Source organism: Thalassophryne amazonica, chromosome 16 (assembly GCF_902500255.1).
Source record: "Thalassophryne amazonica chromosome 16, fThaAma1.1, whole genome shotgun sequence".
Taxonomy (NCBI): domain Eukaryota; kingdom Metazoa; phylum Chordata; class Actinopteri; order Batrachoidiformes; family Batrachoididae; genus Thalassophryne; species Thalassophryne amazonica.
In genome coordinates this window covers 59,941,050-60,013,138 of record NC_047118.1, presented here as the reverse complement: position 1 = coordinate 60,013,138, position 72,089 = coordinate 59,941,050, and the positions used below count along the sequence as shown (strand labels likewise).

Genomic DNA, 72,089 nt, shown 5'->3' with positions numbered 1-72,089 from the left:
TTACCCTGTGCTCCTCCCTTTTCTTATTCACCACAGCATTTTACATCCTTTTTGCAAAATCAACTACCATCTGTCCTTCGCCATTCCTATCCTTGATACCATATCTACCCATTACTTCCTCATCACCTCTGTTCCCTTCACCAACATGTCCATTAAAGTCTGCTCCTATATCACCACTCTTTCATTGCTTGGGCACACTCTCCACCACCTCATCTAACTCACACCAGAAATCTTTCTCTTTCATCTCACAACCTACCTGTGGGGCATATGCACTGATGATATTCATCATCACCCCTTCAATTTCCAATTTCACACTCATCACCCTGTCAGACACTCGCTTAATCTCCAACACACTTTTAACATACTCTTCCTTTAAGATGACCTCAACACCATTTATCTTCTTATCCTCACCATGATACAACTTGAACCCACCGCCGATGCTCCTGTTCTTACTTCCCTTCCACTTGGTCTCTTGCACACATAATATGTCTACCTGTCTCCTCTCCATCATATCAGCTAGCTCTCTCCCTTTACCAGTCATACTACCAACATTCAAAGTCCCCACTCTCATTTCCACCCTTCTAGTTTTCCTCTTCTCCCACTGTTTGTGGAAACGTTTTCCTCCTCTTCTTCGTCTTCGCCCAGCAGTAGCCCAATTTCCACCGGCACCCTGCTGGGCAACAGCACCAGTGGCGGACATTGTTAACCCGGGCCTCGACTGATCCGGTATGGAAATTCGATTCTTACTCTGCATAGTTGGGTTGGCTTGTTTTACACCGGATGCCCTTCCTGATGCAACCCTTCTCATTTATCTGGGCTTGGGACCGGCACTCAGAAAGTACTGTCTGCACACCCCATGTGACTGAGTTATGTACACATTTTAATATATGATCATAAATAAATGCAAACAAAGCTTCTTCTTCTTCCCCTTTTGGCTGCTCCCATTAGGGGTCCCACAACAGAGCAATCATTTCCATCTCACCCTCTCCTCTGTAACTTCCTCCATCACACAAACCTCCCTCTTCTTTTCCTCCCTGGTGGCTCCATCCTCAGCATCCTCATCCCTATATACCCTATGCACATGTCCAAAGCATCTCTATCTCACCTCTCTGACTTTGTCTCCAAACCGTGCCACCTACGTTGTCCCTCTGATATGTTCATTCCTAATCCTGTCCATCCTCGTCACTCCCAAAGAGAATCACAACATCTTCACCTTTGCCTCCTATCTTTTTGTTAGTGCCACCATCTCTAAGTTGTACAACATAGCTGGTCTCACCACTGTCTTGTAAACTTTCCCCTTCACTCTTGCAGATGTTCTTTGGTCACAAATCACTCCTGCCACCTTTCTCCACCCACTCCACCCTACCTGCACTCTCTTCTTCACCTCTCTAGCACACTCTCCATTACTTTGGACAGTTGACCCCAAGTATTTAAACTCATCTACTTTCACCATTTCTACTCCTTGTAACAGTAATTTTGTTTAATCAAAGTATATATTTTTAAATATCCAAAGTTATTTGGCAACAAGAACAAAACAAAATGCTCTCATAAAGTGAAATAAGAAATCCTGACATACAGACTTGAACACAATTATTGGCACCTTTGACAAATTCACAGTAAATCATCACTTTTACAGCCAGTTTTCTTGAGACAAGTCAGGGGGTGGTACATGGACATTTCCAAGTCATTGAATATGTACTGGGCATAATTGACATCAACCTTTAAGAAATACAAACAGTACTGTATGGTAAATCTGTCTGGAGTGACTGTGTTTTTTGTTTTGTTTTGTTTTTTCTTGTTGCCAAATAACTTTGGACATTTAAAAAAAAAATTTGATTAAACCAAAATTGCTTTGTTTGCATTTATTTCTGTCCATATATTAAAATGTGTACATATACCAACAATTTTGTCCACGTGTTTACATCCTGCAAGAATCAACACTTCATTATGGTGGAGGGATCTTTGCAAAATATGTCGTCAGAAGTATCACCCTTTCAAGAGAGAGATGGAAAATACTGGCTTCACTGAGTAAATGCCCTACCATGTATTTGTTCCATCCAAATCTGCTGAATTGAATTGGTTCAACTCTTCAGACAAGATAACCTAAACAGTGGAATTGCACATGCACAGGTGGAAAAAATACATGTAACAACTTGCATCTTAATGTCTTAATTTATTTTGATGTATATTCTATTTGATTATTCTTTTAATTTCTGGGTTTTATTGTTTTGCTATTTTATTATTTTATTGCATTTGAGATTATGAAGTACTTCTTTTGTGGTGTCAAAATGGTATACAAATAAAAGTATTGTTATTATTATTGTTGTTGTTGTTTAAGCATATGGCAATGTCATAATTGTAGCATAGCACATGGAAGAATCTAAATTACTAAAAATATATTTGATAGTCAGGCAATACAAAATAATCTTCAGATATTTTGATAATCAGTCAGGCATATTTCAAGCAAAAAAGTCTAACTTTTTTTGACTACTTACAGCTTGTGTTTTACAGTAGCTGTACAGAGAATGTAGACAAACATTTTGACATGAATATAGTGTACAATGTATTACTTTGTTTCTTCTGTTTTATTTTCAATAGGGAAAAGTAGTTTGAATTGTCCAAATAGACCCATTACGCAAAAATCAAACGTGCGAGTTTTTTTAACCCATAGGCAAACTTTTATCAAACCGCATTTTTTAATTATATGAAATTACAAGGACAGTTGCTGATAATCATCCCATGAAATCGTAATATAACCCAGGTCATTTGTAATACACTGCAGTATTTTATTTTTTATGTTGTTTCTAAAGAGCGTGATATTATTTGTACACTTTCTTTTGTACATTATCGTATATTTTTGAATATTAATTTTTTTCTTTTCTTTGATGCCAGCTATGGTTGGCCAAAAACAATTTGGAGAACTCACTTTAGGTCTTGAAAAAGTAGTTTCAACTTTATTTTTTTTTTTATTAACAATTTTATGTTCTTTGTTTTTTAAATAATAGACAGGTTCGTACTTAGATATCGAATGCAATCAGTGGTACAATTTTATATTTCATAATTAGCTTTTTCTCTTCAGCATAATGACGTTTGGGCGCAAATTGGAACTCCTCCGTGCGCAATTTGGCACTCGCTACAGTCTATCACACGCTATTTTCCCCTACATTAATATTAAACTTACAATTTCACAGTCAGGCCTGTGCATATTCATACAGCCTATATTACAAAATGTGGGGTGAAGTCACCCAGCAGTTGGGGAGGATCGGGTTTCCACGCGTCTCGCTGTAGGGCGCAAACACGTGGTAACATCCTCATTTCTTCACGTAAAAATAGCTCCAGGCTACTAGACACATTTTTTTCGAAACCTACGCATCTTGGTACCTGATACTGAGACTCACAGCTCTGTAAATGGTGTTGCTCAAGCATATATAAGTGAGAGGGACAGACACTTCTGGGAACTCACCGCAGTCCGCCTTGGTTTTCACTCGCCTCAACGCAGCGCAAAGGTGAGTGGGGAAGTGCGCCCTGCACAGGCCACAGCGTGGCCGCCACGCACGTTTTTACGAGGAAAAACCATTCAGACAGCAGTTTCTCGTGGACTAACTAGCATCAGAATTAAACTCTTCCAGCATGCACCGTTTGCCATCAGAAAACTGACGCTTGTGGATCATAAGTTCGCGCAGTTTGACTGGATGAGAATCAAAACGAACACGCATCTAAGACTTTTGAGATCATCCATCTGCTCCTTTTAAAAATTAAAATCATCGAGAATTGAAGCTTAATTTGTTTAAAAGTGTGTGGACAGACAGGTCTTTGCTGAGATCTCACAGGGGCTGATGCTGAATGTTGGGGCTTTCCCCCCCCGAAACAAGTGTCCTTTAAATGTTGTATCTTTATCTTTCTAAAACAAGAATAGTGGCTTTAATGTTAAAGTTTTCTAATATTTGGCCAAATGATTTTACATAAAGTACACTGGCATCAGCATTAAACAGCTAAATCCCTTGATCCAGTGGAAACCTACAATAGAGTTTGCTGTAAATATATTGGATATCTGCTTTTCTAATCCTGAACTTCTTTTCTAATATTCTTCCCTCTCAAATAGAAAAAAAAATGGCCTTCGCTGGTGTCCTCAATGATGCTGAAGTAAAAGCAGCTCTGGATGGTTGCTCAGGTGAGATCATTTATCACAATTTACCAAACGTATATTAGCAGTGCTTGCATTATGTGCAAAAAAAAATGCAGAATGTAGCATTTAAATTGTTTTTCATTATGTCGATTTCTTAATATATGCTGAATAATTTCTTGTATAAAAATGCAGAAAACAACTCTTTAAAAAGCTATATAATTATACAAAGCTCAAACCAATGTGTGCAAATTACATTTTATCTAAACAGCATTTCAAAACTCAGACATATCCAACTTACAAATACATAAAAAAGAGTAAAGAAGCAATTTTTTTACATTTAAAAACTTGAAAGCAAAGTTTGCTTTATTGCCTTATTAGTGTATTCCAAAATAACTTGATTTTTTTCTTTTTTTCTCAGTCATGTATACATGTCATAGGCTGAGCTAGTTTCCATGGCAGTGCTAATGTTTTGAGTTCTGTGCTCATGGTGTCATGATGTTTGTTCCAGCTGCTGACTCCTTTGATCACACAAAGTTCTTCCAGACATGTGGGCTGGCCAAAAAGTCCGCAGATGATGTCAAGAAGGCTTTTCAAATCATTGACCAGGATGGCAGTGGCTTCATTGAGGAGGATGAGCTGAAGTAAGACATTTAAGAAAATCACGCTTTAAAGTGACGAATGCAGGCCCGTAGACAGACTTTTCAAAGACGGGGCGGGGGGTGTTGGGTGTTGGGTATCTCTTTTCACCACTTGCAACATTGCTCTGAATATATGATTTAACTGGTTGATAGTGTAACGTGGGATGAGATACAGTGACTGAGACCTTGCGAAAATGCTGGTTCTCAGTAATCATACTTCTGCAGAAAACTAGCCCTTACTAACTTTTCATCACTTTCACATCAACTTTTCCATTTTACTGATCTGATATTTAGACAATTTGATGCATTTTTGCACCATTTTGGACAAGATAAAGTTGCTTTAATAGATGAATTTAGTGCAGACTAATATTTAGTCCACCAATAAAACTATTTTATTATTGTGATTAAGAGTGCAATGATATTTAAGTTGTGTTTATGTATATTACCAATGTACTCAGATGCTGAATTCCCCTTATTAATCTCAGCAATAGAATGTTAAAGTTGTTGGTTTGAATTTAGAAAAGTGATGCTTTGCTCATGGTTAGTTTTATACTGGCTGCTCCGCAACATGTTTTCCAGAAACTCTCTTTATATATATGAAGGACGACAAGACCAGAAGTGTTGTTCATAAACAACCCTTAACACTGATACCGTAGCAGCTCATAAATACATTTCCATGAAATTTTGTTGACTAGTTCTTTTATAATATCACTTTATATTTTTCCATCCCTTGGGGATGGGTATCAATGTGTTAGTTTTAAATAGATGAAATTATGAAGGGTTTTGCTTCTTGTTGACAATTTAGGGATTGTTCATGTTTTATGTCAGTGGGTGGGTGAAAATATGGGGACAGGTAACTTTTACCTGACCCTGTGTGTGTGTGTTTGTCTATGTGTTGTGTGTGTGTGTGTGTGTGTGTGTGTGTGTGTGGGGTGGGGGGGGGGGTAAATTTTTGCGGTGGCAAGAGGGGTGCAAATAACTATCAAGAGGTAAAGAGTCTTTATTGTTGTATGCACAGTGAAAACCACATGATGAAATTCTTACAGTTAAATTTTGTCTCATGCGTAGGACAGCAAGTAACTATCTCTTGCATGACACAAATCCCCCCCCAACATGTTTTCATATGTCGGTTTGATATAGTGGCATAAGCTTCATCACATGTACAATTCATGACAAAATGTGTAACCAAATTTTCCATCTTGTTCAGTTTAACGGTTGTTTTATATAATAGTCTAAATATCATACGAGGGTAGGCTGAAAAGTTCTAAGGCTCCCCATGAAGGAGTAATGCATTAACTGCATTATAGTGAGCCTTAGAACTTTTCAGCCTACCTTGTACAGTAATGAGAATAGTTTATAATAAAGGATACTTACTGTGGGTGAAACAACAGCAGAACAAAAATCTAGATACTACCCCCCGCACACACACACCTCCGCCCCTGCCCCACAACCGTCTAGGGCTGGTAGGCATCTGTTGACCAAACCCTGCATCATCTCATGCTGCATTCACAGTTCAGCACAGTCTGAATACTTGCTTTTTGTATTCAATTCATACCACTAGAAAGTCTGAATGCTCTGTCAAAAGAACCCTGAAAGTGTTGTAAAAACAAGCACAAAGGCCATAACAAAAGCAGCCTGAAGGCTATTTTTTTAAAGGACTCTACAAACTGATGGTCAGAGTCACCAAGATAATTTTGTCTTAAAATTAAAGTATGAAAAGAATATTTAAGAGCTCATTTGATGTTTGTTTCATCAACCAATTAATGTTAAACACGTAATTTTAATGCCCTCTATTTTTTATTTATTTTTTTGTGCACATCAAGGCTGTTCCTGCAGAATTTCAGTTCTGGTGCCAGAGCACTCACTGACAAAGAGACCAAGGCTTTCCTCCAAGCTGGTGACACTGATGGTGACGGCAAGATTGGAGCTGATGGTAAGAGGTCTCGGTGGAGGGCACTCCACATTCCCTGTTACCTTTGGACCTGTATTATAGTGGCATCCCAAAAGAATACGTGCACAAACTCTCAGTCACAAAGCAGTTTTGATATGATTTAAGTCAACACATTTTGTTAAATACTAATGGGAGTTTTATCTACTTTTCACAGAGTTTGCTGCCATTGTAAAGGCATAAACTTCCATTGACCAAGATCCCCCTCCTTTCATGGAACTGCGAACTCTATGCAAGCTTCAGTAATCATCAGCTGAAAGAATATTTTTTATATCTTATTTATGAGTTGCCTGCGGACTTTTTCTCAACATGGAACACATGTTTTGCTGTAACTGTGTTATATGTTCTGAAAAACTATGATGTGCAAACTACAATACCATCTGCACCTTTTGAGGAAGAGTGATAAACCAGGAATAAATGCTCTTTTGGTGTAAAGTCATTTTTCTTCAGGTCTGTCCATTAATGTATTTCATAACTGCTGTTGTGCCACTAGAATGGGCCAGATGGGTCTCCACTACGTGCTAGCATTTCTGAATGCCTGCATATGGGCAGGGAGGTGATGAGGGAAATTTGCTGTGACTCGCACCACTTGTTATCATAATAGCGTAATTGGAAGGGATTTCTTGCTGGACTCATATCAGTGGCTGGCAAACAGTTTGGGGATGGCCCTGGGGCTTTGCACAATACTTCCAGGCAGGTTTGCGATGGATAGATGCCGTACTATAATTAGACCGTCTGCTCCAAGGGTTCTCTTGCCACAAACTGCTGTACAGTCAATAAGATGAAATGCTGTGGCAACAGTACAACTGTTAACAGCCGGTGTTGTATCAGCAGGACCTGTAGGTGGACACAAGTAATTTCATTTTGGAGGTGGGGTGTGTGTGTGTGTGTGTGTGTGTGTGTGTGTGTGTGTGTGTGTGTGTGTGTGTGTGTGTGTGTGTGTGTGTGTGTGTGTGTGTGTGTGTGTGTGTGTGTGTGTGTGTGCTATCTTACATCATATTAGGATCCTAGAGTATTTCCTTTGAAGATCTCTAAAAGAGATATTTATAAAGCAGATCATACACAAACTGTAATTGGTGGTGATTCAGTGGCATAACATGAAGAAACCATCTAAGAAGTGTTACCATGTTTTACACAACTTTATGGTCAATTAGATGTTGAAGGGTCAGAATTGGTTTTCTTGGCTGTACTGCCACCTACAGATCGGCTCTAATATTGAATTTAATACTGTTTTTACACTTAATGAAGATTCCAAAAACAGTACAATACAAAGATGATGCTATACCTACAATAAATAAATAAATAAATAACCACTTTTGATGTTTTTTCTTAAAGTTAAGATGTAAACAAATAAAACATATCAACCGTTTGGTGTTTGCGATAAGATTGGGTCAAAAAGCAGAATAAGCGCAAGTCAAATTTTTCTTTCCATTCTTGGTTTGAATTTATATGCATAGTAATTTATCAGTAAATATCAGGCAATACTGTGAAATATAATTAATACATTAAAGGCATCAGGCACCGCAGAAAAAAAATGTCTCTCAGAGACTGAACTCCACAATCATGTTTTGGCCATTTCACCAGACTGAAATGCATAGATTTGTATTTATTTAAACATTTTAAGATTAATTCAGAATTATAAAGCAACATTATGAATCATGCAACCAATGCTTTGGATTTTTAACAAGGATAAAGAGGAAGAATAACCACTTACAGCCTCTATGCATGCATGCACAGTATGAATATGGTTGTGCAGAAGCAGCAGCATTTCCAATTCGTCCTTCTCAGCAGCGCACGAGCCTATTCTTAGCACCGAGGGACATTAAAGACTTCTTCAAACGCACCTTTTAAGCGTCTTCGTTTGTGAAACTCAAAATAGACCATGTCTCTGGCTACAGCCCGAATTCTCAGCGGTGTCAGTTATCTTATGCCTCAGATTTCCACCAAGTGAAACTATAAAAAGGTCACCAGGAGCAGGGTAAAGATCACTGCAGTGCTCTCCAGTCTGTGTCATCTGTACCTGACAAAGCAAAGACAACAGAGGTGAGTCTGAACAGAAGAAGAGAAATCCACGGACTACATGCAAGCATCTCATGTAGTTCTTTTTAATGCATTTTATTAAGAACAAAGAGGACTTTTGCACTTTTTCTTTTTGCGTCAGCTATGGGAAGAAGGATTTTACTGCACCTCTCTGATGGGATTTGGAATTTCAACATCCACCAGAAAGATGGATTGGGATAATATGCATTTGGGCCCTTTGAAATTTGATGGAATCACTGAGAAAGTGTTCAAATAGAAATAGGCTTCTAGATAAGGCTTCCAACTGTTTGTACTTCCACTCATTTTTTTTTTAAATTTCTGTTTAACAATTTAAAAATTTTCCCCTTGTAGATCAAAATGTCTTTCAAGGATATGCTGACTGAAGCTAACATCGCTGCAGCCCTGGATGGGTGCAAAGGTGATCCTGCATCTCCACACCCTCAACACTTTTCACTTCAATAAGAAAGACATAAAAGTCACAACTTTGTTTTAGGTTTTCATTATTTTTTGTCCATTGAGATGTGTTTTGTAAGAATTTTCCTTAATTGCAGATGCTGACACATTTGACCACAAGAAGTTCTTCAACACATGTGGTCTGTCTGGCAAGTCTGACGCTGACCTGGGTGCAGCCTTCAACATCATTGATCAGGACCATAGTGGCTTCATTGAGGAGAATGAGCTGAAGTAAGAGCTATTAAATTATAATGCTGGGTATGTTTTCTTTGGAGAGTGGGATAGGAGAGAGGATAACATGTTTAGGACACTTTGGGGGCTACATTCACTACAATCATTGAGGTGTTGGGGTAAAATTTGATGAGGGCCATGCCATCATGCAGCAAAGAGCCTCCAGGTGTCAGTGTTGCCTAGATGCATGAAGACAACCATTCCCTTTTTTAAATCAAGCCCAGACCTGCTTACATGATTTTCCTGATTGAAAAAATATTACTAACTTGGATTTTGGCAAAAGAACACACACACACACACACACACACACACACACACACACACACACACACACACACACACACACACACACACACACACACACACACACACACACACACACACACACACACCATTGAGTTAATTCAATCAGTACGGACTTGTGCTTTGGTCTATAACAATGTTTGCATGCATATGTGTGTTTGCAACATATCTTGAGAACACCTAATCTGATTTTGATCAGACGTGGCAGATATGGTCCGGTCCAATTATTGGCTTGCTTTCAAAAAATGTTATTTTAAAGCAATGTTTATACATAAATGCAATACGTAAAAATGTTAACGTTAATCACTGCAAACAGGATTTCACAGTGTTTAATTTATAACCATTTTGAATAATTCATAACTGGACAAGATGTGATTTTCTTTTACAGATTAAAAACAAAACAAAACAAAACAAAAACCTAGCAATATTACCGATAAAGGTAAGGTGGCTATATGACTCCATATTGGATTCAGTTTCAAAAAGTATTTCCCATCCCTAACCTATGCACCTTTTTTAATATTCACCCTTACTTAACTGTGCAAACTGTAAATTCTAAATAAAAATCACAGGATTTGTCTCAAATGATAAAAGCATATGCAGATGATACCTTAATGAGTGTTGCAGTCAATCTATAATATACTACTGTAAATTGTTAAATTATGTCCTGGCACTTTATTCAACTCAGCCGTAGAACAGTCAATATAATTATATGTATTTTTTTTTTTTAATTGTCTATATTTTAACATTTGTGATATTTTTTCTTTGGGTTTTTAAATCTATTTTTACCTCTCATTGTTACTCTGATGTTAAGTATTTAATTGTATCTGTCTTGTACGTTGTATACGAGGGGTAACGTGTAATAAACTAAAGAATTAATCAGGCTTTTATTTGAGGTGGGCATTTATTATTTATTCATTTCTTTGTATGAGCCCTACCCACACTACTGTCATTTGAAAAGCTTTCAAATACCTCCTTTGTGAGGTGTTGAACTAACTAACCAAAACATTTGTCTTTTGCACAGGTTGTTCCTCCAGAATTTCAACCAAAATGCACGCGCGTTGACCGACAAGGAGACCAAGACTTTCCTCAAAGCTGCTGACACTGACGGTGATGGCAAGATTGGCTCTGCTGGTATGACTTTTGCTGAGTGCTGTTTCCATTCAGACCACTTACATGATGAATAAATGCTAACTCTTTGCACACTTTTGTTTTTCTTGCAGAGTTCACTGCCGTGGCTAAGAAATGAAATGCAACTGACCACCAACTACTCTGATGGAACAACAAGCCCACTTCGACCTCCCCCTTCAACTGAATATAAATAATTTTTATACATTTGCTTACAGGACATTTTCTCCTATGTAACACATTGTCCCAATTAATGATTGTGAGTGTCACTCAGTTGTCTTCATGTCTTAAATATACATTTTGCTAATTGTAAAATCTATGATGCACTTTCCAGGAACAAACGGTAAAAAAGAATAAATATTCTTTTGCTACGGACTTGTGCTTTGGTCTCTATATAACAATGTTTGCATGCATATGTGTGTTTGCAACATATCTTGAGAACACCTAATCTGATTTTGATCAGACGTGGCAGATATGGTCCGGTCCAATGTTATAGATTTTGCAATTTTGTATGTGTACACCACCACAATGCAGCCGAAAGGAAGCAATCAAGGTATTCTTGAAGACAACATTCAAATTTAATTCAAAGGGTTTAACAAAAATAGCACATTAACAATTTAGGAGTAACAGCCATTTTGTTAAAATATTATTTTCAGAGGCCACATGTAATTGTACAAACTAAACATGAGGATCATTGCTTTCTTTTGATAAGTCAGTAGATGGATATATGACCATTTCCAAGTCTCTGATTATGTCTTAGATGTCATTTCCATCAATCATCAAGACATTTAAATAGTATGATACTCCATGGTAAATCTATCTGGAGTCAGCAGTTGTTAAAAAGGGAGTGATCGTGCAAGAAGGAGATGAGTGGTCCAAGCCACCAACTACCCTCTGAAGGAGTTAGAAACTTCTGCGGCTGTGACTGAGAAACTGTGGATACAGTACAATGTTTGCATGTTGCATCACCATTTATGCAGCTTCATGGTGGAGCTGCATAGCGAAGCGTTATTGTCCATGACAACAGATCAAATCTAAGTTTGAATCTCCCATGTGTCATCTGGCAAACGTTAGCCTAAATTCCATGTCTTCTTTTGAAGAAAACCCTTCTCTCCACCATGAAGTTGTATAAGTGATGATGCAATGTACAAAAAATGGTTTAGGAGTTGAGCTTTGAAGACTCATAGAAGACAGGTGGAGAGGATGATTCCTCTCCCATGCTTTTTTCGTGCTCCCGTCAGTATGCGTAATAGGACTAGGTGTTAAATATCCCTTAATAATCATGGGGATTTCCTCTTAGGTAGGTTGGAGGTGTCCTCCTGGGTGGTAAGTGGTTTATCTCCAGTAAGACACATCATCAGTTATGCACCCTGGGCTCATTGGGCGTTTCGGCCATTATCACAATACAAACTTTCCCGAAGGCGGCCCACCACAGACTGATCAAACCTGGGTGTGTGTCATACTGGAGGCTCCATGCATGGCCCATAGTGTCTCCTTTCTCTTATGGCAATTGGCTAATTTTGGATTTTTACTGTTTGTGATTTTTCAAACTAATTCTTTGACTTACACTAATTCTGCTTTTAGCGAAGTAATCCTACAACCTAACGGAGGATTATCTAAAGCCAATATTTTAATTGAAGCAGTTCTACAACTGAATTAATTAATTCTTATTTAAACAGTTCTTTTTATCAAGGCCATAAAAAGGAAAAACTGGTCCAGCCCATGACGGGAAGGCCCATTCCAAGTATGGCTGACCACACCAACAGCCGTGAAGATCGCTGAAAGACCATCATGGATACATCTAAGTCACTGTAAGCTGCAGTGTGTGCCTGTTACCACAAACGAGTAAGGGGAAGTCTGACTACAAAGGGGATTCACCGTATAGTGGTGTCTCGTCTCAATGTCAGTGAAGGAGGGAGATCCTTACTCACTTAGAGTGGTCTATAGGTGATGCTGTGGCCTCGCACCAATGACTGATCCACAGAGTACACCCAACCCACGTGCCAAGCGCCATGGTTGTGGGCGAGTCTGGCAGACAGTCTGGTGTGTTGTGATCTTAGCATGTTTCTGTCTACAGGGACACCTCTTCTGGCAGATGTGGGAACGACCTCCTCCATCTGAAACCGCTCCTGATGAATCAGCTCCTGTTCAACCTCTCACCCGAAGAGAAATATGATACATCGACCACCCTGACGAACCACAACATCCTTACCACACCAACATGTGGTGGTGCTACGTGAATTACACTTCACATCTAGTGAACCGTACCAACTGTTATGTCTGTACACATATGCCTGTTTCCACCACACATAATGGACTACATGCTACTCCAACATCTCGAGTTAATACTGATTGTTTGATAGGCCTGTCAACCTACCCAGGAAATTATTCTGTACCTCTGAACAAAACCACTGCGTCTCCCTGGGAGGGAAAGAACTGTATCGGTTCCGGTTTACCTCCTATGTTATCATGGCCCCAGGTGCGGGACCCCCTACTGATAACTGATTTAATGCCTTATCATAGCTTTGATTATTGTGTAATTGGGAATGGCTCAAACCTACTTGGGTGGCTTCCACCTCACTCCTGCAATTTAACTTATACCTTCTGCGATTATGTAAATCGAACAGCAAAAAATGAATGCAACACAAATAAAACCTGTAAACAGGATAAGACCCAATGGAATAAGGCTTGCCTCCTCAGGGACACAGACCGTTCCTGGTGTAACACCACCCAGGCCGCTTACGCTAAGCGCTGTCACTGTGCAGCCATAGCGCCAACCCAGAAGGGCACTAGAGTCCTCACTGATTACTATTGGCTATGCGGGACCAACGTTTACATTCACCTTCCTCTCAATTGGGGTGGAAGATGTGGAATGATTAATTTACACGAACCCGTAGTACATATTCCTAAAGATCAATGGTCCAAGGCCACCGTCAGGTTCTGTGAACCACATAATGTTTGCATTAAACAAGAACTGTCTGATACCAGCCATATTCCTAGTGATAAAAGAATATTCAATCAGGGATGGAGGTCACTATTCAGCATGCTTCCACATGTTGGGGTCAACCTCGTAGCTCTAGAAGCTGAGTTCACCTGCTGGAAGTTTTTGCAATTCATGAACTCCACACTTGAGATGGCCAATGCAACCACCGAGGAAATTAGGGCCCTGCGACTGATGGTACTACAAAACCGTATGGTTCTTGATCAGGTGACCGCACCCTCCGGTGGAGTGTGTGCTTTGGTGGGCACAGCATGCTGCACCTTTATCCCGGACAACACAGCTGATGGAGGTGACATCACCCGAGCCCTACAAGAGATGACAGAGGTCCGTGACTCTGTCCAAGCAACAATGTCATCGCCTAGCTGGAGTTTCTGGTCATGGTTTACATCAGGAAGTTGGTGGCAACTTCTACTACGAGCTTTAACCCCTTTATTGATCATTGTTGCAGTTTTTGCACTCTTATTTTGCTGCGTAGTGCCATGCCTCCGTTCCATGATTGTAAAATTAGTCTCCAACGCCTTTGTCCAATGTAATGTCATACAGCGAGACCTCCATTGAGAAGCTACCCATTTCCAACCATTGCAGATCGATGATATTGAGCAGGAACCAGAATATGATGTCCACCAATCGCCATATGCCTACACCATATAATGATTTTAAATCTTTATCATTGGTTCACTGTCATTTTGTCTTCCTGTTTTTGGTTACTTTATTCATCTCCGCATTCGTCTATGAGGTTACAACTGGAAATGTTCGTAACAAGCGGTTGTGACTAATGTATTGGATGAGGCTGAGATGTAAAAACCATAAACAGGAGGGATATGTTAGATAAAATGTAATGTACAAACATGTTATTATTATTATTATTATTATTATTTATTACATCTGCTCTTTTATATTTTCCTTTTGACCATAATTCTCTCATTATCACAACCTGAGATGAACCCTGTAAGAATAGTTGCTTAAACATTCCAAGACCGTCAAGGTTGCAGACAGAGGCTTGATCAAGGACTGCATGTCCCTGTGCCAGCAGAAACTGATTAGTCAGAGGAGCAGAATGTTCCACAGCCTTGAAGTGTCTTGTGTCTGTCTGCTTGCAAAGTGCATCATACGATCACGTGTATGTAAATGAATGATTCACCCTGTTACCACCCATGTTTGTGTCTCAATAAAAGGCTGCAAAGTTGAGGACCTCTTGGGAATAAGCTGCACAGCAGGTTCTGTTGAGCTCTTCCCCTTTGCGCAAAGCCACAAAAAGAAAATTCTCTGTCTGTTTCCTTTGAGTCATTTTTTGTATGTGCACGTAAAAAAGGGGTTAAACCTGACAGCTTTGAAGACTCATAGAAGACAGATGGCCATAACCAATGGCTGCTTCTTACAGCAGCAGCTGAGAGCTCCTTGATGGTCTTCCGCTGAACCTGCCCTCTGACTCCAACCTCCTTCAGTAATCTTGTGGTGGAGCTAGTTACAAAGCTTCTGCAGCCCACCTCCACTAGGCGCAAGAATGCTTTCCAGCTCTGGTCCTTTTCCTTTCGAATGCCTCATCAGCAGCTTCCTCCCATGGGACTGTCAACTCCACGATTAGACCAAAGGACCAGGTCTGACCGCAGGGTGGTTGCTGCGATTTCTGGTGGGAAGGTAAGTTTCTGAGTCAGGTCCACCTGCCTTTCCCAGTCCCGGGCTGCATTCAGTGGGCATGAGTCTGGAGAAAAGAGAGGGCTCCATTGCCATACCGTCCTATGCTGCTGAAGCATCTGGGTAGCCCAAGCCACTTCCTCACCTGTGTATTTACCAACCTCTCCAGCCAGTTTGCATGGGATAGAGTGACCTCATAGATGGAAATTGGCCACATGAGGCATGGCAGCAGCCCAAACTGAAAACACCAGAGCTTCAGCTTCCCAGGGAGAGCAGTGCTGTTTATTTGCTTGAGGCCACTGATCGTATCTCGCCTGAGTTGTTCCACCTGGTCGGAGTCTTTGAGCTCTGCATTATACCAATGCCCAAGACTTTTGATGGGTTTCTCCAGGATCGTTAGTATTGGCTCATCATTGATATGGAACCTCTCATTGGTGAGCTGGCCTTTAATGATGGAGATACTGTGGGCTTTGTTTGGTTTAATCTCCATTCATGCCATCTGATGTTACCTGGAGTTTGTCCATCAGTTGCCTGGTGCATGCCTTTGTAGATGTTATGGTTGTCATGTTGTCCATAAACACCCTGATAGGACGAAGGCGTATCCCACTCTTCAGGTGTTCCCCTCCAACTACCTACCGAGACGCTCTAATAATTAACTCCATTGCCATGGTAAAGACCATTGGGGAGATGGTACAGCCTGCCATTATACCAGTCTCCAAGTGCTGCCAGGCAGTTGTACTATCCTGTATTGTAATGCAGAACTGGAGGTCCTGGAAGTAGGCTTTGACCAGCCTTGTGATGCCCTCTGAGATCTGGAAAAAGTTGAAGGCTGCCCACAACAGCTCATGAGGCACTGACCCGAAGGTATTGGCCAGGCCTAAGAAGACCACATGCAGATCTTTATTTTACTTCTTGGCCGTTTGTACCTGGTGCCAAATGATGTTTGCGTGCTCCAGACATCCTGAGAAACCCCATATCCCTGCGTTCTGCACTGAGGTGTCAACATAGTTGTTCTTCTGTAGGAACACTGAGAGCCTTTGGGCCACAACACTGAAGAAGATCTTTCCTTCCATGTTCAGTAAGCTAATCTGGTAGAATTGGTGGATGGTTACAGAATTCTTCTCTTTTTCACCATTCCTTCGGTATAATGCGTTTTTTCCCATGCCACTGAAGCTGATCTTGCCCGTTATACTGTGGTCTCAACTTCTCTCCATGTAGAGGGTCTGGTGTCCAGCTGGTGCTCAGGTGGTTGAATTGGTGGCATGTCAACTGGGATGGTGACTGGCACATGCCTCTGATTGTCAGAGTAGGCCTTTCTCAAGTGCTCCTCTATTTCCCTCACAGGTACTTTTAGAGTCCCGGTTTTCTCCTTGACAAAGAGTTCTTTTGTAAACTTGTAGGGATCTCTATAGAAAACAGCCCTTGTTTGCTCTTTCTTCTTGTGTTGCCTTCTCAAGCATTCTGCTCTTCGCAGCATTGTAAGACGCTGCTTGGTGATGTCACCCTGCAGTGCCTCTGTTCCTTTCTTCTCCTCTTTCGCTGCCTTCCTCCACTGTTTTCTCAGGCACCTTCTCTCTTTCACAAAACGCTCAATGTGTTAGTGTCTCCTAGACTTGAGATGGTTGGATGGTTTCTTCTGAGAAATGAGGTTCTTGCTTTTCACCCCAAATCTCTCAGCTCTGTAGCTGTAGATAATTCCTCCAATCTTCTCTAACTTCCTTTCGACACCTCCTTTCTTTCCACACCTCCCACTCTGTAGGAGATAGACAAGGTCTGTATTGATGGTTTCCCACTCTTTTTCTGGCAGGATGTGGGCCACAGAATTTGAGACTTTCATCCATCCATCTTGGTATCACTGGCTGACTGTGGCTGGACGGTGCCTGGGCTCATGTCCATTGGTGGAACTGTGCCTGGCTGAGCTTCGTCTGGGGTTCCGATACCCTGTGGACTGTGATGAGTTTCCTGCCACTGGGCGTCAATGGACTGATTTGCTCTACCTCTGAGGAAGTAGTGGTCAATGCGAGGTCCCATTGTAAGCTCTTTCAGACACTTTTTCCTGTCTTGATGGATCTTGAGACCCTTCTCCGATATTATCTTTTTCAAGCCACAGATACAGCTGTGCAGCTTATGTCCTCCATTGAAATCCGTGCTGATCATTGGTGTCATCGTCATTTCCGTTCCAAGGTCTATTACTGTGTGGTCTGTCATTGAGTCATCTTGTGCCCCCACTCTTGCAGACTTCAAGGGGTATTCTTCCTCTTAGAATTTCCATAGCAATAGTAAGTAACGGTTAGTCACAAAATGAGTCACATTTTCATGACACGTTTTCTTTTCTAATTTTGCTATTTTTAACCCTACCCCTTTCCCTAACCTTAACCATAACCCCCACAGACTCGCCCCCCGCATCACCCCGCGTTTTGTGACATCATCAAGAAATGAATGAAAAAATACATGAAAATGCTTTAAGTGACAGTATCAGGAACCATAGAATAATTTACTTTTCGTGATGCCTTTACGAAATGGTGTGAGATTGGGTCGGGGGGGTGAGATTGGGTTGGGGACTCGGCTCATATGCACTTCAGATTCCCTGAAAACATGCATGCATACAATGCACGCACCACACACATTTTTTTCAGGTACTGGATCCAGTCCAAGTCTGGAATTGTTCATTCATAAATTGCTTCAATAACGAAAGGCATCAGAGGGCTGATGCATACGAAGCTCTGCACTCTACACACCATGATATAACCACACAAGTAAACATATATGTCTGTAATGGTGTTTCTCAGTATTATGACATCATCATGAAGCCATTCATGCCATCGATCCATTTTCTATTCCCATTTACACCAATCAAGGGTCACAGCAGTCATAGGTCATGAGGCGGGGTACATCCAGAACAGGACGCCCGTCTGTCACCTGGAGGGAACCCATGTGAGCACGGGAAGAACATGCAAACTCCACACAGAAAGGCCCCAGGTGGGAAGTGATCGCACAACTTTCTTGCTGTGAGGCGACAGTGTTGTGCTGCTGTCATTCATACCACATATTTACTGTTGACAGCAACAATTTCTGAAATATACTTCGAGTGCTGTACTTCAAAAATCTCAATTTGATTTTCAGTTAAGTTTCATTCTTCAAAACAGTATCTGTATGCCCCCAACACACACACACACACGCACGCACGCACGCACGCACGCACGCACACACGCACGCATGCACGCACGCACGCACGCACGCACGCACGCACACACACACTCATTTTGGGAAACTATTAGACTACATGAACATGATACTACATTGCAAAATTACTTTTCCAATCTTAAAAAAATTGATTTTGTCTGTGCCCAATGCTCAAGAGACAATAATACAAATGCACTTCCATTGAAACCATTTTTGTTGTTGTTGTGGGACTCCTGAAGGCAGATTAGCAGATGTAAATGAATAAATAATCAGAAACAGTATCACATGTCGTGGTATCAACATGACATCATGGTCTGCGTAAAGGCTTACCGTCGGTCTTGATCCGGTGTCTTCAGACTCTTTTCACACACAGGCTGCAGCAGATGATTGAGTTTCTCAGGAAACTCACACTTGTTGAAGGGGACTTCATTAACAAGTCATTGTGGCTGACAGGAAGCAAGTACTGGATATGCAGGAAGGAAAAATGCAGAAGAAAGAGGAAAACCTGTGTGTGTGTGGGGGGGGGGGGGGGGGGGGGGGGTGTTTGTGGTGTGAATGCCAGGCACGATGTTTGGAGGAAACCCAGCACTTTCCCTACAGTGAAGCATGGTGGTGGCAGCATCATACTGTAGGGATGTTTTTCAGCAGCAGGAACTGGGAGACTAGTCAGGATTGAGGGAAAGATGAATGTAGCAATGTACAGAGACATCCTGGATGAAAACCTGCTACAGAGCGCTCTTGACCTCAGAATGGGGCGATGGTTCATCTTTCACTAGGACAATGACCCTAAGCACACAGCCAAGATATCAAAGGAGTGGCTTCAGGACAACTCTTGAGTGACTCAGCCAGAGCCCAGACCTGAATCCAACTGAACATTTTTGGAGAGATCTGAAAATGGCTGTGCAGCAATGCTCCCCATCCATCCTGATGTAGCTTGAGAGGTGCTGTAAAGAGGAATGGGCAAAACTGTCCAAAGATAGGTCCATCAAGCATGTGGCATCATATTCAAGAAGACTGGAGGCTGTAATTGCTGCCAAAGGCGCATCAACAAAGTATTTCGCAAAGGATCTGAATACTTATGTGCATGTGATTTCTTATTTATTTTTATTTTTAATAAATAAGCAGAAATTTCAAGAATTTTTTTCATGTTGTCATTATGGGGTGTCGCGAGTAGAATTTTGAGGGGGAAAAATGAAATTCATGCATTTTGGAATAAGGTTGTAACATAAGAAAATGTAGAAAAAGGTAAGTGTTGTGAATAGTGTCCAAATGCACGGCAAAAATGTTTCTGTAACCTTCCCCGGATTTGTGCGTCAGGGCAATCCTGTCTCTGAGGTCTACAATTCCTTTGACTTCATTCTTGGTTTGTGCTCTGACATACACTATTAACTGTGGGACCTTATATGTGGACAGGTGTGTGTCTTTCCATATCATGTACAATTAATTGAATTTACCACAGGTGGACTCCAATTAAGCTGTAGAAACAAACTTTCTACAGAACACTCAGCAAAACAACAACATGCTTAGGTTGAGGCTGTGGGTATTACCAGGCAGATTCAAATTTCCAGCTCTGTATATGTGTTGGCCATCTCTGTTTATTTAATCTCTTCCTTCAGCTACTTTATGTTCTCAGCTGTTAATCACCTGACTGTCCGGTACAACCCAGTTTGCCTTCCTGTCTGAATATGTTTGTATAATATATGTTTGTAAAATTGCAATGTAAAAACAGTGAAATACACCACTACCTCAATTTTGATTCATTGATATTTACATTTACTGTTACCTACTTTTTGGGTGTAATTTTGTTATAAATTTGGTTGTAAAACAAAGTCTGCATGAAGGACTTCAAACGTGTTTGTCTTTTAACCAAGTATTTCCACTTAGTTTGGGGAGTCCACCTCTTATAGTTCTGCTGGACAAACTTTAGCTCATTAACTATTATATTTATAAGACATCAACATTACAAAAACAAATGTTGGGCAATTGTTTTTATTAAAATGATTGGCATTTGGCTTATGTCTAAAACAGGTTAACCCGGGCAGCTCCAGGTACAGTATATACATATGTCACAGTCCAAACTGGCTGGCTCAGGCAGATTTTAAATCCACCTAGGTAAGATTAAAATTTTGATTTCACCTATACCACATTAAAATCCTTGTCTTCATGAATAATGATTTTAGTTTGGTCAAGACTGGTTTAAAATCAAAACTAAAACAAGCATGTGTACAAAGACTATGGGAGACACTGGTGGAGTAAAGATACACCGGGCAGATAGAACAAACACTTTTTAATGACTCATTAGCATAAACGAATCTGACAGCCTATATTATTTTGGCTGTATTTGATGCAAATGTGGAAGAAAATGTACTTCATACACAAGCTAATAGAATTATTTAATTCATTTTCATGTTTATTTTTCATGCAGTCGGTGTGATAGTCCAAATTAAAGTCACTATACATAAAGGCTTCAAAGATTTTAATTTGATTTTGGCAAAATCAAAATTTTAATCTCATTGAGGGTGGATTTACAATCTGCCTGGATTTCAGTTAGGACACACACAGTTTAATTGATTTAAAAAAATGCAATAAAAACTTCTCAAAATTCATTCACTCCTCATATACAGTGGGGTAAAAAGTATTTAGTCAGCCCCTGATTGTGCAAGTTTTCCTACTTAGATAGATGAGAGAGGTTTGTAATTTTTAACATAGGTACGCTTCAATTATGAGTGTACCTATGTCTTATATATATATATATATATATATATATATATATATATATATATATATATATATATATATATATATATATATACACAGTGATGGGCACAGATAACCAAAAAAAAAACAAAAAACTTTGATAACAGATAATCAGATAACTGGAAAGTTATCTTTGATAAAGATAAAACGATAAACCACCGAAAAATGTATCAGAAATTACACATAATCGATAAATTCCAATATTGTCTCTACATTTACAACTACTAATAAACTGAATTTAAGTTTTAATGCCACAATAGCTTCTAGTAATATTAAAAGTAACAACAGACCCAAACAATGAAACCACACTTTTCTCTTTGAACATCCTGCCCCTGCTGGAAGCTCATGTTTACTACACAGCTTCCAGCACAGACACACCTTGACAACAGCCATAAAGCCCAGCTCTCTGCCAAACACAATGCTCCAGTCAGGCGGAGGTCTTGGATTATAAAGTCATGCTAACTTATGTATTTGATTTATAAATAACATTAACACCAATAGAATAACTCCATTAATGTCAATTCTGTCATTTGTACAAAGTTAAAATATAACATATATCTTTTAATGTTGAATAATGCACTAATTCTGAGGTTTTGTAACAAACACAGGCAGATTGCAAAGGATTCCGGGTAAAAGTGCCTCTGCTAAACACTGTAAACCAACATGTTAATGTGACGTGTGTCGCGTGCTGGTGTTTACACATAAATGTGCTTTTGTAAAATATTCCATTTGTTATTTGTAAAAACAGCCATTTTTACGGAGCCCTGGAAGTGTCATTGCAAAATGTTTTGCATGTAGAGAGAATGTGCACACGTTTGATGATGTTGTAAAACCTGCTTTACACTGTGCAAGTTTTGGCCCTTTTTCAGATGATTTTTCATTCGTGCAGGAATTTTTTGGACCGAAAAGTTGATATAACTGGGGTCAAAATAAATAGAACACTGCCATCTACTGGTGCCCAGATGCTTAGTACTTAGGGTGAATACTGCCACGAACACTACTGGCCAGTTTATGTTAGTAGAGGCCTGTAAAACTTGCCAAAACAAAATCCCAGATAATCTGTGTCCGCTACATTTAAGATGCGTGGAATTTAACAAACGCAAATACAGCAACGTCTATAAACCCAGAGAATATATTCACAAGAGTTTTAGGCACTAGAGTTTAATGCTGTTGTCCGTGGAGCCTGAACAGAGTGTCTGAAATGAATTTGTCCTTATATGTCCCATAATGCACTGCTGGGCACAGCATGTGCTCACTAAAACCTTAAAATTAGCACATTACTTTAAAACTAAAACATATATCTGATATTTTCACTTTATAAGACGTCAGACATGACAGTAATTTTAAGTAGCTTGTCCAAAATTAGCTTGGCTAAAATTTGAACCATAAGTTAAAAATGTATGCCTCAAGTTCTTTTTTTTTTTGCCTGAAAAGGAGAGAGTGTTTTTTTTTTTTTGGAAACTGATCTTTTCTGTTTGTAGAGGGTAGAACTTTGCATCTGTTAGGAAACTTTCAACAGGTAGGTGCTCAACTGATTTTAAATTTTAAAATTGTTTGTCACTGTTCATCTTTGTTTACTATGTTATCTATAGGACAAAAATGTATCGGAAGATAATTAGTCCGATAATGGTTTTTAAAGTTATCTAAAAAGATAATCTGATAATGAAAACATTATCTTCGATAGTTATCTGTTAATATATATATATATATACATATATATATATATATATATATATATATATATATATATATATATATATATATATATATATATACCACTCCCTTGAGCCAACTGCATTTGACTTTGGACCTTAGGGTCAAGGCTGTCCGTGAAAATTAATGGAAAACTGGAAAACTACTATTTCCTGTATTATTGGGCCTTTTCCCACTCATTTTTCCTTGTCCCCTGCCATGAAATAGGCGGCCCATTGAAATGGGCTCCATGCGTCCGTCAGTGGTTATCTGCTTATCTGCTTCATTTGTCACTGTGCCGTATCAGCATAATCGTTGGGGGACCTCAGCTGAGTATTGGCTTGTTCCAATTATATATCATAACAGTCCCCAATGTTTATCTTAAACACCCTATCTCACAACAATACTTTTACGTTTTTTCCTCGCTCTCTGTCAAGCAACACATTTAAAGAGTAAAATTTCCTCTTTTTTTGTCAGTAACTCAACATGTTTAATTCCACATATGAAAATAAAAATAGAACAGTCTCCCTGTTTAACATAGTTCTTGCAGTGAGCGGGTTTGACTCAGTCTTTCCACATCTTGTACACACTGGCTGAGGGCTTTTGGGGCTTGCTGCATTTGTGTCAGTTCCACACGATGGTGTTTCATTACTGTGACCCTCCTGGCCTTCATCCACTTGTTGTGGCTCAGCGAAGCAGATTCTTTTAACAGTCTCTTGTATTTGTGGGACAGAACACTTAATATAATTATATGAATTTTTTATTTTTATTTTTAAATTGTCTATATTTTAACATTTGTGATATTTTTTTTCTTTGGATTTTTAAATCTATTTTTACCTCTCATTGTTACTCTGATGTTAAGTATTTAATTGTATCTGTCTTGTACGTTGTATACGAGGGGTAACGTGTAATAAACTAAAGAATTAATCAGGCTTTTATTTGAGGTGGGCATTTATTATTTATTCATTTCTTTGTATGAGCCCTACCCACACTACTGTCATTTGAAAAGCTTTCAAATACCTCCTTTGTGAGGTGTTGAACTAACTAACCAAAACATTTGTCTTTTGCACAGGTTGTTCCTCCAGAATTTCAGCCAAAATGCACGCGCGCTGACCGACAAGGAGACCAAGGCTTTCCTCAAAGCTGCTGACACTGACGGTGATGGCAAGATTGGCTCTGCTGGTATGACGCCCATCTGTCACAGGGCCACACACAAACAAACACACTTACACGCACACCTACAGTCAGTTTAAAGACATGCATGCCTTTTGGATGTGGGAGGAAGCTGGAGCACCTGGAGGGAACCCATGTGAGCACGGGAAGAACATGCAAACTCCACACAGAAAGGCCCCAGGTGGGAAGTGATCGCACAACTTTCTTGCTGTGAGGCGACAGTGTTGTGCTGCTGTCATTCATACCACATATTTACTGTAACAACAGTTAGTTTCTTGAATTTCCCTCTGGGATCAATAAAGTATCTATCTATCTAACAACAACAATTTCTGAAATATACTTCCTCGAGTGCTGTACTTCAAAAATATCAATTTGATTTTCAGTTAAGTTTCATTCTTCAAAACATTATCTGTATGCCCCAACACACACACACACACACACACACACACACACACACACACACACACACACACACACACACACACACACACACACACACACACACACACACACACACACACACACACACACACACTCGTTTTGGGAAACTATTAGACTACATGAATATGATACTACATTGCAAAATCACTTTTCCAATCTTAAAAAAATTGATTTTGTCTGTGCCCAATGCTCAAGAGACAATAAGGCATATGCGCTTCCATTGAAACCATTTTTGTTGTTGTTGTGGGACTTCTGAAGGCAGATTAGCAGACGTAAATGAATAAATGATCAGAAACAGTATCACGTGTCGTGGTATCAACATGACATCATGGTGTGCGTAAAGGCTTACCGTCGGTCTCGATCCGGTGTCTTCAGACTCTTTTCACACACAGGCTGCAGGAGATGATTGAGTTTCTAGGGAAACTCACACTTGTTGAAGGGGACTCCATTAACAAGTCATTGTGGCTGACAGGAAGCAAGTACTGGATATGCAGGAAGGAAAAATGCAGAAGAAAGAGGAAAACCTGTGTGTGTGTGTGTGTGTGTGTGTGTGTGTGTGTGTGTGTGTGTGTGTGTGTGTGTGTGTGTGTGTGTGTGTGCGTGTGTGTGTGTGTGGGGGGGGGTGTCTGTGGTGTGAATGCCAGGCACGATGTTTGGAGGAAACCTGGCACCATCCCTACAGTGAAGCATGGTGGTGGCAGCATCATACTGTGGGGATGTTTTTCAGCAGCAGGAACTGGGAGACTAGTCAGGATTGAGGGAAAGATGAATGTAGCAATGTACAGAGACATCCTGGATGAAAACCTGCTACAGAGCGCTCTTGACCTCAGAATGGGGCGATGGTTCATCTTTCACTAGGACAATGACCTTAAGCACACAGCCAAGATATCAAAGGAGTGGCTTCAGGACAACTCTGTGAATGTCCTTGAGTGACTCAGCCAGAGCCCAGACCTGAATCCAACTGAACATTTTTGGAGAGATCTGAAAATGGCTGTGCACCAACGCTCCCCATCCATCCTGATGTAGCTTGAGAGGTGCTGTAAAGAGGAATGGGCAAAACTGTCCAAAGATATGTCCACCAAGCTTGTGGCATCATATTCAAGAAGACTGGAGGCTGTAATTGCTGCCAAAGGCGCATCAACAAAGTATTTTGTAAAGGGTCTGAATACTTATGTGCATGTGATTTCTTATTTATTTTTATTTTGAATAAATTAGCAAAAATTTCAAGAATTTTTTTCATGTTGTCATTATGGGGTGTCGCAAGTAGAATTTTGAGGGGGAAAAATGAATTTCATGCATTTTGGAATAAGGCTGTAACATAAGAAAATGTAGAAAAAGTGAAGTGTTGTGAATACTTTCCAGATGCACGGCAAAAATGTTTCTGTAACCTTCCCCAGATTTGTGCCTCAGGACAATCCTGTCTCTGAGGTTTATAATTCCTTTGACTTCATTCTTGGTTTGTGCTCTGACATACACTATTAACTGTGGGACCTTATATGTGGACAGGTGTGTGTCTTTCCAAATCATGTACAATTAATTGAATTTACCACAGGTGGACTCCAATTAAGCTGTAGAAACATTTCAAGGATGATCAGTGGAAACAAAAGGCACCTGAGCTCAATTTTGATCTTCATGGAAAAGGCTGTGAATACTTATGTATGTGAGATTTCTTAGTTTTTATTTTTAATAAATTTTCAAAAATCTCCCCCAATTTTTTTCACATTGTCAGTATGTGGTATTGTGTGTAAAATATTCAGGAAAAATAAAATGAATCTGGAATTTGCAATAAAACTGTAACATAAAAAATGTGGAAAGTGTAGGACTGTGCATACTTTCTGGGTACACTGTGTGTGTATATATATATATATATATATATATATATATATATATATATATATATATACATAAAGGCAGTGGTGGGCACAGTTCTGATAATCCAATAACAGATAATTATCAAAGATAACGTTTTCATTATCGGATTATCTTTTATGATAACTTTAAAGACCATCATCGGACTAATTATCTTCCGATGAATTTTTGTCTGATAACTTTTAAACCGATAAACAAAATAAACAAAGCTGAACAGCAACAAGCACCTTTAAAATTAGTTCAGCACCCACCTGTTAAAAGGTTTGTACCAGATGCACATTTATAACCTTTGCAAACAGAAGAAAACTGCTTGTATAAAAAGCATCTCAATCCTCTGCAGACAAAGGAATGAATATGAATATGAATATATATATATATATATATATATATATATATATATATATATATATATACAGTGATGGGCACAGATAACCAAAAAAGACATGCTGACTTATGGTTTTGATTTAGAAATAACATTAACACCGATAGAATAACTCCATTAATGTCAATTCTGTCATTTGTATAAAGTTAAAATATAACATATATCTGTTAATATTGAATAATGCACTAATTCTGAGGTTTTGTAACTAACACAGACAGATCGCAAAGGATTCTGGGTAAAAGTGCCTCTGCTAAACAGTGATTGGTTGAGTCATTCATTATGTAAATCAACACATTAATGTGACGTGTGTTGTGTGTTGATGTTTTCAGATAAATGTGCTTCTGTAAAATATTCAATTTGTTATTTGTAAAAACAGGCATATTTACGGAGCCCTGGAAGTGTCATCGCACAATGTTTTGCATGTGGAGAGAATATGCGCATGTTTGATGATGTTGTAAAATGTGCTTTACACTGTGTGAGTTTTGGCCCTTTTTCATGATTTTTTTGGACCGAGTTTCAGGTTAATCGCGCGTCCTGCATCGTGTAGTGTACATGGAGTAACAAGCTGGGTTTAACATCTCACGACCACCTCCTGATTGCCGATCGTATGGTCAAATGAAAATCAAACCTGTTTGATATTATTCTTGTCGGCCGGCATGATTTTATCCTGCTGCTGAGGGGCTACAAGCGTCCAACCGCTCGCACTGTGCCTGTGCAAACATCGCAGAGCTGTCTTGTAAAATTTTTTTTTTGTTGTTTTGTTTTTAAACTTAATTTGTAAAAAAAAAAAAAAAAAAGCCATTTGCAAAGCCAAAAAGTTGATTTAAATAGAACACTTAGGACTTAGACGCTTAGTAAGATGCTTAGTACTTAGGGCAAATACTGCCATGAACACTACTGGCCAGTTTATGGCAGAAGAGGCCTATAAAACTTGCCCAAACAAAATCCCAGATAATCCGTGTCCACTACATTTAAGATGCTTGGAATTTAACAAACGCAAATACAACAACGTCTATAAACCCAGAGAATATATTCACAAGAGTTTTAAGCACTAGAGTTTAATGCTGTTGTCTGTGGAGCCTGAACAGAGTGTCTGAAATGCATTTGTCCTGTCGTGAACGTACTGAGATTACCCTATCACCCATAATGCACTGCTGGGTACAGCATGTGCTCACTAAAACCTTAAAATTAGCACATTACTTTAAAACTAAAACATATATCTGATATTTTCACTTTATAAGACGTCAGACATGACAGTAATTTTAAGTAACTTGTCCAAAATTAGCTTGGTTAAAATTTGAACCATAAGTTAAAAATGTATGCCTCTGGATGACTTGGGTGATACTGCCAGCATATCAATATGGTGTTAAAGGAATTTATATATTTTTTTGTAACATCAGTTCTTTTTTTTTTTTTTTTTTTGTCTGTGTAGTGTTTTTTTTTTCTCTCTCTCTCCTCTGGAAACTGGTCTCTTCTGTTTGTAGAGGGTACAGCTATGCATCTGTTCGGAAACTTTTAACAGATAGGTGCTCAACTGATTTTAAATTTTAAAAATGTTTGTCACTGTTCATCTTTGTTTACTATGTTATCTATCGGACAAAAATGTATTGGAAGATAATTAGTCTGATAATGGTTTTTAAAGTTATCTAAAAAGATAATCTGATAATGAAAACATTATCTTTGATAATTATCTCTTATCGGAACTGTGCCCACCACTATATATATATATATATATATATATATATATATATATATATATATATATACCAAAGAAAATGTATAACTGCCTAAATTTGCATTGAACACCAAAAGCAAATCATTCATCCCCACTCCCTTGAGCCAACTGCATTTCACTTTGGACCATAGGGTCAAGGTTGTGCATGAAAATTCATGGAAAACTACTATTTCCGGTATTATTTGGCCTTTTTCCACTCATTTTTTCTTGTCCTAGGCGGCCCATTGAAATGGGCTCCATGCGTCCGTCAGTGGTTATCTGCTTATCTGCTTCATTTGTCACTGTGCCGTATCAGCATAATCGTTGGGGGACCTCAGCTGAGTATTGGCTTGTTCCAATTATATATCATAACAGTCCCCAGTGTTTATCTTAAACACCCTATGTCGCAACAATACTTTTACGTTTTTTCCTCGCTCTCTGTCAAGCAACACATTTAAAGAGTAAAATTTCCTCTTTTTTTGTCAGTAACTCAACATGTTTAACTCCACATATGAAAATAAAAATAGAACAGTCTCCCTGTTTAACATAGTTCTTGCAGTGAGCGGGTTTGACTCAGTCTTTCCACATCTTGTACACACTGGCTGAGGGCTTTTGGGGCTTGCTGCATTTGTGTCAGTTCCACAGGATAGTGTTTCATTACTGTGACCCTCCTGGCCTTCATCCACTTGTTGTGGCTCAGCGAAGCAGATTCTTTTAACAGTCTCTTGTATTTGTGGGACAGAACAGTTAAGATAATTATATTAATTTTTTATTTTTAAATTATCTATATTTTAACATTTGTGATATTTTTTTCTTTGGGTTTTTAAATCTATTTTTACCTCTCATTGTTACTCTGATGTTAAGTATTTAATTGTATCTGTCTTGTACGTTGTATACGAGGGGTAACGTGTAATAAACTAAAGAATTAATCAGGCTTTTATTTGAGGTGGGCATTTATTATTTATTCATTTCTTTGTATGAGCCCTACCCACACTACTGTCATTTGAAAAGCTTTCAAATACCTCCTTTGTGAGGTGTTGAACTAACTAACCAAAACATTTGTCTTTTGCACAGGTTGTTCCTCCAGAATTTCAGCCAAAATGCACGCGCGCTGACCGACAAGGAGACCAAGGCTTTCCTCAAAGCTGCTGACACTGACGGTGATGGCAAGATTGGCTCTGCTGGTATGACTTTTGCTGAGTGCTGTTTCCATTCAGACCACTTACATGATGAATAAATGCTAACTCTTTGCACACTTTAGTTTTTCTTGCAGAGTTCACTGCCGTGGCTAAGAAATGAAATGCAACTGACCACCAACTACTCTGATGGAACAACAAGCCCACTTCGACCTCCCCCTTCAACTGAATATAAAAAATTTTTATACATTTGCTTACAGGACATTTTCTCCTATGTAACACATTGTCCCAATTAATGATTGTGAGTGTCACTCAGTTGTGTTTATGTCTTAAATATACATTTTGCTAATTGTAAAATCTATGATGCACTTTCCAGGAACAAACGGTAAAAAAGAATAAATATTCTTTTGCAACGGACTTGTGCTTTGGTCTATAACAATGTTTGCATGCATATGTGTGTTTGCAACATATCTTGAGAACACCTAATCTGATTTTGATCAGACGTGGCAGATATGGTCCAGTCCAGTGGTATAGATTTTGTAATTTTGTATGTGTACACCACCACAATGCAGCCAAAAGGAAGCAATCAAGGTATTCTTGAAGACAACATTCAAATTTAATTCAAAGGGTTTAACAAAAATACCACATTAACAATTTAGGAGTAACAGCCATTTTGTTAAAATATTATTTTCAGAGGCCACATGTAATTGTACAAACTAAACATGAGGATCATTGCTTTCTTTTGATAAGTCAGTAGATGGATATATGACCATTTCCAAGTCTCTGATTATGTCTTAGATTTCATTTCCATCAATCATCAAGACATTTAAATAGTATGATACTCCATGGTAAATCTATCCGGAGTCAGCAGTTGTTAAAAAGGGAGTGATCGTGCAAGAAGGAGATGAGTGGTCCAAGCCACCAACTACCCTCTGAAGGAGTTAGAAACTTCTGCGGCTGTGACTGAGAAACTGTGGATACAGTGCAATGTTTGCATGTTGCATCACCATTTATGCAGCTTCATGGTGGAGCTGCATAGCGAAGCGTTATTATCCATGACAACAGATAAAATCTAAGTTTGAATCTCCCATGTGTCATCTGGCAAACTTTAGCCTAAATTCCATGTCTTCGTTTGAAGAAAACCCTTCTCTCCACCATGAAGTTGTATAAGTGATGATGCAATGTACAAAAAATGGTTTAAGAGTTGAGCTTTGAAGACTCATAGAAGACAAGTGGAGAGGATGATTCCTCTCCCATGCTTTTTTCGTGCTCCCGTCAGTATGCGTAATAGGACTAGGTATTAAATATCCCTTAATGATCCTGGGGATTTCCTCTTAGGTAGGTTGGAGGTGTCCTCCTGGGTGGTAAGTGGTTTATCTCCAGTAAGACACATCATCAATTGTGCACCCTGGGCTCATTGGACGTTTCGGCCATTATCACAATACACCCTTTCCCGACGACGGCCCACCACAGACTGATCAAACCTGGGTGTGTGTCATACTGGAGGCTCCATGCATGGCCCATAGTGTCTCCTTTCTCTTATGGCAATTGGCTAATTTTGGATTTTTACTGTTTGTGATTTTCCAAACTAATTCTTTGACTTACACTAATTCTGCTTTTAGCGAAGTAATCCTACAAACTAACAGAGGATTATCTAAAGCCAATATTTTAATTGAAGCAGTTCTACAACTGAATTAATTCTTCTTTAAACAGTTCTTTTTATCAAGGCCATAAAAAGGAAAAACTGGTCCAGCCCACGATGGGAAGGCACATTCCAAGTATTGCTGACCACAACAACAGCCGTGAAGATCGCTGAAAGACCATCATGGATACATTTAAGTCGCTGTAAGCTGCAGTGTGTGCCTGTTACCACAAAGAACTAAGGGGAAGTCTGACTACAAAGGGGATTCACAGTATAGTGGTGTCTCGTCTCAACGTCAGTGAAGCAGGGAGATCCTTACTCACTTAGAGTGGTCTATAAGTGACGCTGTGGCCTAGCACCAATGACTGATCTGCAGAGTACACCCAACCCACGTGCCAAGCACCATGGTTGTGGGCGAGTCTGGCAGACAGTCTGGTGTGTTGTGATCTTAGCATGTTTCTGTCTACTGGGACACCTCTTCTGGCAGATGTGGGAACGCCCTCCTCCATCTGAAATCGCTCCTGATGAATCAGCTCCTGTTCAACCTCTCACCCGAAGAGAAATATGATACATCGACCACCCTGACGAACCACAACATCCTTACCACACCAACATGTGGTGGCGCTACGTGAATTACACTTCACATCTAGTGAACCGTACCAACTGTTATGTCTGTACACATATGCCTGTTTCCACCACACATAATGGACTACATGCTACTCCAATGTCTCGAGTTAATACTGATTGTTTGATAGGCCTGTCAACCTACCTAGGAAATTATTCTGTACCTCTGAACAAACCCACTGCGTCTCCCTTGGAGGGAAAGAACTGTACCGGTTCCGGTTTACCTCCTATGTTATCATGGCCCCAGGTGCGGGACCCCCTACTGATAACTGATTTAACGCCTTATCATAGCTTTGACTATTGCATAATTGGGAATGGCTCAAACCTACTTGGATGGCTTCCACCTCACTCCTGCAATTTAACTTACACCTTCTGCGATTATGTAAATCGAACAGCAAAAAACAAATGCAACACAAATAAAACCTGTAAACAGGATAAGACCCAATGGAATAAGGCTTGCCTCGTCAGGGACACAGACCGTTCCTGGTGTAACACCACCCAGGCCGCTTACGCTAAGCGCTGTCACTGTGCAGCCATAGCGCCAACCCAGAAGGGCACTAGAGTCCTCACTGATTACTATTGGCTATGCGGGACCAACGTTTACATTCACCTTCCTCTCAATTGGGGTGGAAGATGTGGAATGATTAATTTTCACGAACCCGTAGTACATATTCCTAAAGATCAATGGTCCAAGGCCACCGTCAAGTTCCGTGAACCACATAATGTTCGCATTAAACGAGAACTGTCTGATACCAGCCATATTCCTAGTGATAAAAGAATATTCAATCAGGGATGGAGGTCACTATTTAGCATGCTTCCACATGTTGGGGTCAACCTCGTAGCTCTAGAAGTTGAGTTCACCCGCTGGACGTTTTTGCAATTTATGAACTCCACACTTGAGATGGCCAAGGCAACCACCGAGGAAATTAGGGCCCTGCGACTGATGGTACTACAAAACCGTATGGTTCTTGATCAGCTGACCGCACCCTCCGGTGGAGTGTGTGCTTTGGTGGGCACAGCGTGCTGCACCTTTATCCCGGACAACACAGCTGACGGAGGTGCCATTACCCGAGCCCTACAAGAGATGACAGAGGTCCGTGACCCTGTCCAAGCAACAATGTCATCGCCTAGCTGGAGTTTCTGGTCATGGTTTACATCAGGAAGTTGGTGGCAACTTCTACTATGAGCTCTAACCCCTCTATTGATCATTGTTGCAGTTTTTGCACTCTTATTTTGCTGCGTAGTGCCTTGCCTCTGTTCCATGATTGTAAAATAAGTCTCCAACGCCTTTGTCCAATGTAATGTCATACAGCGAGACCTCCATCGAGAGGCTACCCATTTCCAACCATTGCCGATCGATGATATTGAGCAGGAACCAGAATATGATGTCCACCAATCGCCATATGCCTACACCATATAATGATTTTAAATCTTTATCATTGGTTCACTGTCATTTTGTCTTCCTGTTTTTGGTTACTTTATTCATCTCCGCATTCGTCTATCAGGTTACAACTGGAAATGTTCGTAACAAGCGGTTGTGACTAATGTATTGGATGAGGCTGAGATGTAATAAACGATAAACAGGAGGGATATGTTAGATAAAATGTAATGTACAAACATGTTATTATTATTATTATTTATTACATCTTCTCTTTGATATTTTCCTTTTGACCATAATTCTCTCATTATCACAACCTGAGATGAACCCTGTAAGAATAGTTGCTTAAACATTCCAAGACCGTCAAGGTTGCAGACAGAGGCTTGATCAAGGACTACATGTCCCTGTGCCAGCAGAAACTGATTAGTCAGAGGAGCAGAATGTTCCACAGCCTTGAATTGTCTTGTGTCTGTCTGCTTGCAAAGTGCATCATACGATCACGTGTATGTAAATGAATGATTCACCCTGTTACCACCCATGTTTGTGTCTCAATAAAAGGCTGCAAAGTTGAGGACCTCTTGGGAATAAGCTGCACAGCAGGTTCTGTTGAGCTCTTCCCCTTTGCGCAAAACCACAAAAAGAAATTTCTCTGTCTGTTTCCTTTGAGTCATTTTTTGTATGTGCAGGTAAAAACGGGGTTAAACCTGACAGCTTTGAAGACTCATAGAAGACAGATGGAGAGGGTGATTCCTCTCCCATGCTTTTTTCGTGCTCCCGTCAGTATGCATAATAGGATGAGGTGTTAAATATGCCTTAATGATCATGGGGATTTCCTCTTAGGTAGGTTGGAGGTGTCCTCCTGGGTGGTAAGTGGTTTATCTCCAGTAAGACACATCATCAGTTGAGCACCCCAGGCTCATTGGACGTTTCGGCCATTATGACAATACACCCTTTCCTGACGACGGCCCACCACAGACTGATCAAACCTGGGTGTGTGTCATACTGGAGGCTCCATGCATGGCCCATAGTGTCTCCTTTCTCTTCAGCCATAACCAATGGCTGCTTCTTACAGCAGCAGCTGAGGGCTCCTTGTTGGTCTTCCGCTGAGCCTGCCCTCTGACTTCAACCTCCTTCAGTAATCTTGTGGTGGAGCTAGCTACAAAGCTTCTGCAGCCCACCTCCACTGGGCGCAAGAACGCTTTCCAGCTCTGGTCCTTTTCCTTTTGAATGCCTCATCAGCAGCTTCCTCCCATGGGACTGTCAACTCCACGATTAGACCAAAGGACCAGGTCTGACCGCAGGGTGGTTGCTGCGATTTCTGGTGGGAAGGTAAGTTTCTGAGTCAGGTCCACCTGCCTTTCCCAGTCCCGGGCTGCATTCAGTGGGCATGAGTCTGGAGAAAAGAGAGGGCTCCATTGCCATACAGTCCTATGCTGCTGAAGCATCTGGTAGCCCAAGCCACTTCCTCACCTGTGTATTTACCAACCTCTCCAGCCAGTTTGCATGGGATAGAGTGACCTCATAGATGGAAATTGGCCACATGAGGCATGGCAGCAGCCCAAACTGAAAACACCAGAGCTTCAGCTTCCCAGGGAGAGCAGTGTTTATTTGCTTGAGGCCACTGATCGTATCTCGCCTGAGTTGTTCCGCCTGGTCGGAGTCTTTGAGCTCTGCATTATACCAATGCCCAAGACTTTTGATGGGTTTCTCCAGGATCGTTGGTATTGGCTCATCATTGATATGGAACCTCTCATTGGTGAGCTGGCCTTTAATGATGGAGATACTGTGGGCTTTGTTTGGTTTAATCTCCATTCATGCCATCTGATGTTACCTGGAGTTTGTCCAACAGTTGCCTGGTGCATGCCTTTGTAGATGTTATGGTTGTCATGTCGTCCATAAACACCCTGATAGGACGAAGGTGTATCCCACTCTTCAGGTGTTCCCCTCCAACTACCCACCGAGATGCTCGAATAATTAACTCCACTGCCATGGTAAAGACCATTGGGGAGATGGTACAGCCTGCCATTATACCAGTCTCCAAGCGCTGCCAGGCAGTTGTACTATCCTGTATTGTAATGCAGAACTGGAGGTCCTGGAAGTAGGCTTTGACCAGCCTTGTGATGCCCTCTGAGATCTGGAAAAAGTTGAAGGCTGCCCACAACAGCTCATGAGGCACTGACCCGAAAGCATTTGCCAAGCCTAAGACCACATGCAGATCTTTCTTTTTCTTCTTGGCCGTTTGTACCTCGTGCCAAATGATGTTTGCATGCTCCAGATATCCTGAGAAACCCCGTATCCCTGCCTTCTGTACTGAGGTGTCAACATAGTTGTTCTTCTGTAGGAACACTGAGAGCCTTTGGGCCACAATACTGAAAAAGATCTTTCCTTCCATGTTCAGTAAGCTAATCTGGTAGAATTGGTGGATGGTTACAGAATTCTTCTCTTTTTCACCATGCCTTCGGTATAATGTGTTTTTTCCCATGCCACTGAAGCTGATCTTGCCCGTTATACTGTGGTCTCAACTTCTCTCCATGTAGGGGGTCTTGTGTCCAGCTGGTGCTCAGGTGGTTGAATTGGTGGCATGTCAACTGGGATAGTGACTGGCACATGCCTCTGATTGTCAGAGTAGGCCTTTCTCAGGCGCTCCTCTATTTCCCTCACAGGTACTTTTAGAGTCCCGGTTTTCTCCTTGACAAAGAGGTCTTTTGCAAACTTGTAGGGATCTCTATAGAAAACAGCCCTTATTTGCTCTTTCTTCTTGTGTTGCCTTCTCAAGCATTCTGCTCTTCGCAGCATTGTAAGACGCTGCTTGGTGGTGTCACCCTGCAGTGCTTCTGTTCCTTTCTTCTCCTCTTTCGCTGCCTTCTTCCACTGTTTTCTCAGGCACCTTCTCTCTTTCACAAGACGCTCAATGTGTTAGTGTCTCCTAGACTTGAGATGGTTGGATGGTTTCTTCTGAGAAATGAGGTTCTTGCTTTTCACCCAAAATCTCTCAGCTCCATAGCTGTAGATAATTCCTCCCATCTTCTCTAACTTCCTTTCGACACCTCCTTTCTTTCGACACCTCCCACTCTGTAGAAGATAGACAAGGTCGGTATTGATGGTTTCCCACTCTTTTTCTGGCAGGATGTGGGCCACAGAATTTGAGACTTTCATCCATCCATCTTGCTCTCAATGGCTGACTGTGGCTGGATGGGGCCTGGGCTCATGTCCATTGGTGGAACTGTGCCTGGCTGAGCTTCGTCTGGGGTTCCGATACCCTGTGGACTGTGATGAGTTTCCTGCCACTGGGCTTCAATGGACTGATTTGCTCTACCTCTGAGGAAGTAGTGGTCAATGCGAGGTCCCATTGTAAGCTCTTTCAGACACTTTTTCCTGTCTTGATGGATCTTGAGACCCTTCTCTGATATTATCTTTTTCCAGCCACAGATACAGCTCTGCAGCTTATGTCCTCCATTGAAATCCGTGCTGATCATTGGTGTCATCGTCATTTCCGTTCCAAGGTCTCTTACAGTATGGTCTGTCATTGAGTCATCTTGTGCCCCCACTCTTGCAGACTTCAAGGGGTATTCTTCCTCTTAGAATTTCCATAGCAATAGTAAGTAAGGGTTAGTCACAAAATGAGTCACATTTTCATGACACATTTTCTTTTCTAATTTTGCTATTTCTAACCCTGCCCCTTTCCCTAACCCTAACCATAACCCCCACAGACTCGCCCCCCGCATCACCCCGCGTTTTGTGATACCATCAAGGAATGAATGAAAAAATACATGAAAATGCTTTAAGTGACAGTATCAGGAACCATAGAATAATTTAATTTTCGTGATGCCTTCACGAAATGGTGTGAGATTGGGGGGGGGGGGGGGGGGGGTGAGAGTGGGTTGGGGACTCGGCTCATATGCACTTCAGATTCCCTGAAAACACGCATACAATGCACGCACCACACACAGGAGGCATCAGAGGGCTATTTCATATGAAGCTCTGCACTCTACACACCATGATATAACCACACAAGTAAACATATATATCTGTAATGGTGTTTCTCAGTATTATGACTTCATCATGAAGCCATTCATGCCATCGATCCATTTTCTATTCCCATTTACACCAATCAAGGGTCACAGCAGTCATAGGTCATGAGGCGGGGTACATCCAGAACAGGACGCCCGTCTGTCACAGGGCCACACACAAACAAACACACTTACACGCACACCTACAGTCAGTTTAAAGACATGCATGTCTTTTGGATGTGGGAGGAAGCACCTGGAGGGAACCCATGTGAGCACGGGGAGAACATGCAAACTCCACACAGAAAGGCCCCAGGTGGGAAGTGATCGCACATCTTTCTTGCTGTGAGGTGACAGTGTTGTGCTGCTGTCATTCATACCACATATTTACTGTTGTCAGCAACAACAGTGAATTTCTTGAATTTCCCTCTGGGATCAATAAAGTATCTATCTATCTAACAACAACAATTTCTGAAATATACTTCCTCGAGTGCTGTACTTCAAAAATATCAATTTGATTTTCAGTTAAGTTTCATTCTTCAAAACAGTATCTGTATGCCCCAACACACACACACACACACACACACACACACACACACACACACACACACACACACACACACACACACACACACACACACACACACACACACACACGTTTTGGGAAACTATTAGACTACATGAATATGATACTACATTGCAAAATCACTTTTCCAATCTTAAAAAAATTGATTTTGTCTGTGCCCAATGCTCAAGAGACAATAAGACATATGCATTTCCATTGAAACCATTTTTGTTGTTGTGGGATTTCTGAAGGCAGATTAGCAGATGTAAATGAATAAATGATCAGAAACAGTATCACGTGTCGTGGTATCAACATGACATCATGGTGTGCGTAAAGGCTTACCGTCGGTCTCGATCCGGTGTCTTCAGACTCTTTTCACACACAGGCTGCAGGAGATGATTGAGTTTCTCAGGAAACTCACACTTGTTGAAGGGGACTCCATTAACAAGTCATTGTAGCTGACAGGAAGCAAGTACTGGATATGCAGGAAGGAAAAATGCAGAAGAAAGAGGAAAACCTGTGTGTGTGTGGGGGGGGGGGGGGGGGGGGTGTGTGTGTGTGTGTGAAGCATGGTGGTGGCAGCATCATACTGTGGGGATGTTTTTCAGCAGCAGGAACTGGGAGACTAGTCAGGATTGAGGGAAAGATGAATGTAGCAATGTACAGAGACATCCTGGATGAAAACCTGCTACAGAGCGCTCTTGACTTCAGAATGGGGCGATGGTTCATCTTTCACTAGGACAATGACCCTAAGCACACAGCCAAGATATCAAAGGAGTGGTTTCAGGACAACTCTGTGAATGTCTTTGAGTGGCTCAGCCAGAGCCCAGACCTGAATCCAACTGAACATCTTTGGAGAGATCTGAAAATGGCTGTGCAGCAACGCTCCCCATCCATCCTGATGTAGCTTGAGAGGTGCTGCAAAGAGGAATGGGCAAAACTGTCCAAAGATATGTCCACCAAGCTTGTGGCATCATATTCAAGAAGACTGGAGGCTGTAATTGCTGCCAGAGGTGCATCAACAAAGTATTTCGCAAAGGGTCTGAATACTTATGTGCATGTGATTTCTTATTTATTTTTATTTTTATTTTTACTAAATTAGCAAAAATTTCAAGAATTGTTTTCATGTTGTCATTATGGGGTGTCGTGAGTAGAATTTTTTGAGAGGGAAAAATGAATTTCATGCATTTTGGAATAAGGCTGTAACATAAGAAAATGTAGAAAAAGTGAAGTGTTGTGAATACTTTCCAGATGCACGGCAAAAATGTTTCTGTAACCTTCCCCAGATTTGTGCCTCAGGACAATTAAGCTGTAGAAACATTTCAAGGATGATCAGTGGAAACAAAAGGCACCTGAGCTCAATTTTGAGCTTCATGGAAAAGGCTGTGAATACTTATGTATGTGAGATTTCTTAGTTTTTATTTTTATTTTTAATAAATTTTCAAAAATCTCCCCCAATTTTTTTTCACATTGTCAGTATGTGGTATTGTGTGTAGAATATTCAGGAAAAATAAAATGAATCTGAAATTTGCAATAAAACTGTAACATAAAAATGTGGGAAAGTGTTGTCTGTCTGTCTGTCTGTCTGTGATAAACTTCCAAACTATAATACACTCAACAAAAACATAAATGCAACACTTTTGGTTTTGCTCCCATTTTGTATGAGATGAACTCAAAGATCTAAAACTTTTTCCACATACACAATATCACCATTTCCCTCAAATATTGTTCACAAACCAGTCTAAATCTGTTATAGTGAGCACTTCTCCTTTGCTGAGATAATCCATCCCACCTCACAGGTGTGCCATATCAAGATGCTGATTAGACACCATGAGTGCACAGGTGTGCCTTAGACTGCCCACAATAAAAGGCCACTCTGAAAGGTGCAGTTTTGTTTTATTGGGGGGGGGGAATACCAGTCAGTATCTGGTGTGACCACCATTTGCCTCATGCAGTGCAACACATCTCCTTTGCATAGAGTTGATCAGGTTGTCAATTGTGGCCTGTGGAATGTTGGTCCACTCCTCTTCAATGGCTGTGCGAAGTTGCTGGATATTGGCAGGAACTGGTACACGCTGTCGTATACGCCGGTCCAGAGCATCCCAAACATGCTCAGTGGGTGACATGTCCAGTGAGTATGCTGGCCATGCAAGAACTGGGACATTTTCAGCTTCCAAGAATTGTGTACAGATCCTTGGAACATGGGGCCGTGCATTATCCTGCTGCAACATGAGGTGATGTTCTTGGATGTATGGCACAACAATGGGCCTCAGGATCTCGTCACGGTATCTCTGTGCATTCAAAATGCCATCAATAAAATGCACCTGTGTTCTTCATCCATAACAGACGCCTGCCCATACCATAACCCCACCACCACCATGGGCCGCTCGATCCACAACACTGACATCAGAAAACCGCTCACCCACACGACGCCACACACGCTGTCTGCCATCTGCGCTGAACAGTGTGAACCGGGATTCATCCATGAAGAGAACACCTCTCCAACGTGCCAAACGCCAGCAAATGTGAGCATTTGCCCACTCAAGTCAGTTACGACGACGAACTGGAGTCAGGTCGAGACCCCGATGAGGACTACGAGCATGCAGATAAGCTTCCCTGAGACGGTTTCTGACAGTTTGTGCAGAAATTCTTTGGTTATGCAAACCGATTGTTTCAGCAGCTGTCTGGGTGGCTGGTCTCAGACGATCTTGGAGGTGAACATGCTGGATGTGGTGGTTCCTGGGCTGGTGTGGTTACACGTGGTCTGCAGTTGTGAGGCTGGTTGGATGTACTGCCAAATTCTCTGAAACGCCTTTGGAGATGGCTTATGGTAGAGAAATGAACACTCAATACACGTGCAACAGCTCTGGTTGACATTCCTGCTGTCAGCATGCCAATTGCACGCCCCCTCAAATCTTGCGACATCTGTGGCATTGTGCTGTGTGATAAAACTGCACCTTTCAGAGTGGCCTTTTATTGTGGGCAGTCTAAGGCACACCTGTGCACTAATCATGGTGTCTAATCAGCATCTTGGTATGGCACACCTGTGAGGTGGGATGGATTATCTCAGCAAAGGAGAAGTGCTCACTATCACAGATTTAGACTGGTTTGTGAACAATATTTGAGGGAAATGGTGATATTGTGTATGTGGAAAAAGTTTTAGATCTTTGAGTTCATCTCATACAAAATGGGAGCAAAACCAAAAGTGTTGCGTTTATATTTTTGTTGAGTATATATATATATATGGGCACAGATAACCAAAAAGACATGCTGACTTATGGTTTTGCTTTAAAAATAACATTAGCACCGATAGAATAACTCCATTAATGTCAATTCTGTCATTTGTACAAAGTTAAAATATAAAATATATATTTTAATATTGAATAATGCACTAATTCTGAGGTTTTGTAACAAACAGACAGATCGCAAAGGATTCTGGGTAAAAGTGCCTCTGCTAAACACTGATTGGTTGAGTCATTCATTATGTAAATCAACACATTAATGTGACGTGTTGTGTGTTGAAGTTTACAGATCAATGTGCTTTTGTCAAATATTCCATTTGTTATTTGTAAAAACAGGCATTTTTACGGAGCCCTGGAAGTGTCATCGCACAATGTTTTGCATGTGGAGAGAATGTGCGCACATTTGATGATGCTGTAAAATGTGCTTTACACTGTGCGAGTTTTGGTCCTTTTTCAGATGATTTTTCATTCGTGCAGGAATTTTTTGGATCGAGTTTCAGGTTAATCGCGCGTCCTGCATCGTGTAGTGTACATGGAGTAACAAGCTGCGTTTAACATCTCACGACCACCTCCTGATTGCCGATCGTATGGTCAAATGAAAATCAAACCTGTTTGATATTATTCTTGTTGGCCGGCATGATTTTATCCTGCTGCTCAGGGGCTACAAGTGTCCAACCGCTCTCACTGTGCCTGTGCAAACACCGCAGAGCTGTCTTGTAATTTTTTTTTTGTTGTTGTTGTTTTGTTTTTAAACTTAATTTGTTAAAAAAAAAAAAAAAAAAAAAAAAAAAAGCCATTTGAAAAGAGAAAAAGTTGATTTGACAACCCTCTGATATAACCGGGGTCAAAATAAATAGAACACTTAGTACTTAGACGCTTAGTAAGATGCTTAGTACTTAGGGCAAATACTGCCACGAACACTACTGGCCAGTTTATGGCAGAAGAGGCCTGAAAAACTTGCCCAAACAAAATCCCAGATAATCTGTGTCCACTACATTTAAGATGCTTGGAATTTAACAAACGCAAATACAACAACGTCTATAAACTCAGAGAATATATTCACAAGAGTTTTAAGCACTACAGTTTAATGCTGTTGTCTGTGGAGCCTGAACAGAGTGTCTGAAATGTATTTGTCCTGTCGTGAACGTACTGAGATTACCCTATCACCCATAATGCACTGCTGGGCACAGCATGTGCTCACTAAAACCTTAAAATTAGCACATTACTTTAAAACTAAAACCTATATCTGATATTTTCACTTTATAAGACGTCAGACATGACAGTAATTTTAAGTAACTTGTCCAAAATTAGCTTGGTTAAAATTTGAACCATAAGTTAAAAATGTATGCCTCTGGATGACTTGGGTGATATTGCCAGCGTATCAATATGGTGTTAAAGGAAATTATATATATTTTTGTAACACCAGTTCTTTTTTTTTTTTTGCCTGTAGAGGATAGTGTGTTTTTTTTTTTGGAAACTGATCTCTTCTGTTTGTAGAGGGTACAGCTATGCATCTGTAAGGAAACTTTTAACAGGTAGGTGCTCAACTGATTTTAAATTTTAAAAATGTTTGTCACTGTTCATCTTTGTTTACTATGTTATCTATCAGACAAAAATGTATCGGAAGATAATTAGTCCGATAATGGTTTTTAAAGTTATCTAAAAAGATAATCTGATAATGAAAACATTATCTTCGATAATTACCTCTTATCGGATTATCGGAACTGTGCCCACCTATATATATATATATATATATATATATATATATATAAAAAGGTTGTGCATGAAAATTCATGGAAAACTACTATTTCCTGTATTATTGGGCCTTTTTCCACTCATTTTTCCTTGTCCCCTGCCATGAAATAGGCGGCCCATTGAAATGGGCTCCATGCGTCCGTCAGTGGTTATCTGCTTCATTTGTCACTGTGCCGTATCAGCACAATCATTGGGGGACCTCAGCTGAGTATTGGCTTGTTCCAATTATAGATCATAACAGTCCCCAATGTTTATCTTAAACACCCTATGTCGCAACAATACTTTTACGTTTTTTTCCTCGCTCTCTGTCAAGCAACACATTTAAAGAGTAAAATTTCCTCTTTTTTGTCAGTAACTCAACATGTTTAATTCCACATATGAAAATAAAAATAGAACAGTCTCCCTGTTTAACATAGTTCTTGCAGTGAGCGGGTTTGACTCAGTCTTTCCACATCTTGTACACACTGGCTGAGGGCTTTTGGGGCTTGCTGCATTTGTGTCAGTTCCACACGATGGTGTTTCATTACTGTGACCCTCCTGGCCTTCATCCACTTGTTGTGGTTCAGCGAAGCAGATTCTTTTAACAGTCTCTTGTATTTGTGGGACAGAACGGTTAATATAATTATATGAATTTTATATTTTAATTTTTATGTCTATATTTTAACATTTGTGATATTTTTTTCTTTGGGTTTTTAAATCTATTTTTACCTCTCATTGTTACTCTGATGTTAAGTATTTAATTGTACCTGTCTTGTACGTTGTATACGAGGGGTAACGTGTAATAAACTAAAGAATTAATCAGGCTTTTATTTGAGGTGGGCATTTATTATTTATTCATTTCTTTGTATGAGCCCTACCCACACTACTGTCATTTGAAAAGCTTTCAAATACCTCCTTTGTGAGGTGTTGAACTAACTAACCAAAACATTTGTCTTTTGCACAGGTTGTTCCTCCAGAATTTCAGCCAAAATGCACGCGCGCTGACCGACAAGGAGACCAAGGCTTTCCTCAAAGCTGCTGACACTGACGGTGATGGCAAGATTGGCTCTGCTGGTATGACTTGCTGAGTGCTGTTTCCATTCAGACCACTTACATGATGAATAAATGCTAACTCTTTGCACGCTTTTGTTTTTCTTGCAGAGTTCACTGCCGTGGCTAAGAAATGAAATGCAACTGACCACCAACTACTCTGATGGAACAACAAGCCCACTTCGACCTCCCCCTTCAACTGAATAGAAATAATTTTTATACATTTGCTTACAGGACATTTTCTCCTATGTAACACATTGTCCCAATTAATGATTGTGAGTGTCACTCAGTTGTGTTTATGTCTTAAATGTACATTTTGCTAATTGTAAAATCTATGATGCACTTTCCAGGAACAAACGGTAAAAACGAATAAATATTCTTTTGCTACGGACTTGTGCTTTGGTCTCTATATAACAATGTTTGCATGCATATGTGTGTTTGCAACATATCTTGAGAACACCTAATCTGATTTTGATCAGACTTGGCACCAGGCCCGGCGCCAGAAAAAAAATATTAAGGGGGCGATGAGTTTATCACAGGGGGCGGGTTCCCCCTCACACACACACAAAAAAAGTGCGCACCGGAGGGTACCTGCCTCTGAGCGTGCGTAATGAATTGGGTGCGCTCCTAGAAAGTTCATGTATTTAGGCTACACCGTTGTAAGAGACTGACTGAGTAAGAGTAAAGAGTGATGACAGTATTTTTAATTATTATTTGAACGCATAGACCCTCGGTCAAGTGATCTCCTGCATACCATAAAACCAAACCAACAACTGATCTGAGAAACGACACGAGACAGTAGACTAACCCCACGTAAACCTTTCTTGTAGATATACAGTGGTCCCTCGTTTATCGCGGGAGTTACATTCTAAAAATAGCCCACAATAGGCGAAATCCGTGAAGTAGTCAGCATTATTTTTTACAATTATTATAGACGTTTACTACACACTATATACTTTTCTCAAACAGGCATTAACATTTTCTCACTTTTCTCTCATGTGTAAACACTCTCAAAGTTCAAACCTTAGAAGAAAAATAAGACCAACCTGTTTTCAGGCCCAAACATTTGTTTGAGAAATAAAAATAGAACTTTTTCTTATAAATAATTATGATGGCTTTTAGAACTAACGAATTTAATTTTAACGATCAACCTACGAGGTTGGACACATAAGAAATTATTAATAGTGACTGACCAGTTTTTCACAGTTCCTCTGATCGTGCCCGCGCCAATGTCGTGCCTTTTTCCACTCACCCCTTGCTGCAGGTGTCTTTTTCCGAGTGAAGAACACAGTTATGGGTAGTTGTTGGCGCTGTTTTTTCTTCTGGGCGAGAACACGCAGAACACAATGCACGTACTCTCCCTTCGCGGTGCCGCAACAGGTGTCCCGACATCTCGACAGAACACCGGCCTGCTTGATGAGGACGCAAAGCACAATGTGCTGTTAAAAAAAAAAAAAAAAGGCATGCAAAATTGGACTAAAAAATCTGCGAAATTGCGAGGCGCTATATTTTCCAGTATTTCTTTTTCTTTCTTTTTTTCTTTTTATTTTTGATAACTCTCATATGCGAGGGGGTGAGGTTGATGACGTGAGGGGGCGTCGCCCCCAAACGCCCCCTCGTGGCGCCGGGTCCACTTGGCAGATATGGTCCAGTCCAGTGGTATAGATTTTGCAATTTTGTATGTGTACACCACCACAATGCAGCCGAATGGGATCAATCAAAGTATTCTTGAAGACAACATTCAAATTTAATTCAAAGGGTTTAACAAAAATACCACATTAACAATTTAGGAATAGCCATTTTCTTAAAATATTATTTTCAGAGGCCACATGTAATTGTACAAACTAAACATGAGGATCATTGCTTTCTTTTGATAAGTCAGTAGATGGATATATGACCATTTCCAAGTCTCTGATTATGTCTTAGATTTCATTTCCATCAATCATCAAGACATTTAAATAGTATGATACTCCATGGTAAATCTATCTGGAGTCAGCAGTTGTTAAAAAGGGAGTGATCGTGCAAGAAGGAGATGAGTGGTCCAAGCCACCAACTACCCTCTGAAGGAGTTATAAACTTCTGCGGCTGTGACTGAGAAACTGTGGATACAGTGCAATGTTTGCATGTTGCATCACCAGTTAGTTATGCAGCTTCATGGTGGAGCTGCATAGCGAAGAATTATTATCCATGAAAACAGATCAAATCTAAATTTGAATCTCCCATGTGTCATCTGGCAAACTTCAGCCTAAATTCCATGTCTTCTTTTGAAGAAAACCCTTCTCTCCACCATGAAGTTGTATAAGTGATGATGCAATGTACAAAAATGGTTTAGGAGTTGAGCTTTGAAGACTCATAGAAGACAGATGGAGAGGATGATTCCTCTCCCATCTTTTTTCATGCTCCTGTCAGTATGCGTAATAGGACTAGGTGTTAAATATCCCTTAATGATCATGGGGATTTCCTCTTAGGTAGGTTGGAGGTGTCCTCCTGGGTGGTAAGTGGTTTATCTCCAGTAAGACACATCATCAGTTGTGCACCCCGGGCTCATTGGGCGTTTCGGCCATTATCACAATACACCCTTTCCCGAGGACGGCCCACCAGAGACTGATCAAACCTGGGTGTGTGTCATACTGGAGGCTCCATGCAGGGCCCATAGTGTCTCCTTTCTCTTCAGCCATAACCAATGGCTGCTTCTTACAGCAGCAGCTAAGAGCTCCTTGATGGTCTTCCGCTGAGCCTGCCCTCTGACTACAAACTCCTTCAGTAATCTTGTGGTGGAGCTAGCTACAAAACCTCTGCAGCCCACCTCCACTGGGCGCAAGAACGCTTTCCAGCTCTGGTCCTCTGCATCAGCTGCCAGATTTGCATATCACAGCCTTTTCCTTTCAAATGCCTCGTCAGAAGCTTCCTCCCATGGGACTGTCAACTCCACGATTAGACCAAAGGACCAGGTCTGACCGCAGGGTAGTTGCTGCGATTTCTGGTAGGAAAGTAATTTTCTGAGTCAGGTCCACCTGCCTTTCCCAGTCCCAGACTGCATTCAGTGGGCATGAGTCTGGAGAAGAGAGACGGCTCCATTGCCATACAGTCCTATGCTGCTGAAGCATCTGGGTAGCCCAAGCCACTTCCTCACCTGTGTATTTACCAACCTCTCCAGCCAGTTTGCATGGGATAGAATGACCTCATAGATGGAAATTGGCCACATGAGGCATGGCAGCAGCCCATACTGAAAACACCAGAGCTTCAGCTTCCCAGGGAGAGCAGTGCTGTTTATTTGCTTGAGGCCACTGATGGTATCTCGCCTGAGTTGTTTCACCTGGTCGGAGTCTTTGAGCTCTGCATTATACCAATGCCCAAGACTTTTGATGGGTTTCTCCAGGATCGTTGGTATCAGCTCATCGTTGATCTCTCATTGGTGAGCTGGCCTTTAATGATGGAGATACTGTGGGCTTTGTTTTAGTTTAATCTCCATTCATGCCATGTGATATTACCCTGGAGTTTGTCCAACAGTTGCCTGGTGCATGCCTTTGTAGATGTTATTGCCATTATACCAGTCTCCAAGCGCTGCCAGGCAGTTGTACTATCCTATATTGTAATGCAGAACTGGAGGTCCTGGAAATAGGCTTTGATCAGCCTTGTGATGCCCTCTGGGATCTGGAAAAAGTTGAAGGCTGCCCACAACAGCTCATGAGGCACTGACCCAAAGGCATTGGCCAGGCCTAAGAAGACCACATGCAGATCTTTCTTTTCCTTCTTGGCCGTTTGTACCTCGTGCCAAATGATGTTTGCGTGCTCCAGACATCATGAGAAACCCCGTATCCCTGCCTTCTGCACTGAGGTGTCAACATAGTGTTCTTCTTTAGGAACACTGAGAGCCTTTGGGCCACAACACTGAAGAAGATCTTTCCTTCCACGTTCAGTAAGCTAATCTGGTAGAATTGGTGGATGGTTACAGAATTCTTCTCTTTTTTCCCATGCCTTCAGTATAATGCATTTTTCGCATGCCACTGAAGCTGATCTTGCCCGTTATACTGTGGTCTCAACTTCTCTCCATGTAGGGGGTCTTGTGTCTAGCTGGTGCTCAGGCGGTTGAATTGGTGGCATGTCAACTGTGTTGGTGACTGGCACATGCCTCTGATTGTCAGAGTAGGCCTTTCTCAGGTGCTCCTCTATTTCCCTCACAGGTACTTTTAGAGTCCCGGTTTTCTCCTTGACAAAGAGGTCTTTTGCAAACTTGTAGGGATCTCTATAGAAAACAGCCCTTGTTTGCTCTTTCTTCTTGTGTTGTCTTCTCAAGCATTCTGCTCTTCACAGCATTGTAAGACGCTACTTGGTGGTGTCACCCTGCAGTGCCTCTGTTCCTTTCTTCTCCTTTTTCGCTGCCTTCTTCCACTGTTTTCTCAGGCACCTTCTCTCTTTCACTAGACTTGAGATGGTTGGATGGTTTCTTCTGAGAAATGAGGTTCTTGCTTTTCACCCAAAATCTCTCAGCTCCATAGCTGTAGATAATTCCTCCCATCTTCTCTAACTTCCTTTCGACACCTCCTTTCTTTCGACACCTCCCACTCTGTAGAAGATAGACAAGGTCGGTATTGATGGTTTCCCACTCTTTTTCTGGCAGGATGTGGCCCACAGAATTTGAGACTTTCATCCATCCATCTTGCTCTCAATGGCTGACTGTGGCTGGATGGGGCCTGGGCTCATGTCCATTGGTGGAACTGTGCCTGGCTGAGCTTCGTCTGGGGTTCCGATACCCTGTGGACTGTGATGAGTTTCCTGCCACTGGGCTTCAATGGACTGATTTGCTCTACCTCTGAGGAAGTAGTGGTCAATGCGAGGTCCCATTGTAAGCTCTTTCAGACACTTTTTCCTGTCTTGATGGATCTTGAGACCCTTCTCCGATATTATCTTTTTCAAGCCACAGATACAGCTCTGCAGCTTATGTCCTCCATTGAAATCCGTGCTGATCATTGGTGTCATCGTCATTTCCGTTCCAAGGTCTCTTACAGTATGGTCTGTCATTGAGTCATCTTGTGCCCCCACTCTTGCAGACTTCAAGGGGTATTCTTCCTCTTAGAATTTCCATAGCAATAGTAAGTAAGGGTTAGTCACAAAATGAGTCACATTTTTGTGACACGTTTTCTTTTCTAATTTTGCTATTTCTAACCCTACCCCTTTCCCTAAACCTAACCATAACACCCGCAGACCCCCCCCCCCCCCCCGCATCACCCCGCGTTTTGTGATACCATCAAGAAATGAATGAAAAAATACATGAAAATGCTTTAAGTGACAGTATCAGGAACCATAGAATAATTTACTTTTTGTGATGCATTCACGAAATGGTGTGAGATTGGGGGGATGGGGGGTGGTGGATCCAGTCCAAGTCTGGAATTGTTCATTCATAAATCGCTTCAATAACGAAAGGCATCAGAGGGCTGATGCATACGAAGCTCTGCACTCTACACACCATGATATAACCACATAAGTAAACATATATGTCTGTAATGGTGTTTCTCAGTATTATGACTTCATCATGAAGCCATTCATGCCATCGATCCATTTTCTATACCCATTTACACCAATCAAGGGTCACAGCAGTCATAGGTCATGAGGCGAGGTACACCCAGAACAGGACGCCAGTCTGTCACAGGGCCACACACAAACAAACACACTTACATGCACACCTACAGTCAGTTTAAAGACATGCATGTCTTTTGGATGTGGGAGGAAGCTGGAGCACCTGGAGGGAACCCATGTGAGCACGGGAAGAACATGCAAACTCCACACAGAAAGGCCCCAGGTGAGAAGTGATCGCACAACTTTCTTGCTGTGAGGCGACAGTGTTGTGCTGCTGTCATTCATACCACATATTTACTGTTGTCAGCAACAACAACTACAATTTCTGAAATATACTTCCTCGAGTGCTGTACTTCAAAAATATCAATTTGATTTTCAGTTAAGTTTCATTCTTCAAAACAGTATCTGTATGCCCCCAACACACAAGCACACACACACACACACACACACACACACACACACACACACACACACACACACACACACACACACACACACACACACACACACACACACACCACACACACACACACACACACACACACACACACACACACACACACACACACACACACACACACACACACACACACACACACTCGTTTTGGGAAACTATTAGACTACATGAATATGATACTACATTGCAAAATCACTTTTCCAATCTTAAAAAAAATTGATTTTGTCTGTGCCCAATGCTCAAGAGACAATAAGACATATGCGCTTCCATTGAAACCATTTTTGTTGTTGTTGTGGGACTTCTGAAGGCAGAATAGCAGACGTAAATGAATAAATGATCAGAAACAGTATCACGTGTCGTGGTATCAACATGACATCATGGTGTGCGTACAGGCTTACCGTCGGTCTCGATCCAGTGTCTTCAGACTCTTTTCACACACAGGCTGCAGGAGATGATTGTGTTTCACAGGAAACTCACACTTGTTGAAGGGGACTTCATTAACAAGTCATTGTGGCTGACAGGAAGCAAGTACTGGATATGGGGGGGGTGTCTGTGGTGTGAATGCCAGGCACCATGTTTGGAGGAAACCCGGCACCATGCCTACAGCGAAGCATGGTGGTGGCAGCATCTTGTTGAAGGGGACTCCATTAACAAGTCACTGTGGCTGACATGAAGCAAGTACTGGATATGCAGGAAGGAAAAATGCAGAAGAAAGAGGAAAACCTGTGTGTGTGTGTGTGTGTGTGTGTGTGTGTGTGTGTGTGTGTGTGTGTGTGTGTGTGTGTGTGTGTGTGTGTGTGTGTGTGTGTGTGTGTGTGAAGCATGGTGGTGGCAGCTTCATACTGTGGGGATGTTTTTCAGCAGCAGGAACTGGGAGACTAGTCAGGATTGAGGGAAAGATGAATGTAGCAATGTACAGAGACATCCTGGATGAAAAGCTGCTACAGAGCGCTCTTGACCTCAGAATGGGGCGATGGTTCATCTTTCGCTAGGACAATGACCTTAAGCACACAGCCAAGATATCAAAGTCGTGGCTTCAGGACAACTCTGTGAATGTCCTTGAGTGACTCAGCCAGAGCCCAGACCTGAATCCAACTGAACATCTTTGGAGAGATCTGAAAATGGCTGTGCACCAACGCTCCCCATCCATCCTGATGTAGCTTGAGAGGTGCTGCAAAGAGGAATGGGCAAAACTGTCCAAAGATATGTCCACCAAGCTTGTGGCATCATATTCAAGAAGACTGGAGGCTGTAATTGCTGCCAAAGGCGCATCAACAAAGTATTTTGTAAAGGGTCTGAATACTTATGTGCATGTGATTTCTTATTTATTTTTATTTTGAATAAATTAGCAAAAATTTCAAGAATTGTTTTCATGTTGTCATTATGGGGTGTCGCTAGTAGAATTTTGAGGGGGAAAAATGAATTTCATGCATTTTGGAATAAGGCTGTAACATAAGAAAATGTAGAAAAAGTGAAGTGTTGTGAATATTTTCCAGATGCACGGCAAAAATGTTTCTGTAACCTTCCCCAGATTTGTGCCTCAGGACAATCCTGTCTCTGAGGTTTATAATTCCTTTGACTTCATTCTTGGTTTGTGCTCTGACATACACTATTAACTGTGGGACCTTATATGTGGACAGGTGTGTGTCTTTCCAAATCATGTACAATTAATTGAATTTACCACAGGTGGACTCCAATTAAGCTGTAGAAACATTTCAAGGATGATCAGTAGAAACAAAAGGCACCTGAGCTAAATTTTGAGCTTCATGGAAAAGGCTGTGAATACTTATGTATGTGAGATTTCTTAGTTTTTATTTTTAATAAATTTTCAAAAATCTCCCCCAATTTTTTCACATTGTCAGTATGTGGTATTGTGTGTAAAATATTCAGGAAAAATAAAATGAATCTGGAATTTGCAATAAAACTGTAACATAAAAAATGTGGGAAAGTGTAGCACTGTGCATACTTTCTGGGTGGACTGTGTGTGTGTATATATATATACTCAACAAAAATATAAACGCAACACTTTTGGTTTTGCTCCCATTTTGTATGAGATGAACTCAAAGATCTAAAACTTTTTCCACATACACAATATCACCATTTCCCTCAAATATTGTTCACAAACCAGTCGAAATCTGTGATAGTGAGCACTTCTCCTTTGCTGAGATAATCCATCCCACCTCACAGGTGTGCCATACCAAGATCCTGATTAGACACCATGATTAGTGCACAGGTGTGCCTTAGACTGCCCACAATAAAAGGCCACTCTGAAAGGTGCAGTTTTGTTTTATTGGGGGGGGATACCAGTCAGTATCTGGTGTGACCACCATTTGCCTCATGCAGTGCAACACATCTCCTTCGCATCATCCGTGAAGAGAACACCTCACCAACGTGCCAAACGGCAGCGAATGTGAGCATTTGCCCACTCAAATCGGTTACGACGACGAACTGGAGTCAGGTCGAGACCCCGATGAGGACGGCGAGCATGCAGATGAGCTTCCCTGAGACGGTTTCTGACAGTTTGTGCAGAAATTCTTTGGTTATGCAAACCGATTGTTCCAGCAACTGTCCGAGTGGCTGGTCTCAGACAATCTTGGAGGTGAACATGCTGGATGTGGAGGTCCTTGGCTGGTGTGGTTACACGTGGTCTGCGGTTGTGAGGCTGGTTGGATGTAGTGCCAAATTCTCTGAAACGCCTTTGGAGACGGCTTATGGTAGAGAAATGAACATTCAATACACGAGCAACAGCTCTGGTTGACATTCCTGCTGTCAGCATGCCAATTGCACGCTCCCTCAAATCTTGCGACATCTGTGGCATTGTGCTGTGTGATAAAACTGCATCTTTCAGAGTGGCCTTTTATTGTGGACAGTCTAAGGCACACTTGTGCACTACTCATGGTGTCTAATCAGCATCTTGATATGGCACACCTGTGAGGTGGGATGGATTATCTCAGCAAAGGAGAAGTGCTCACTATCACAGATTTAGACTGGTTTGTGAACAATATTTGAGAGAAATGGTGATATTGTATATGTGGAAAAAGTTTTAGATCTTTGAGTTCATCGCATACAAAATGGGAGCAAAACCAAAAGTGTTGTGTTTATGTCTGTCTGTCTGTCTGTCTGTCTGGGATAATCTCCCTAACTGTAATATGTAGCCCTAAAAATTATATATATTCTGAGTCCTCATGACAGTGGGAACAATCTGGTACCATTTTTTAAAAAGTTGAACTGAAAATTACCCCCAAAATAGCCATTTATGTAAGACCATACAGTGTTGTACCATGTGCTTTTCATGCTGCCACTTCTGTCTTTCTTTCTGTCTGTCCGGGATAAACTCCCAAACTATAATATGTAGCCCTAAAAGCTATATATATTCTGAAACCTCATGACATTGGGAAGAAACTCGTACCATATTTTTTAAAAAGCTGAACTGAAAATTACCCCCCAAATAGCCGGCTGTGGGTATGACCAGGCAGATTAAAATTTCCAGCCCTGTATATGTGTTGGCCATCTCTGTTTATTTAATACATTTCTACAGCACACTCAGCACAGCACAGCCACAGCACACTCAGCAAAACAACAACATGCTTAGGCTGAGACTGTGGGTATTACCAGGCAGATTCAAATTTCCAGCTCTGTATATGTGTTGGCCATCTCTGTTTATTTAATCTCTTCCTTCAGCTACTTTATGTTCTCAACTGTTAAGCACCTACACCTGACTGTCCGGTACAACCCAGTTTGCCTTCCTGTCTGAATATGTTTGTATAATATATGTTTGTAAAATTGCAATGTAAAAACAGTGAAATACACCACTACCTCAATTTTGATTCATTGATATTTACATTTACTGTTACCTACCTTTTGTGTGTAATTTTGTTATAAATTTGATTGTAAAACAAAGTCTGCATGAAGGACTTCAAACGTGTTTGTCTTTTAACCAAGTATTTCCACTTAGTTTGGGGAGTCCACCTCTTAGAGTTCTGCTGGACAAATGTTAGCCCATTAACTATTATATTTATAAGACATCAACATTACAAAAACAAATGTTGGGCAATTGTGTTGATTAAAATGATTGGCATTTGGCTTATGTCTAAAACAGGTTAACCCGGGCAGCTCCAGGTATAGTATATACATATGTCACAGTCCAAACTGGCTGGCTCAGGCAGATTTTAAATCCACCTCGGCTAGATTAAAAGTTTGATTTCACCTATACCACATTAAAATCTTTGTCTTCATGAATAATGATTTTAGTTTGGTCAAGACTGGTTTAAAATCCAAACTAAAACAAGCATGTGTACAAAGACTATGGGAGACACTGGTGGAGTAAAGATACACCGGGCAGATAGAACAAACACTTTTTAATGAATCGTTAGCATCAACTAATCTGACAGCCTATATTATTTTGGCTGTATTTGATGCAAATGTGGAAGAGAATGTAATACTTCATACACAAGTTAATAGAATTATTTAATTCATTTTCATGTTTATTTTTCATGCAGTCGGTGTGATAGTCCAAATTAAAGTCACTATTCATAAAGACTTCAAAGATTTTAATTTGATCTTGGCAAAATCAAAATTTTAATCTCATTGAGGGTGGATTTACAATCTGCCTGGATTTCAGTTTGGACACACACAGTTTAATTGATTTTAAAAATGCAATAAAAACTTCTCCAACTTCATTCACTCCTCATATACAGTGGGGTAAAAAGTATTTAGTCAGCCCCTGACTGTGCAAGTTTTCCTACTTAGAAAGATGAGAGAGGTTTGTAATTTTCAACATAGGTACACTTCAATTATGAGTGTACCTATGTTTTATATATATATACGAGGGCTGTCAATAAAGTTATGGTCCTTTTTATTTTTTTCAAAAACTATATGGATTTCATTTATATGTTTTTACGTCAGACATGCTTGAACCCTCGTGCGCATTTTCCACGCCTGTCGGTGACGTCATTCGCCTGTGAGCACTCCTTGTGGGAGGAGTCGTCCAGCCCCTCGTCGGAATTCCTTTGTCTGAGAAGTTGCTGAGAGACTGGCGCTTTGTTTGATCAAAATGTTTTCTAAACCTGTGAGACACATCGAAGTGGCCACGGTTCGAAAAATTAAGCTAGTTTTCAGTGAAAATTTTAACGGCTGATGAGAGATTTTGAGGTGATTCTGTCGCTTTAAGGACTTTTCACGGTGCGAGACGTCGCTCAGCGCTCTCAGGCGGCGTCATCACCCTGTTTCAAGCTGAAAACCTCCACATTTCAGGCTCTATTGATCCAGGACGTCGTGAGAGAACAGAGAAGTTTCAGAAGAAGTCGGTTTCAGCATTTTATCCGGATATTCCACTGTTAAAGGAGATTTTTTTAATGAAAGACATGCGGATGGATCCGCGCGTCGGGACGCAGCCGACGCGGTGCGGCGGCACAGGAAAAACACCTCCGTGTTGATAACCATTTGTAAAATCCAGGTGGCTTTTGATGGCTTTCAGTGGCGTGAGTATATGAGAAATTGTTTATCAGCTGGACATGTTCCAACTTGTCCTTAAGGCTTTCAACAGAGGTGTTTTTCCTGTGGCGGAGCGTTGCGGCGGCTGCGTCCTGCGTCTTTCATTAAAAAAATCTCCTTTAACAGTGGAATATCCGGATAAAATGCTGAAACCGACTTCTTCTGAAACTTCTCTGTTCTCTCACGACGTCCTGGATCAATAGAACCTGAAATGTGGAGGTTTTCAGCTTGAACAGGCTGATGACGCCGCCTGAGAGCGCTGAGCGACGTCTCGCACCGTGGGAAGTCCTTAAAGCGACAGAATCACCTCAAAATCTCTCATCAGCCGTTAAAATTTTCACTGAAAACCAGCTTAATTTTTTGAACCGTGTCCACTTCGATGTGTCTCACAGGTTTAGAAAAACATTTTGATCAAACAAAGCGCCAGTCTCTCAGCAACTTCTCAGACAAAGGAATTCCGACGAGGGGCTGGATGACTCCTCCCACAAGGAGTGCTCACAGGCGAATGACGTCACCGACAGGCGTGGAAAAACTCACGCATGCGCACGAGGGTTCAAGCATGTCTGACGTAAAAACATATGAATGAAATCCATATAGTTTTTGAAAAAAATAAAAAGGACCGTTACTTTATTGACAGTCCTCGTATATATATATGGAAACTGATCTCTTCTGTTTGTAGAGGGTAGAGCTATGCATCTGTTAGGAAACTTTTAACAGGTAGGTGCTCAACTGATTTTAAATTTTAAAAATGTTTGTCGCTGTTCATCTTTGTTTACTATGTTACCTATCGGACAAAAACGTATAGGAAGATAATTAGTCTGATAATGGTTTTTAAAGTTATCTAAAAAGATAATCTGATCATGAAAACATTATCTTCGATAATTATCTCTCATCCGAATATCAGAACTGTGCCCACCACTATATATATATATATATATATATATATATATATATATATATATATATATATATATATATATATATATATATATATATATATAGATAGATAAACCAAAGAATGTATAACTGCCTAAATTTGCATTGAACACCAAAAGCAAATCATTCATCCCCACTCCCTTGAGCCAACTGCATTTGACTTTGGACCTTAGTGTCAAGGTTGTGCATGAAAATTAATGGAAAACTACTATTTCCTGTATTAGTTGGCCTTTTTCCACTGCCATGAAATAGGGGGCCCATTGAAATGGGCTCCATGCATCCGTCCGTGGTTATCTGCTTATCTGCTTCATTTGTCACTGTGCCGTATCAGCATAATCTTTGGGGGACCTCAGCTGAGTATTGGCTTGTTCCATTTATCTATCATAACAGTCCCCAATGTTTATCTTAAACACCCTATCTCACAACAATACTTTTACGTTGTTTCCTTGCTCCTTGCTTTCCTCTTTTTTTTTTGTGTCAGTAACTCAACATGTTTAATTCCACATATGAAAATAAAAAGAGAACAGTCTCCCTGTTTAACATAGCTCTTGCAGTGAACGGGTTTGACTACAGTCTTTCCACATCTCACACTGGCTGAGGGCTTTTGGGGCTTGCTGTATTTATTTCAGTTCCACAGGATAGTGTTTCATTACTGTGACCCTCCTGGCCTTCATCCACTTGTTGTGGCTGAGCGAAGCAGATTCTTTTAACAGTCTCTTGTATTTGTGGGTTGTACAGTCCATACGGTTGACTCCTGCAATGCCTGATCTTGTTCCCTTTTGGTGTTTGACCAATGTAGCTCTGTGGCTCATTGCACTTTTGCAAGAGAACTGCTGGGTGCCATGTTCCTCTTTCTTTGTTTCACATAGTCACGTACTGTCCAGGGTGGCGTGTAGGAAGTTCTCTTTGGCAGTTGCAGTCGTGATGTTCCTTCATCTCAGCTGCTCTGTGAGCTGGGTGCTGCCCGTGTCCCCCTTTACCTGGGTCAGCTTTGCTTGGCAGTAGGGTGGTGACAGGTCAGTTCAGCAGGTGACGACAGTTTGTTCAATAGGTGTTGCTTTTATTTGCAGAAAAGCCATGTGGAGGTTACCTTTATTCTGGTGTGTTTTCTTCACAATGGATTTGATGTGTCACACATGTCTCTCAAAAAAATCTGTTGCTTTTGGGATAGTGGAGTGAACTAGTTATGTATCTTATTCCCAAATCTGCCACACATTTTTTGAAAGCTTTCCCCGTGTATTGTGGTCCGTTACCAGTCAGTATTCCTCCTGGACATTCGAATAGGGACATATACATCTTACAATTTTGACTGGACTAGGCATTTCATCCACAAGTGGATATTTTGAGTATCTGTCCACAGTCAGTTATTTTAGCAGGATCTGGTTTTATGTCACTAGCTCTACACGGGTTGCCAAAGAATTAGATGCTGGTCTACTTTATTGTGCATTTTTCGCTGTTGAACACCATACCTGCTTCAGCTGCTCGTTCCATCAGGTTGGTCAGGTCTCTGTTGTAATCTTCCTCATCTTTCCTGTACACTGCTATGTCACTGGCTATGCTGACCACAGCATGGAGCCCCTCGAGGATCTGGCCCATCTTGGCCTGAACGAGATCTTGAGATACACTCAGTCCAAATACCAGACTTTTCCAGCAATATCTACTAAATGGAGTGTGACAAGTTGTTTGGAGTTGACAGTCTTGGTCAAGATGTATTGCCCAGTGTCCTGCTTTTGCCTCAAGCTTGTTGAATATCTTTGCGATTGGAAACTTTGGATTCAGTTCCTCGACAGTGGCTTTTTTGTGTTGGCATATTTTCAGACTGGAGTTCAGCTTCTGCAGTTCTTGGCATATCTGTAAAGATCCAGCTTTCTATGTGTTATATGCCAGGCTGGATCACCAACCAGTGTGTTCTTCTCCTTTTCGAAGTATGTTTTGGGTCACATGTTTGTTCAACTCCTCTTGAGGGCCCCTTCACACATAACACAAAACTGGGTGAAAGAAGCAGAAACCGGCCGAAAATCCGCAAACAAAAAATGAAATAGGGAACTGCAAAACATTGCACCTGCGATGACACACTCCACAAGCCATTTGTGTGTGTGTGGGGGGGGGGGGGGGGGGCGGGGGTTCGGGACAATTACACCCATGTGTTGCTAGGTTATGCCACACTCGTGTTGCACTTAGACAGTTTCCAGACACTGCAAATGTGGTCAGCTGCTCTCTACTCTCATGCTGGGAGCACGAATAGCCACGCCTTTTCTAAGTGCCCAGTGAGAAGTGTTAGATGTTCGTACGTGGCACCTGGAATTTGGCCGACACCTGCCGAGAGGGGTGTTGAACGGGCACTTGCTGTCTTTCGGCCTCTGGTGTGCGTGAATGGTTGTGGCCAGTGGCGGTCCTAGAGTGATTTACTCCCCTGGCGAAACCCCCTGCATGCCCCCCCCCGCGCACACTAACGTGGCCACCACCTCCGCCCCACCACCTGTGAAAACACTAACTTCGTCCAGAACACCCACAATCCCACAAATTAACTCACAACTATTTTCAAGAACAAATTTCCAGTTTTAATGTCTACTGCAATAACAAACACAAAGATAAACAATAATTACTTCAATAAAGTTTTTGAACATAAAAAAACAAAAGACTCAGTGACTTCACATTACAACTATGTACAGTACAGGTGTTTAAGAAAGCACAACTACACTACAGCACCACCCGATGGTCAAAATATTGCACAAGTGATTCAGTTTTACCAACAGAGTGCACTTTGCATTATCATAGAGTACCATTCACCATAATGAACAAGACTTAAACCTCCATTAAAGTCGCACCATATAAATAACAAAAGAGGTTAAACAATCTGTATATTACAGAATACCATGAAGTGAAAAAAATGTACAAAAAACCTTATACATTAAAGTGGCAAAAATGGTAAAGTGCAATCATGTATCATAAATAAATGAACTAATGACAGAGGTAAATTATATACCCATTACTGTACACATAAGAAGAAATAACAAACACTATTTTGTATCATAAGTAACAGGAAGCAACAAGTGAAGAGGTTAACACTCTTTAAAGGCAAAAATGGCAAACCACAATAATTTGTCATAAATAACAAGAAGTGCAAAAGAAGTAAGAGGAAAACAGTCTATATACAAAAGTTTACAGGAGGGCATCATAACTGTTTGCCACAGTGCTCACTATCTGTGATGTGAAATTCCATTTAGTAGGAGCATTTCTGGGCAACCTTGAGCAGCCTGCAGACTCAAGAAAAGACATCCTCTGTGGATTTTGAGAAAAATGTGGCAAACCCAGAGAGTGATGCAAAAAATATTCTGCACTCAGATAAGCATTTAGCCCCCTGAGACAGAACCAGATTCAGTCTGTGTGCATAGCAATGCACAAACATTGCACTGCGGGCTGTTGCTTTAACTTTGGCCTGCAAACCATTGAGAGCTGAAGCCATGACAGCAGCCATGGCTTCTTCGTAAGGAAGACTATCAAATGGATTCGCCAAAATCCGGCCCACAACATTCAAATTGTCTGCCATTATGTGCAGCTTGCTACCTAGCTAGCTCGCTAGCTGGGACTGGCGCGAGGCTAGTGTGAAGTTTGTCCGCCTGTGAGCGCTTTGTGACGATGGAGGAGCTCAGCAGCACCCGCTGCTCGGTAGGGACAGAAACTGTGATAGAAGTCAGTCTCCAAACACAAGCAGCTACAAAAAAAAACACACCAGAAATAGAAGCTCGATTTGTCGCTAGTCGTTTTTAACAAAGAAAATGCCGCTAAGAGGATTAGGAAAGTCTCCGGTTCAACTCAGAACAGAATGAAAATTAAAAAATGCTCCCACGGATGTTTACACCAAAAGATCGCTGATTCGCTCATTTCGCTGTCAATCAAAAAGGGATTCAGCCTCAGACAGATCATCCAATCATCATGCAGAAGCTGAGCGTCCGGGCCAGCCGAGGCCAGCCCACTGCCCCATAGACCCCCAGACACGCTGAGCGTCCGATGGGCGGGTCAAAGCCAACCATTTATCCAATGACTCATCTCGTTTCGCTGCAGTCTTTGCTTCGCTGTTGAACTCAGCGTCCACACTGTTTAAAGCACCGTGACGCTGCGGGAATACATAAATCAATACATACCTTTTTCCTTTGCTCGTTTCTCCTCTTATTCTTTCTTTTTCTTTCGAAATTGGGCACCTGATGGCTTTGATCGTTTCCTATCCATGATTATGTCTTACTCCGTTTCGATCACCTCCTCGTCCAAACATTAAATGATTCCCCCCTCCCCCTGCATAAACTCTGCACTGTGCAGCGTTGCTCAGCTAACGCGAGAGGTGAGACTGTCGCTGAACCATTTCAACTTGACCAATTGACCACCACGACCACCGTAATCTTGGGAATTCCTTCGGTTCATCATACACAACACAGAATCAAACATAATGGGAATGTAGAGAATTTCGAAACCTTTATTTGAAATATTATACAATAATAGAGCAGAGCATGATGACAGATGATGTGATCTGAGGACAGTGGATTGTACAGGTGCCAGATGCGCGCCTCCCACCAAGGGACGGGGGGAGGGGGGAAGATGGGGGCGCCGCTCTGCTGTAACGTAACCACGAACCCCCGTCAGGACAACCCCACCCCCACCCCGTTTTTTTTTTTTTTTTGGACAGGTTTTTTTTTTGACCGTTTTTTTCTTCTGTTTCTTGTTATGGACCTTTGCTTTTGTTGCCTTCTATTCTTTCTACAGCATCTTGCCCAATGTCCCTTAGCACATTTGTTGTATGCAGGGCATTGAGGTGGTTTGTGACTTGTGCTGCAGTTCTGGCATGTTCACCATCTGTGTATTGTATGCACTTTTTCAGAGCTGGATAGCCAAAGCTAGTTTAGTTGATCATTTCCTGCTGCTAAAGCTTAATATTTCTGTCCTTCTTTTAGCACATCTGCTAAGGAGTTGCCTTGAGGTTTGACATACAGGTCATTTCTCCGAGCATCATGTGGAGAGCTAGCAATTATAAGCTCAATTAGATGTTCATTTAGCTCCTTGTTGGTGAATTGGCATTTCAGTATTAAGCTTTAACTGTCCATCATACAAATTCCACAGACTGTTGGTTTTTTTCTTGTCTTCCTCACTGAGTCCTCTAGCATTCAGTATTTTTTAGCTCTTCATCTCCAACACCACAGCAGATTTTCCTAGCTTGCTAAGCTTCATCCTCCATTTCATGATCTTCTAAGTAAAGACACATCTTCTGTCTGAACAGTGACATAGTCTCACTCAGGTCTGGATCGGACCAGCTCATCATTGGTAAATGGGGCACCATTTCGCCCTTTTTGTATATTTACTGACGTCTTTGTACACTTATGTCTTGTTTCTATCAAGTGGTCCACGTCAGTGTGGCACAGATTAGTATGGTTTAGAATGGTTAAGCATGGCTTGGCTTGCATTTCCACTGACAGCAGTACCCTTTGGTAAGTGGAACATGGGTGACATTGGCATGCAAGTCATTGAGAGTGCGTAAGTTGTTGCGTGGCCCAGCCCCGTCCACACGGAAGTGGATTTATACAATCTATGGTGTAGGCGCATCATAAGTTTTGTATTTTATTGCTGTTTTGTCCTAACAGTCGAAAATACTTTTATTTTATTCTTTAATTTGTCTTGGAGGATTAATGGCATTTATCTTCTTTGTGAGCAGAATTCTATAGAGACGACAGATACTGTGGTAAATGCTGGCATGAATAAATGAAGCGCTTGTTGGTTGGACATAGTGCTAGCATCCATTGGTTCAAGCTGAGAAATGCACCCAGAGCAGACAAACACCAAGGGACTTCCTTAAAAACACTGTGTTTATTCAATAATTTTCACAATCAGGAAAATAAAGTATTTCCAGATGTCATCTTCCAAAACAATCATGTCTTATGTGGATAACAGCTTTCATCGGGCTGGGATGATGAATCCGGTTTAAAAGACACAACAGGTCAGTTTAAGACTTTATATTTACTCATTGTGTGAATGGTTTTAATATTTGAAACAGTACAAGTCAAAGCTGTATGAATGGTCCGGTGAAGACTTCACTGAAAACAAATATAGGGTCTGTAGATGTTATAGTGCACCTCTGTTAGCTCTTCTTTTTTGTTCCTGTTCCATTATTTTGGTACCTCAAGTGAAGGGTGCCAAGAAAGTGGCATGTACGTGTTGGTGATTTTGGTACACGTTCCTAAATCTCAATGTGGTAAGTAAGTGAGGCCCGTCAGCTGCTCCATCATTTTCACTCAGGGTCACCACAGCAGTTAGTTTGGCGCAAGTTTTACTCTGAATATACCCTTCCTGATGCAACTCCACATTACATGGAGGAATGTGGCAGGGGTGAGGTTTGAACCGGCAACCTTCCACACTAAAACCAAGTGCACTAACCAGTTGGCCACCACCCTAAATCTCAATGTGGAAACGCACAAAATAGCATTCCACACCACGGTGTACCGACCTGGACAGCTTGGTGGAAACGAAGAGTTAGCTTGGCTCTCACTAGCCACTTAGCTTACTGTAGCGTGTAGGTCTCACCCGCTGCGTCTGTTGATAAAAAGACATTCTTGAACAATCTGAGACTCAAGTTGGCCACAGAGTGGGTCTGTATGTCATTCTCAAAGGCAAATCATTACTGCTGCAGCCATGAAGTATTATTTGGAAATAGTGATGAGGACTGGAGGATAAACTCATAACTTTACTGCATGTTTAACTCAGGAACATGATGCACATCCACAGACTGGTCGTTCCTTTATTCTGTATGTGGAACTCACTTTGTAACACAGGGGTTCCCTGAGGATGAGTTTAACAACTGACAGGAACTCTGCATAGCACATGTGCACACCACAGCCTGTGCTGTTACTGAAACATAAATATTTAAATTCTGAAAATAAGCAAAATGGACAAATAAATGTGTGTTGGACAACATATTGGATGTTATTTGATGCAGTTTGGAAAAGGAAATCCTCGTATGGATATGGATTGCTGGAATGCTGGCCCACCTTGGAACCATAAAAAAAATTAGTCAATTTTATTTACTTACTTATTTCAATGGCTTTTTAAATTTGTGACTTTTGTGCTTTGTTATAGTGTACTTTAATTATTGTTGTTTATTCTTTAATTTTTGGCATTTATTTTGTTTAGTGCTTTGATTCCTGGGAAAACCCTACATTATTATTATTATTATTATTATTATTATTAACAGATGCATGATTTTTCAGCATATAAAGTTGCACTAGAGGGCAAAGTCAAAGGACTTCCCAAACTAGTAAAAAACATACTGTGACTTAAACTTTTGAAAATAAAGTAATATTTTTGAAGGGCCTGTTGGCCTTGACAGGTGAATGGTTTCCCTTTTTAATGTTCACTGTTGATATATATATATATTTTTACAATTAATCAACAAATCGTTTGTCTCAAAATCATCTCGTTTCATTTACAGTTATGAGCAGTACTCTGCTCTGAAACTTTTCTTCCTCCTGATAGAACCTTTTTTGTCACTTTAATGTGCGTGATGATGATACTTAAATGTCATTGACAACAGAGATTCAATTCTGACGGATCTTGTATACTTCACACTGCAGCAGCTGCATGCGCGCACGCTGCCCGACATCACGGAGAAATTACTCTTGACATTTCTGTTGCGCTGCAGTCTCCTGAGAACGCCCCTGATGACTCTTGCATTTGTTTGTACGTCATCACACCCGCCGATGCCCGAACAGACAACCTCAAGCCAGCGGTCACTCTGCGTCTGGGCAAACACTGCCTGTCCCACGCGCGTTTTCCGGCAATTCCCCTTCCAACATAATTAAATGGTGCAGGCGAATTTTGGCAGGACGAGACGGCAACCACAGAGGATGACCCGGTGTCATCGTGACCTTTCTTTATTACATAATCCGACATAAAAGCACGTGATCAAACTCACTTAGTGGGACTTTTTTTAAAAAAACTTTTTTGTTTGTTTTCTTTCCCATATGGCACTTCAAATGCATCGGGGACATAATTGCAGTTGAATGGCGTGTCTCAGATGTGCTGGCTTGGGATTGCTGACTGCGGTGCAGAAACAGAGGAAAGAGAGAGAGAGAGAGAGAGAGAGAGAGAGAGAGAGAGAGAGAGAGAGACGCAAATAACCAAGTATATAATTCTAGAGGTGCGAGAAGGAGGGGTGTTGGGATAAACAGAAGAATACGCGATTTGTTTTTGTATAGGGGCGTTCCAGATGTCCACTGTGGGCTTTCTCTCTGACCATGGGCGTTATAAAAAGTAAAGGTTAATTAGTTAGCTCAGAAACTGGATCAGGGGCGGGCAGTTAGAATTTGATCCACAGACAGGTAACTCAAGCAATCTCCATTGTCACTGCAATCAGACCTATATAAATCCACCTTGACGGACAGCAGTCACCAAAGCCTTACCTCCCTGCTGCTGGATCACCGACCGGGCGAGAACCCATCACCACGGTAAGCAGCAGTGTGCGCTCGGGCTTTATGAGTGTTTTTTTTTTATATATATACATATATGGAAGTGTCGTGTTCTCGTTAGAACACTCCAAAAGCATTAGATAACAATAATTGGGCGCGTAAAAGGGAATAATTCTGTGCGTAAAACCAAATAATTGCGTGCGTAAAAGGAGTGATTCATTCGATTAGTGACACCGCTCCTTACATCCAAAGCACGAACAGACAGAGCTGGTTTTGAGTTTAATCAGCGAAGTCTCGCCGAAACTGGATCGGATTTTTGGAGAATTTTTAGATATATTTTATATACGGACCTTCCAAGAGACGAATATTTAACTTGCTGCACTGTCCTCTCAGCGACAGTACTTGAAATACTTTTTGTTTTCTGTTTTTGTCTACTTTGAATATTCGCTTCGGTGCTGTTTGTGTTAATAATTCACCACGAGTGTTCGTCCTACAGGAATAAAATGTCCCTCTCATCTGTCCTTTCTCCTGATGCCATTGACAAAGCCATCAATGACTGCAAAGGTATCGTCTTCCATTCAATATCATTATTGCTTTCTTTATTAAATTTGCTAAAATTCTATACATCATGAAAGTGATACAAAGTGGAATATAAGTTCTACCTTTTCTGCAACACTTAGTAATATATATGTGCCTTTATGTATGAACAATATTATAACACGTGATTTGCACAAAGTGGATACACACTTGCATACTGATTTCACCACTGTATTTTCACCTATTTAAGCACAATCTATGAAGTCAGCAACTCCCATAAAAAAGTTTTCACAACTTACTTGGTGTCCTTCTGATAATATTGTGTTTCATTCCTCCACTTGTATACATTTACACTGACTTTGAGAAGACATCAAAGATTTGTTTATGCTACAGAGTCCAGGCTCACATGTTCAAAATAAAATTTCTGAATCAATGAGCTGAACTGAAGGCTTGACCAATTCATTCAGGCCACCTTGTGCTGTTCATGCTTCTGCTCACTTTCCCCATCCAGCACCAGATTCCTTCTGCCCCAAGAAGTTTTTCCAGATGTGCGGCCTCAGCGCGAAGAGTCCTCAAGATGTGAAGAAGGTTTTTGGGATCCTGGACAATGATGGCAACGGTTTCATTGAGGAAGACGAGCTCAAGTGAGTGAATAACCAGTTATGTCACTGTCTACTTGTTATTTTGGAGTCAGTGTTTGTACTTGTCTTCCACTGGGTTGAAAAATTACACTTGAATATTTGCTTCCCTTAACATCTCATGATTGATTGTCATGAATCATTTTCATGATATTAGAAAAGTGCCCAATTTGTTTTATACCAAACATTTTATGGCTGACATGAAATGAGAACATAATCTAAGTGACTCATTTTTACGAAATTGATGAGCTTAAGTCAAAGCTCACTCTGTGTTTACACAGGACAAATACAAGTCACACAACATGCGAGTAATTTCAGACAGAACTTAAACTGAGGGAACTCATGTGAAGGGTTTCCTTACAGCTGTGCTGCAGTTTAATGGATCTAAATGTAAATCATTTCATTCAGTGATATTGTTCCACATACAGTCCATTTAGAGGATTCAGAGTGAATTGAGTGGAGTTCCGGAGTCTTTTCAGGCACTTCTGACTGAAACATATCCATAACTGTTTGGAATTTTGTGTGGTCCAGGTTCTTCCTCCAGAAGTTTACTCCTGGGGCTCGAACTCTGACAGAGAGGGAGATCAAGGCCTTCCTGAGTGTTGCTGATGATGATAACGATGGCCGAATTGGAGTAGATGGTGAGATGATCCCAACCTATTTGATAAACTCATTTTATTTGAATATTTCTCAATATGGCAGATTCAATGACACATTTGTAGAGTGCTGCTGAAGAAATAAGTAAGACCCTCTGGCTGCTCCCTTGTTTGCATTCGGAGACACCACAGCAAATCCGAGGTGGATCTGCATGTTGAATTGGCACAAGTTTTACGCCAGATGCCCTTCCAGATGCAACTCCACATTACATGAAGGAATGTGGCACTGTTATTTGTTACACCTCAATTCATTAGTTTTTCCTCAAACTATATTTATATTTTAGTTGAAAACTTAAAATGATAAATATAAATATGCTACAGTTTTGTGTTCTTCTGGATGGAGAGTTAGAAACAGAATAAATAAAAGGATAAATAAACAAGAGCACTCCGAGCTTTCTGACATCCATGAAGGGTTGACAAGGACTTAAAATAAAAGATATGTGATTCACATCATGACCTGGACTGCACCTGAAATCCTCATCCAGAATCTGGATCCAAATCACCTCCAAAATTTAATGGAGTCTTCCATGGCCTTATACCTATCTGTGGTGAAAATTTTATCAAAATCTGTGCAGTAGTTTTGACGTAATCCTGCTAAAAGATAGACAAATAAATAAATAAATAAACACCAATGATTTTATTACATCCTTGGTGGACATAATAATAACAAATGAATAAAAATTTTGATTTAGGGAGATTGTGTGTTGTTTGATATTTTCATCAATGCATTTTTTTAAGTTGATTTCCATGGATATGGGTATAATCATATTGAAAGGACATATCAGATCTTGTTGTAGATTCAGGATAATTCTTTTTAGAACTTTATGTTGGACGATGGGGACATTTTCTAGCATTTACATCAACATTTTAAAACATTTTTGATCCAATTGAAACTTGGAACAACTTAAAATGTATTATAATTTGTTACACCTAAAACTTTTTTTATCCACATATTTATAGTTTTGTTGAAATTGTATTATGATAACTAGAATTTGAGGGAACTAATAAATGTTGGTGTAACAAATGACAGTAATTTTTTAAAATGATGCCTAAGTTTCACTTTTTTCAGTGTAGATTTGATAAATTACATCTGTAACATGCTAATTTGTGAGCTTTTCAGGGGAACTGTTACTAAAAAATGCATTGTTTTGTCATTTTAGGAAAAGCAAAAATTAAAAATCTGTAATGTTATATCTTGTTTGTTTGTTTTTTTTACATTTTTTTTCTCGCACAGAGTTCCAGGCTGTGGTTTCATCCTAAAAAGACCTGAACGTCATCTCAGATGTCCCCTGTCCCGACCCGTTCTACTGCTGCAAGGGCTCTCATAGTTTACTATAGGTTCATGAAAACGTTTACTGCTTTTTTTTTTCCCCCATGCTGGCTTCGATCCACAGATGATCACATTATATTCCCCACCACCCCCATGATAACCCAGAAGACTGTATTGAACACATAAACATACAATTTACCAAATCACTGAGAAAATAAATGAATAAAATCCTAGTTTCCTGCCTCATTTTATGAATTTTTTTTTTTTTTCAAATGTCTTGCTTTCTGTCATTGCCTGACATATGGAAACAGGACATGACTCAGCTTTTGTAATGATGTTTCTCTCAAATGCATGCACACATACACACATTAACTCAGAGTTACACAAATATGTGTAAACACATTTTTTTCCAGCTCTCATTTAACCTTCACCACAAATGAATTGCATTGAACCTGGCAGATAGTGGATTATGAATCCCTTCTTTGATCAATGTTGCCATATACAGTAGTGTTCAGAATAATAGTAGTGCTATGTGACTAAAAAGATTAATCCAGGTTTTGAGTATATTTCTTATTGTTACATGAGAAACAAGGTACCAGTAGATTCAGTAGATTCTCACAAATCCAACAAGACCAAGCATTCATGATATGCACACTCTTAAGGCTATGAAATTGGGCTATTAGTAAAAAAAAGTAGAAAAGAGGGTGTTCACAATAATAGTAGTGTGGCATTCGGTCAGAGAGTTCGTCAATTTTGTGGAACAAACAGGTGTGAATCAGGTGTCCCCTATTTAAGGATGAAGCCAGCGCCTGTTGAACATGCTTTTCTCTTTGAAAGCCTGAGGAAAATGGGACGTTCAAGACATTGTTCAGAAGAACAGCGTAGTTTGATTAAAAAGTTGATTGGAGAGGGGAAAACTTATACGCAGGTGCAAAAAATTATAGGCTGTTCATCTACAATGATCTCCAGTGCTTTAAAATGGACACAAAAACCAGAGATGTGTGGAAGAAAATGGAAAACAACCATCAAAATGCATAGAAGAATAATCAGAATGGCAAAGGCTCACCCACTGATCAGTTCCATTATGATCAAAGACAGTCTGGAGTTACCTGTAAGTGCTGTGACAGATAGAAGACGTCTGTGTGAAGCTAATTTATTTGCAGGGAATCCCCCGCAAAGTCCCTCTGTTACATAAAAAACATGTGCAGAAGAGGTTACAATTTGCCAAAGAACACATTAACTGGCCTAAAGAGAAATGGAGGAATATTTTTGTGGACTGATGAGAGTAAAATTGTTCTTTTTGGGTCCAAGTGCTGCAGACAGTTTGTGAGACGACCCCCAAACTCTGAATTCAAGCCACAGTTCATAGTGAAGACAGTGAAGCATGGTGGTGCAAGCATCATGATATGGGCATGTTTCTCCTACTATGGTGTTGGGCCTATATATCGCATACCAGGTATCATGGATCAGTTTGGATATGTCAGAATACTTGAAGAGGTCATGTTGCCTTATGCTGAAGAGGACATGCCCTTGAAATGGGTGTTTCAACAAGACAATGACCCCAAGCACACTAGTAAATGAGCAAAATCTCGGTTTCAAACCAACAAAATTAATGCCTCGCAGATGTGAAGAAATCATGAAAAACTGTGGTTATACAATTAAATACTAGTTTAGTGATTCACAGGATTGCTAAAAAAGCAGTTTGAACATAATAGTTTTGAGTTTGTAGCGTCAACAGCAGATGCTACTATTATTGTGAACACCCCCTTTTCTACTTTTTTACTAATAGCCCAATTTCATAGCCTTAAGAGTGTGCATATCATGAATGCTTGGTCTTGTTGGATTTGTGAGAATCTACTGAATCTACTGGTACCTTGTTTCCCATGTAACAATAAGAAATACACTCAAAACCTGGATTAATCTTTTTAGTCACATAGCACTACTATTATTCTGAACACTACTGTATGTGGCAGTAAACTGACATTTTTTAACTTGCTTTTTTTGTCATGTCCCATAACTGTAATTCACACACGTAGTATTTAGGAAAAAGTACTGCATTACTTTTTTTGTGGTTGCACACATTTCACACTTAGAATTGTGACATTCAGAATAAAAAGGCAGACAAACATATTTCACTATAAAGTAAATGTGGTGTGATTTCAGATACTGGGAGGGTTTCTGCTTTGCGGGTAGACGTGCTTTACTGTGTGAGGTTTGTGGGTCTTTCATTGAGCACAGTCATAAAGCAGCTTCAGTAACCTTGATGACCACATGAGTCTCACTGTAGCTGGATCGAGTGACACCTGACCTCACCTTTGGAAAAAAACCCATCTGAGTCTTGGTTCAGGATCACATAAACACATGCACACATTAGGGTACATACTGTATGTCTGGGGTGCCCCATGCACATTACACACCATGCTAACACCATGGACTATAGCTTTACACAAGTCCATTCAGAGGCTCCAGATTCTTGCCAATGCTGAAGAATTCAATGCTTCTTCAGAGACATTCAGTTTAGTTTAGTCTGAGACGAGCTATAGCTTACAGATGCTAGTTTCCAACTGGCGCAGTTGTCATTTTCACTCTCAACACGCGCACTGTATAAGTATTGAGTACACAGTACGTTCACTCACCCTGTTCTTATGGGCATATTGGTCTTAAAGTGAGGTGTGGCCAGGTGCAGCACTGGCTACCAGGAGGCAGCAGATAGTGAATATGCCATAGTTCACCAAAATCCTGGTCTAAAGTCGAGCACACAATTTTTCCTGCTGTGTACGGTGCAGTATTCATGGATGCCTTACATAGGTACTATAACATGCACTCTTTTTGTACACACAGGGGTGGGGTTGTCTATGAGTGGTGGGGTATGGAGATCATGTGGTGGGGGGATGATGATGATGATGAGGAGGTGTGGCTTCATTGAATGTCTGCTGCTACTGCTCATATACATCAATGTTCTGCAGAGTCATTGCCTCACTGATAAACCTCTCACTTCTGAGTTCACCATCTAAATAGCAATGCATCAGGTGTTGACACAAGTTGTCTTTCTTATGAAACTTTAAACATTCGCTTCGGTGCTGTTTGTGTTAATAATTCACCATGAGTGTTCGTACTACAGGAATAAAATGTCCCTCTCATCTGTGCCATCTCTGTAAGCAGAAAGAAAACAGCCACAATAATGAGAAAACACATATTTTTTTGTGGAAATCGCAACCTGATTGATCTGTAAGAAGAGTGTATCACAAGCACCATCCATCAGAAACAGACTTGGTGCGAATTTTAAGTAAAGGAGAATAAAATATTTTTGAAGCTGGCAACATGCTGCACTTTTGAAATGGTGTGCGACTGACTCTGTGCCAGATACACAAGAAGTATAATTTCATAGAGAAAAACTTACTGGGTGAACTGACAAATATTTTGTTCCCAGGTTTCTTTTGAGATCAACACATATGCTGATGAAATAAAAGGCAGTGTGAGCATGTAACATATTTGCGTTTGTTACTTGCCTGCCCTACTGAATTAGCAGTGCCAATAATTTTGCAGTGGTGGCCCGCCATCACAAAATGTACATAGAGGAAACACTGCAGGCCCATGACTAAATAAATGCCACTCAACCCTGCACCCTACTTTGCACACAGAATATACTCTACACCATTAAATTTGAGGTGGGCGTGCTCCAAATGCATGTGCACTATGCATTTTAGACCATGTACTATAGATCACCAAGATAGGGCCCTTATGTAGAAAAACCCAGCTCCCTTCCACTGGACAAACATGATGAATGAGAGACAAACGAAGTTTGAAGTGGGAGTTAAAGGTGAAAGAACACATGGGGGATAATGATAAACATGTTAATGTCTCATATTATGCATATGTCTTTATCTGTCTTTTATGGTTACATATTTCTGGATGTTTGTGCTAAGTATTTCCAACATCTGACAGTTTTATCACTCCGCATGCACAGTAGAATTTGTCCTTCTTTCAGT

General features: G+C 40.7%; 3 protein-coding genes and 3 long non-coding RNA genes across 6 annotated transcripts; 5 read left to right on the top strand and 1 right to left on the bottom strand.

The window, feature by feature from the left end:
- Positions 1-3,356: 3,356 nt before the first annotated feature.
- LOC117527245 (parvalbumin beta-2-like) lies at positions 3,357-7,151 on the top strand. Its single transcript, XM_034189481.1, has 5 exons — positions 3,357-3,510; positions 4,103-4,171; positions 4,635-4,767; positions 6,588-6,697; positions 6,870-7,151. Exons 2-5 carry the CDS (start codon positions 4,111-4,113, stop codon positions 6,893-6,895), a joined length of 330 nt encoding a protein of 109 aa, XP_034045372.1. The 5' UTR covers positions 3,357-3,510; positions 4,103-4,110; the 3' UTR covers positions 6,896-7,151.
- Positions 7,152-8,641: 1,490 nt separating this feature from the next.
- On the top strand, positions 8,642-11,047 carry LOC117527244 (parvalbumin beta-like). Its single transcript, XM_034189480.1, has 5 exons — positions 8,642-8,755; positions 9,104-9,170; positions 9,304-9,436; positions 10,761-10,870; positions 10,960-11,047. The coding sequence occupies exons 2-5, from the start codon at positions 9,110-9,112 to the stop codon at positions 10,983-10,985; spliced, it is 330 nt and encodes a 109-aa protein (XP_034045371.1). The 5' UTR covers positions 8,642-8,755; positions 9,104-9,109; the 3' UTR covers positions 10,986-11,047.
- A 23,234-nt stretch (positions 11,048-34,281) lies between these two features.
- On the top strand, positions 34,282-44,288 carry LOC117527246. The gene is made up of 4 exons (XR_004565474.1): positions 34,282-34,292; positions 36,815-36,817; positions 44,004-44,113; positions 44,201-44,288. It is a non-coding gene; the product is annotated as an uncharacterized LOC117527246 (long non-coding RNA).
- On the bottom strand, positions 44,252-59,146 carry LOC117527248. Its single transcript, XR_004565476.1, has 3 exons — positions 59,134-59,146; positions 57,212-57,215; positions 44,252-44,334 (listed from the first exon to the last, which is right to left on the bottom strand). It is a non-coding gene; the product is annotated as an uncharacterized LOC117527248 (long non-coding RNA).
- LOC117527249 lies at positions 57,467-62,536 on the top strand. The gene is made up of 2 exons (XR_004565477.1): positions 57,467-57,568; positions 62,430-62,536. It is a non-coding gene; the product is annotated as an uncharacterized LOC117527249 (long non-coding RNA).
- A 2,303-nt stretch (positions 62,537-64,839) lies between these two features.
- On the top strand, positions 64,840-68,331 carry pvalb8 (parvalbumin 8). The gene is made up of 5 exons (XM_034189479.1): positions 64,840-65,038; positions 65,496-65,563; positions 66,048-66,180; positions 66,706-66,815; positions 68,065-68,331. The coding sequence occupies exons 2-5, from the start codon at positions 65,503-65,505 to the stop codon at positions 68,088-68,090; spliced, it is 330 nt and encodes a 109-aa protein (XP_034045370.1). The 5' UTR covers positions 64,840-65,038; positions 65,496-65,502; the 3' UTR covers positions 68,091-68,331.
- Positions 68,332-72,089: the final 3,758 nt, after the last annotated feature.

Coding starts and splice junctions, on each gene's coding strand:
- pvalb8 (XM_034189479.1), top strand. CDS start 65,503: ATGTCCCTCTCATCTGTCCTTTCTCCTGATGCCATTGACAAAGCCATC. Junction 65,564..66,047: donor AGCCATCAATGACTGCAAAG/GTATCGTCTTCC, acceptor TTCCCCATCCAG/CACCAGATTCCTTCTGCCCC. Junction 66,181..66,705: donor ATTGAGGAAGACGAGCTCAA/GTGAGTGAATAA, acceptor TGTGTGGTCCAG/GTTCTTCCTCCAGAAGTTTA.
- LOC117527244 (XM_034189480.1), top strand. CDS start 9,110: ATGTCTTTCAAGGATATGCTGACTGAAGCTAACATCGCTGCAGCCCTG. Junction 9,171..9,303: donor AGCCCTGGATGGGTGCAAAG/GTGATCCTGCAT, acceptor CCTTAATTGCAG/ATGCTGACACATTTGACCAC. Junction 9,437..10,760: donor ATTGAGGAGAATGAGCTGAA/GTAAGAGCTATT, acceptor TCTTTTGCACAG/GTTGTTCCTCCAGAATTTCA.
- LOC117527245 (XM_034189481.1), top strand. CDS start 4,111: ATGGCCTTCGCTGGTGTCCTCAATGATGCTGAAGTAAAAGCAGCTCTG. Junction 4,768..6,587: donor ATTGAGGAGGATGAGCTGAA/GTAAGACATTTA, acceptor GTGCACATCAAG/GCTGTTCCTGCAGAATTTCA. Junction 6,698..6,869: donor CGGCAAGATTGGAGCTGATG/GTAAGAGGTCTC, acceptor TACTTTTCACAG/AGTTTGCTGCCATTGTAAAG.